At 42.0% G+C, this 60,948-nt stretch overlaps 4 protein-coding genes across 7 annotated transcripts in view; all 4 read left to right on the forward strand.

The window, feature by feature from the left end:
* septin4b (septin 4b) overlaps positions 1 to 13,839 on the forward strand; it is a gene marked incomplete at its 5' end in the record, with an annotated part of 18,490 nt that extends 4,651 nt beyond the window's left edge. The window contains 11 exons of one of the 2 annotated variants that reach the window (XM_081370682.1): positions 765 to 1,082; positions 1,814 to 1,910; positions 2,410 to 2,496; positions 2,566 to 2,689; positions 2,892 to 3,026; positions 3,743 to 3,860; positions 3,947 to 4,048; positions 4,850 to 4,946; positions 5,292 to 5,454; positions 11,035 to 11,131; positions 13,195 to 13,839. In XM_081370682.1, coding sequence (XP_081226808.1) covers positions 765 to 1,082; positions 1,814 to 1,910; positions 2,410 to 2,496; positions 2,566 to 2,689; positions 2,892 to 3,026; positions 3,743 to 3,860; positions 3,947 to 4,048; positions 4,850 to 4,946; positions 5,292 to 5,454; positions 11,035 to 11,131; positions 13,195 to 13,263 — 1,407 coding nt within the window. In that variant the 3' untranslated portion in view covers positions 13,264 to 13,839. Of the gene's footprint in view, positions 1 to 764; positions 1,083 to 1,813; positions 1,911 to 2,409; positions 2,497 to 2,565; positions 2,690 to 2,891; positions 3,027 to 3,742; positions 3,861 to 3,946; positions 4,049 to 4,849; positions 4,947 to 5,291; positions 5,455 to 11,034; positions 12,480 to 13,194 lie in introns of those variants that run through there. The other variant, XM_081370681.1, reaches the window with a different exon arrangement.
* A 10,087-nt stretch (positions 13,840 to 23,926) lies between these two features.
* On the forward strand, positions 23,927 to 27,177 carry apoa1b (apolipoprotein A-Ib). Its single transcript, XM_081370348.1, has 4 exons — positions 23,927 to 24,201; positions 24,893 to 24,939; positions 25,225 to 25,369; positions 25,649 to 27,177. Exons 2-4 carry the CDS (start codon positions 24,900 to 24,902, stop codon positions 26,232 to 26,234), a joined length of 771 nt encoding a protein of 256 aa, XP_081226474.1. The 5' UTR covers positions 23,927 to 24,201; positions 24,893 to 24,899; the 3' UTR covers positions 26,235 to 27,177.
* Positions 27,178 to 28,118: 941 nt separating this feature from the next.
* LOC308693180 (T-box transcription factor TBX1) lies at positions 28,119 to 34,669 on the forward strand. Of its 2 annotated transcripts, XM_081369973.1 has the most exons (9): positions 28,119 to 28,177; positions 28,305 to 28,476; positions 28,836 to 28,937; positions 29,411 to 29,582; positions 29,666 to 29,821; positions 31,377 to 31,444; positions 31,563 to 31,687; positions 33,188 to 33,286; positions 34,129 to 34,669. In XM_081369973.1, the coding sequence occupies exons 2-9, from the start codon at positions 28,412 to 28,414 to the stop codon at positions 34,155 to 34,157; spliced, it is 816 nt and encodes a 271-aa protein (XP_081226099.1). In that variant the 5' UTR covers positions 28,119 to 28,177; positions 28,305 to 28,411; the 3' UTR covers positions 34,158 to 34,669. The 2 variants fall into 2 exon arrangements, with proteins under 2 accessions (XP_081226099.1, XP_081226098.1); XM_081369972.1 differs by lacking the exon at positions 34,129 to 34,669 and having other exon boundaries at positions 33,188 to 33,479.
* On the forward strand, positions 34,215 to 52,482 carry bace1 (beta-secretase 1). 2 transcript variants are annotated; one of them, XM_081369968.1, is made up of 9 exons: positions 34,215 to 35,006; positions 41,498 to 41,586; positions 41,682 to 41,898; positions 41,992 to 42,129; positions 42,502 to 42,636; positions 44,409 to 44,510; positions 44,606 to 44,755; positions 46,734 to 46,905; positions 50,855 to 52,482. In XM_081369968.1, exons 1-9 carry the CDS (start codon positions 34,740 to 34,742, stop codon positions 51,097 to 51,099), a joined length of 1,515 nt encoding a protein of 504 aa, XP_081226094.1. In that variant the 5' UTR covers positions 34,215 to 34,739; the 3' UTR covers positions 51,100 to 52,482. The 2 variants fall into 2 exon arrangements, with proteins under 2 accessions (XP_081226094.1, XP_081226093.1); XM_081369967.1 differs by having other exon boundaries at positions 34,600 to 35,006; positions 41,682 to 42,129.
* The last annotated feature ends 8,466 nt before the right edge of the window (positions 52,483 to 60,948 follow it).

Raw genomic sequence — 60,948 nt, forward strand, 5'->3', positions numbered from 1 at the left:
CGGCAAATAGCCAAAGCTGCGGCATCGGTATCGGTATCGGAAGTGAAAAAGTGGTATCGGGACATCCCTAATTTTAACATGCTATAAAAATATCTGTGAGGTATTTTGAGCTAAAACTTCACATACACTCTCTAGGGACAACAGAGACTTATTTTACATCTCGTGAAAAGGGCATTATAGGACCCCTTTAACATTCGTATGTCTGCTCGCATGTCTCGCCAATCTGCTGTGGAAGGACTCTCGTCTGGAGTGAGTCTGTGGTCCTCAATAGGGCTGTGTGGACTGGAGCAGGAATCTTTACTCTTTATTTCACAACAGCATTGATTCTGTCATTGTTATCAGCTCTTGTGCAGGGAGTATCAATGTCATCTGTGTTGTGTCTTGATGTCTGACGTCTTGTGTGGACACTAACAACAGTGTAGACGCGTGCACTCCAGTTTCATCTTCCTCAGGAACACTCCTTATACCACTTATGTGCTTCTCTTGTATTCATTATACCTCGTAAAAACTTTTACCATGGTAACCTTAATTTCTGTCAAACTGAAGGAGTTTTCATTTACTGGGTTACTGCTCTAGTAAATGGGTATTTACCATGGTAATGGTTTGTAAGGGCATGCACAGTGTTTTTTGTCTAACCACTAAATGGTCTATTCTCTTTTTGCTTCTCTTCTCCATGACCTTAACTTTCCCTATTAAACCGCTTCTGTACCTGCCCATATGTTCTGGCCCGACCCCTAACTTGCCCGATCCCCTCCTGACCTCAGCACTTCCCTAAGGAAGACTCGGAGGACTCGGAGCTGGAGCACATCATGGGACATCATCCGCCCAGAGAGGGTCACCCGTTCGCCCACCCCGGGCCCCATAAGGCCGATAGTGAGGGTGAGGCTCACAGCAGGCCTCACACCCCAGGGACACCCACCTTCCTGAGGCCCGTGGCGGCACCCAGGGGCCCCGGAGAGTTAGAGCACGAGTCCAGACACGGGGCTCAGCGGGGCCACGTGGACTTTAGCCTGCCGTCTCCCATCAGCCCATCCAGGCCTAAAAGCCCCTGGGGTCGCTATGACCCCTATGACGCTACTGAGGTAATGAACGCCGGGGTCTGATTTCCGTCATGAGCGTCCGTGCATAAACACCTTGAAACATCACTCCCAACAACCATAAGAATCACATGTTGGAATGTACCATGGTATTCTTTGAAGTTTCTTGGAGCACTATGAATGGTAATCCTTCAGTACCATGGTACATATCAAATATTACCACAGGATTGTTTTGTGAGGGATCTCAGGTGCCCGGTTACCTCTCATAGTTTTTGTTCTGAATTGGACACATGTTTTGGTTCTTGAGATTGTGTTTCATCTGTCACTTGCTTTTCGGGAGGATGGATTTACATTTTAATGGCATGCTTTTAAGTGGATCCTGTTGGTGGTCTAGAACATGTTTGTAAAAGATAATTAAAGGCATAAAGCCCTTTTTGGGTTTATGACACTCCACCCCACATCTTTCCTAATTCACTTCAATCCAAGGCCTGGCACGTGTGGTTTGCCTACCAGAGAGAGACTCTCACAATGTCTGTCATCTCCCGCTGGCTGTTATGATAATGAGAGATATCGCCTACAAACTGAAGGCTGACGTTTCACTATGCTGAATACATATTGAGAAAATATGTTTCGTTTTTTGATTCTTGGGTTCTCTCTCCATCAACTTGAGTTAAATATATGTTATATGTTGGTTGTTTGAATGTTTATTTGTTTTAAATTATATTTATCATATCTATCTTTCATCATTCTCTCTCTCTCTCTCTTTCTTACTTTAGGACCAAGACAAGGAGTATGTGGGATTTGCTACTTTGCCAAATCAGGTTCACCGCAAATCTGTGAAGAAGGGCTTTGACTTCACTTTAATGGTGGCAGGTAATTTTTTTTACATCATATCTGTGGAAATTAGCTTCAAAACAAACTTTGTGAAAAGTGTGCGTTCTCCTTTTTCTGCATTTTAATGGTATAGGTCACCCAAAAATAATGTAGTGAACCATCTTTAAAAAAAAAAAAAAAAACTGTTAACATTGCTCTTTTTCACCTACTGAAATTGAATGAGAACTGAGGCTGTTGAGCTCCAAAATGGCACAAAAAAAGCACCATAAATCATAATAGTAGTCCATATGACTCAAGCACTCTTATGGAGTCACATGATAGCTTTAGACGGAAATGTAGGCTGTTATTCTCTGGAAATCTCCCTTTTCACATCCATTCAGACATATAGTGCCAGTTTGAAGGTCAGTGACTAGACTAATCTGTGTTACCGATGTCAAACGTGGTCATACAAGAAATGAAGACAAGATTTTCATTTTTGGGTGAACTGTTTCTTTAATATCAATGGTGTCATTGATGATGGAGTTTTTGTTCCTCACAGGAGAGTCAGGTTTAGGAAAGTCCACCCTGGTCAACAGTCTGTTCCTTACAGATCTCTACAAAGACCGGAAGCTGCTCAATGCTGAAGGTGAGTTCATCTCTCGTGGTTGTTTGCTGTGAGTGTTGCTGTATGTTCTGATGGCTGTGTTGTTGGTAGAGCGGATCACTCAGACGGTGGAGATCACCAAACACACAGTGGACATCGAGGAGAAGGGCGTCAAACTCAAGCTCACTATCGTGGACACACCAGGATTCGGGGATGCTGTCAATAACACTGAATGGTATAGGGCTACAGTAACATCATGCATAATAACACATAAGATTCACATTACTTTATAAGGCAGTACAACAAATAAAAGTCAAAAATATATCTTTTTTGAACATTTTCTCTATGCAGAATATCATTTCTTGTGTAATTCTTTTGATTTTGGAGTGAATATGACACAGGTTTGGTGATTCAGTGCTGTATCTGTGTGTTTTCAGCTGGAAGTCAGTGGCAGACTACATAGACCAACAGTTTGAGCAGTACTTCAGAGATGAGAGCGGACTGAACCGCAAGAACATTCAGGATAACCGAGTGCACTGCTGTCTCTACTTCATTTCACCCTTCGGTCACGGGTATGACAGCATTATAAACGCAGATCTGATCAAACCTGACTTCTTTATGGTGCTGTGGTGTAGTGGTTGAGGCTCAAGGCTGGTATTCAAACTCCATAAGGGCAGCTAAAGTTCATCTTACTCAACAGGGATCATCTCTTTAGTATGATAGTGTGTGTACTGTAAAGCCCATGCTTTTATGCAAGACATAATCCATCTGATAATGCATATTTCACTCACTTTAATGCGACATACGCACATTTCCTTTTAGTCCAGATGCCCTTTTTACGTCACTTATTTTTTTCACCATAAGTCTTTTGTATTTGGACAACAACAAGATCAACTGCTTGATGTCTGTCTGAAATGATACAGATTCGTGACTATTAGAGTCATACAGTATATAGGAGTTTTTTGTTTGTTTTTTACTGGACGAAGAAAAAACAGTCCTAGTTTAAGTAAGTAAGTGCTCCGTCTCAATGAGAGATCTGCCAGTTAAAAAGTAACCAGCTCCCACAATCCATCTGTGCCCTCTGCTGGTCATGTCTGATCTGTGTCGGGAAGGCAAGCCAAGTCAACATGTTTTTTTGCTGTTGTTGTTATTGCACCTATTACCAACATAAAGCACAGTTTCTCCAGCACCAATGACAGAGAAATCAAGCACCTAATATAAATTGCTGACAAACTTCTAGTTTGTGCTGTTGTGTGTGGTGATCATCGTCACTGTGTGTTTGCATCAGTTTAAGGCCTCTGGATGTGGAGTTTATGAAGGCTCTTCATGAGAAGGTCAACATCGTTCCTGTACTAGCTAAAGCTGACACGCTCACACCAATGGAGGTCAAGAAAAAGAAAATCAAGGCAAGAGCCCAAGCTGTCGAAACCTGTCCCGTGTGTTGTCTGTGTATGTACCGTTGGGCTTATTTCAGTTATTTGTGCTCCGGCAGATTCGAGAGGAAATCGAACAGTATGGAATAAAGATCTACCAGTTTCCAGACTGTGATTCAGATGAGGATGAGGACTTCAAACAGCAAGACCAAGAGCTCAAGGTTCAGGCGTGTTTTTCACATATTGTGTCCTGAGCCAGTGAAAGAGAGAGAGAACATGTGTGTGTGTTTTGCGAGTTATTCTGTAGTTCAGTCAGTCCATTCAATTAAAAAATAACTGAAAAAAAAAAAAAAAAAAAAAAGTTTGGTACAGTACAATATATTTATTATGTTCATATTGTATTGCAAATCACTTAAGCTGATATTGAGGATACGGGTAAGGCTAGGGTCAGGTTTGGTGGTATGAGTAGGTTTAAATGAGGGGTATGGTGTAAGGGAAAACTCAGCAGTGTAATTATAGATGTAATTACAGAAATTAATTACAGCTTTATTTACATACAAATATAAGTACAATGTAAAAACTTGTATGTACACAATAAATGCATTTTATCAAATTATTCATTTAAATGTCAGTACATAGAAGTTAAAGACACCTAATATAAATTGGTACCAAAAATGTACTTATTTTAATGACCAGAAATGTAATAGCCACATGAATAAGGTCCAGTAAACCATGCAAAAAGGCAGTAATACTGAGTCGCCCACTTGCAAACTCACACCGGTGCTCTGTCTATCAAAGCATAGATTTATTTGCTTCTGATTAGTGGCCAGTGTCTTGTGTCTGCACTGGAACCCAGTTTGATGCAACAAGAAAAGAAACCACTAACCAGCCCCAAAAACATAAACCACCAGCACTATGCTTGAATGGCTGTTTTTTGTTATTCTTTTTGAAATATTTTTTTGTTACACCCCTGAAGCATGATTTCTGTTGAGATGATTATTTTTCTTGTTCTCCTCCTGCAGGACAGCATTCCCTTTGCTGTGATTGGCAGTAACACAGTAGTGGAGGCCAAAGGCAAGAGGGTTCGAGGACGTCTGTACCCCTGGGGAATCGTGGAAGGTATGATCCTGATCCAGGAACAAACACGCCTCACAAGAGTTTCCGGTAACACTTTATTTTACAGTGTCCTTGTTACATATGTTACATGTACTTACCATAGTAATAACAGTAAGTTATGCATAATTACATGCAACTAACCCTACCCTACCCCTATAGTAATTAAATGTAGTTGCTTAATATTACTCAGTACTTAAATATATAATTACTCTGTAACAATGACACCTTAAAATAAAGTGTAAACGAGTTTCCCACTGTCAGTAAAGCATACAGGGGTTACACAATTATTTTATGATCATTTTAGTAGACTGGATATGTACTGTGTGTTTGTGTGTGTTTGTTGGACAGTGGAGAACCCAGCACACTGTGACTTTGTGAAGTTGAGGAACATGTTGGTACGAACACACATGCAAGATCTGAAGGATGTGACCCGGGAAACCCACTATGAGAACTACAGAGCCCATTGCATCCAGAGTATGACCCGCATGGTGGTGAAAGAACGCAACCGCAAGTACGCAGCCACGATTCAGGCAGAAGAAGCTGTGTTTTCACTCTCTTTTAGCTTTTGTTTTGAACAACAGTGGCCCCAAAAAGTATTTGGAAACTTAAGGCACATATGACATTTACATTAAGAAAAGAAGAAAAAGTTATATAGCGCCTTTCCATAACTCAAGGTAGAAGTACATTTCAAGGAAAACAAAGCACACCAAGTACAAATGATCGAAAATACATTTCAAATAGTTATGTTTTTAACTGGTCTTGAAAGTAGACAGAGACGAGGCTACAAAAACCTCAAAAGCTTACAATGATTTCAGTCATTGCTACTACAGAGTTATCATGCTTTTAACTTCTGAAGACTGTTAAAGGGATACTTCAGGATTTAGCATTAAGCTTTGTATTAGTAGAAAACCTGTAGTATTTTCGAATTACCATGCTTTCCCCCCTCATATCCCCCTGAGAGGAGAGATTTATGTATTTTTTGTCTGGAAAAAATCCTCCGATGACGCAAAAATCGTCATTTTGCGTCATCGGAGGATTTTCTGTCCAGAGGCTAAAGACTACAGCCAGTAGATGGCGTTGTTCCGCATGTTTTCAGCCCGCCCATAGAGGGTGGGATCTCACTCACAGAATGTACACAGTGTCAGCCGTCTTTCTTTGGAAGCTAAGCTAGCATGCTCTTGTTCTGTGGAGAAAGCTGAATAATAGGAGAAAGCTGAGTAAGTAGGGGTTACCATCTTCCTTTTCCCGGACTTGTCCGGCGGGCGAGACTGTTAAAAATGTCCGGGATTCGGCTTTTGCGTTCTGCGGTCGCCATTCATTGTTTACATGCACACCTCTCGTTTCAATCTAACTGAATTAATTCCGATCGGTGAATCTGACTGTAGTGTTTACATGAACGCTAAAAAAGTGATCGGTTGATGTGCGTTTTAACATTGCTAAGAAAATTTCTGCTCCTCCGTGAGAGATGCGAGACCGGCGCGTCTCAGTAATGACGCCACCGGCCTCGCGCCGTTCTCCCGCGGCCGTCAGCCTCGTCCTGCTCGCCACAGTAAACATGATGAATGGCGACTGTAGAACGCAAAAGCCGAATCCCGGACATTTTGGGTCTCTAAATCCCTGGCAAACTCATCACTTATTTAGGCTAGCCTTGTTGTTTTCAACTGTGCTCTCTAACCGGTAGGCGTGGCCTCCTAAGGCAGCGAAGCAAGTGCATTGTGGGAGTTGTTGTCTTTCATCCACATAAGCCAAAAATACATTTTCTGGCTTTTCTCAGTCTAGAAAGCTCCAAATTCAAAAATGTCTCCACAATTCTTCTACATAAATGACCTATTTTAAATACACATTCATCTTCCCAGAGGTGAAGTATCCCTTTAAGTAATTCCTCCTGAAGGATGTACTTACACTTGAGTCATTACTAGTGGGTTACCATGATCTTTACTTTAGAATGAAGTGTACATTGTGCGTTATCTCATTAATTAACTTGTATATTGTAGTTCTTAGTAGTCCTCTGGGAGATTAAAACAATTGTAGTTATTGATTAGCTAATACTGAATTACCTCATTCAACTGAGTGCTATGACTTACTAATTAGTTCATCAAAGTTTCTTGTTAGTTAATAGAAGTAACTAGAGTGTTAATACTGCGTTACTCATTTGTTTCTCTGTAGTTATTCATTTGTGAGGGAACAGTATTCTAAAGTTTTATCAAGAAGGGATGTTTGAAACACAAAATGATCTTTCACCTATAGTAGACAATCAAGATCTAGGAATGGACAAAAGGCCAAGATCAGACAATCTAAGAGAGTTTTTGGTGGGCAGGAATGGGTGAAGCAGGTTAGACACTTGGGGGTTTAAAGGAATTTAAAGCCTTAAATGTTAGGAGTATCTTTAAAAAAATGTGTCATGCAAAGGTAGCACATAGTTTGATGTGAGCAAACGCTTGGTAGAGGGGATCACTCTTAATAAAAGGACAGCGGAGGAGGATTTTATATGAACCCTATCAATATCAAAGCACAGGACTTTTCTTTTGATTGGTTTAGTAGAGCCAATCGACAATATTTCAGTTTTGTTATTATTCAGTTTCGAAATTTCAGGGACATTCAGTGTTTGATATCCCCAATACATGCAGTAAGGGAATCAAGAAGAGATGGCATGTCAGAGCTGGTGGTAAATTTTGTCATCAGCATAACAGTGAAAATGAAGTCCAAACTTATATGGATATGTATGATGTCCCCAATAGGATGCATGTCGATGATAAAGACCAAAAACTGAACCCTGAGGAACACCATGTGGCAGAGAGGAGCAGAGGCGGATTTGTACCCTTGCATAGTAATAAAATACTTTCTGTTGTTGAGGTAAGAATTGAGTCAGGAAAGATCTGAACCAATACTGGCAATTTCAGAAAGGCGAGGGAGGAGAATATCATCTCAGACAGTCAAACGCAGAGCTAAGGTCAAGGAGAGTTCGGATGTTTATACACCTAGAATCCACAGACAGGAGGATGTCACTGATCACTGAATAACAGCTGTTTCTGTGCTGTGTGATGGACAGAATACAGACTGGAAAGGTTTAAAAAAGACCGTTTGCAGTTAGGTAAGATCGTAATCGAGAGGAATGGTAAATTAGAGATTGGTCTGTAATTGTTAATATTTCGATGATCTAAGCTAGATTGTTTTAAGGATGCACACATTTTCTCAAGTGTTTGGGAAATAGCATTATTATAGAGACAACACGTTACTATTGGGCCGTGAGATCATAAAGAGTCTGACAAAGTAGAAAAGTATGGAAACAGAGTAAGACGAAGTAGAGGCCCTTATAGAAACAGAGATGGACGATGGGTTCACAGAATGGATTTTTCTTACATGGTATAGAAATGGGAAAACTCAAGCTACAGTAAAGTTTGTGATCAAAGAAAGCAAAGACAGAACCAGTTACACAGACATTACGTAATACAGATATGTGACAGTATATGAGCCCTGGAGTGAGTTGCAAAATGTTCTATTGAGTTTGAAACATTTGAAACAACTCAGACATACATTCAAGACATTGCACAGTATTTGTATGTATTAAAATCCCCAAGTACAATAACAGATAAAAATCTAGCATGGACAAGAGTAAAGGCCCAGATAAACTCACAGCGAAGGTCTTTTTCATTCTTTATAAAACCTTTGTAGCGGTATACTGCTAGCGAACACCCTGACACGCTGCTCAGAGTAACGTTTAAATGAATATGAAAATATATGCTGCGCACTTTCCTTTCACTTAAAAAATAAACACAACAAAAATGACAGCGGTGAGAAAACAGCAGTTAAGAAAGCCTCTGATGTGGATATGTTGGCACAAGCTCTGCAATTCGGCACTCCAGTCACGGCACGTTTATTTAAATAGCACGTTATACAATAGATTGCTTTAAAGCAAGCAGCTTTACAGTGTAAACATGAAAAACAGTGTCACTAGCCGCGTTTCCATTACCTTTCAAATTGCGCAAAGTGAAATTGTGAATTGAAAATACGGCCAATGGAAACATGTCAATTTCGCGAAAACTCCCACATAGCGCAAAAAAGTTTTTATGCTCGCATGAGGAGGTTTTTCAGGGAATTCTAAAAAATGAATATTTTGCAAAACTGCAATGGAAACTTTTTTCACATCTACAGGTCACCTGACGTACGTAACAGTCGATCATTCTTTAAAGAAGACGCGGTGTGTTTGGACAGAAGACGAGGCAGAGTTCTTCATTAAACTCATAAAAGACTAAAGTATTAGGCGAATACTGGATTGTAAACCACAAAGAAATGCCACAATTGATCAAGAGCTTGAAGCAGAAACTCCTCATCTGTGCCGCTCTCAGTAGAAGTGTCTGTCCTTGCCATTAATGCTGGGATACACACTTTATTAAAAATAATGTCTAGTGCGGCAGCTTAGATCAACATCCGTCGCCATGATTTTTGGAATGACTTATTGTGAGAGGAAAAAATTACATTTTAGTCGCATAACATCACCGTACCGCATAACAACACACACAATAGTTTTTTTATCGGCATTTAGAAAATATCGCAAAAGTTTTGTGCAAATCTGTAATGGAAACATGGCTAGAGTCGCTTTCAATTAGAATTACACTTCAATTTGTTCTATAAAGCAGTTCTCCAGTGTTTATGTGTTCACTCGCAGACGTCTGACCTTGACAGACTCAACAGAGGAATGAAGGAGGAGGACAGAGCCTCAGTGCACACCTATGGTCTCCATGGACCAGTGGTAGTTCAGAGGTGTTTACCAGCCGCGTGAACTCTTCTGGAAAGTGGAGACTTAATTTTGGCCTGATTTTGTTCAAAATGACGCCTCACACCAGCTCGTTCCTCTATTTAGCTTGAAGTATATCGGGGCCTTATGTAGCTCACTTATCTCAGAGAAAACATCAGGTCAATAGAATAAGATCACAGCTGGTGATGTTTGACCAACCATTTTCAAAGCTAGGTATTCAATGGAAACATCATGTAACTCAGTTGCTGATATTTAATATTCTCATGTCAGACCGAAGCCTGATTAAAATACATGTATTCAGGAGTAATCAAGTTTAAACTGAGTCAGTCATTGGGCTCCTGCCAGGCCTCTCAAGAAATGCATGTCCAGGTTTGTGTCAGTGATTATGTCATTTAGCACTGATGCTTTATCGATCACAGAGCGGATGTTAAACAGAGCACACTGTAATTCTGAAGATGGGAGTCAGTAGTTGCCAAGTTTGGGATCAGTGAATAGTGGCCTCAGATTTCCACAGCTGATTGCATGATTTTTCTGTCGAGACTTACGGGGAGCACGGGTGAAAAGCTCAAAGTGTCTTTCACGAAATGTGTATGTAACATGGGCAGCGTCAAATTCCAAGCAGTTTACACCATTCATGAATGTTTGGAGGCAAATGAACAAATCCTGAGCAGTCGAGTACTGAAGAGCCGTGCCAGAAGGACCCGTTTGACTGAAGTCAGCCAAAAACAATGCAAAAAGACAAAGGAGCTTGAAAGCAGTTACACAGAGACATGGCCAATGACTGTTCGGCACCCAAACAAACAACTTATCAATATATCTGCATTAGCCAAAACAGTATCCAATTCACATCTAGGCTACCCAACCACGCCAAGGGTTAATGATGCCTGTACAAATGATAAAGAGAGTGGAGACTCAGTGTATCAGGTGTCGGAGCAGATCAGTGTGAGGGGATCACCAAAAAATATTGACTTCTAGTAAAACAGGATCTAAATAAACAAGCAAGCAGGAGCAGCGTGAAGCGCCAGCACAAGCACACCAGAAGTCACACCGTTAGGTTTACACTAAATCATGGTCCAAGTGATGTCCCTTCCTTTCCACCTTACAGGGTTTCCTGCAAACTGTAGGACACAGCTAAATATTAGCCGTAAAGTCACACATTAGGAATTTGAGACACATTCTCACACGGTTAATTGACTTTTACTGTGTTCATTGTATGTTAGATAATAGTTGAACATGGGATATGTATGCTTTTTGGGGCTACAGTGAACGATGGCATGTCTTTTGCTGGTGAAACTGACCGTACGTTGCATGCATGTGCTGTTTTGCTCCGAGCAGCAAACTGACCAGGGAGAGCGGCACCGACTTCCCCATTCCCATGGTGCCCGGTGTCGCGGACGAGACGGAGAAGCTCATCCGAGAGAAAGACGAGGAGGTACGGCATTCTCCCAGCCAAGATCAGCATGAGCATGAGCATGAGCAAACACCACACCACGAGCAGCGCTTGGAGCCGGAGCCGTGCGTGGATGCTCACTCAGAGCCCGAACCCAACGCTGAGCCCACAGGGTCCTGATAGGGTTTCGTGTAGTTCGGTGTATTTAACCCCGTGACCCTCAGATCACCCCTCTAGAGCAGTGCTTTTGGCCACTGGCGCCCCCTGTAGGTGTATCTGGAGCGCTGCGAAAAAGCCTGCACACCTCTGGCGTGATGCACTTTAAACCTGCATCGCATAATGGCTGAGATATGTCCAGCGTATGTATATCCAACCCCAAAATGATGATGAAGATGATTATTATATGCAAATAGTAGGCCTGTTGTTAGGAATTCTTTTAAATAAGCACATTTTCCCTATAAACTCACACTAACACAATAATGTGTTCTCATTACTGGAATATAGTACTAGATCATACTGTCCATTTAATTAAATAAGTACAAATTAAATTTAATTCAACACAACACAATAAAATAATGAACTATAATACTATGATATTATAACCCACTTTGTGTTAAATGTGTTTAACTACTATTTGTTAGCATTTAAATGAATCGTTTGATACAATGCATTTATTGTGTACATACATGATTTGACATTGTAATTATATTTAAAATACTTGCATGTAAATACAGCTGTCATTAATTTCTGTAAGTACATCTATAATTACACTGTTGACGCCCATATCTATCCATAGAACCAAACCTGTCCTAAACTTACCACAAAATCAGCACTTCATTTTACAGTGTCCTTGTTACACGTTGCATGTTCTTTCTGTAGTAATAACAGTAAAATGTGCATAATTGCATGCAACTAACCCTAAACCAAACCCTATTCCTATTCCTAACCCTATACATGGACACAGTTAACACAAGTGCTTTTTTTTTTGTGTGTGAGTACATAGTAGTTAAAGACACTTAAAATAAAGTGGACAATATACCACTGTTATATATTACAGTAATGAGAATTATTTCTTGCAGTTTTCTAAAATCTCACAGTGATATAAAGTATTTTCCTGTAGCTCATTTTTTTCTGAGTACAGGCATAACTATATTTTGTACTTATTTCACAAATGGAGCATTTACTCAGTCGTGGTATTTTGGTATATATTTTGGAAGATGAATGTTTTCTTTCTGAAGTCTTCTTTTCTTCAACTGAAGCAGTCACTGCATTATATGAGCTGAAATAGATTGATGAAAATAGAAATGAAGGCTTTGCTTTCAAGCCGTTTTCTGTAATGGATTCATTGCACTGGAATCAGTCTGTGATTAAAGTCTTGTAAACACTGGTGACATGATTTGACACGGCACATCTGTATTCACACGCACTTTTCACAACCGCTGTTGACGTCTGAGTGTTGTTCAAAGGTTTACTCTGATAACTTACACCACAATTCTTGATGCATCTCATGTTCTTGAACTGCACAGCTTTGAATAGCTCCAGTTCCCAGTCTCTCTCTCTGAGCTCTAACAGCCGTTTGGCTTCACATAAAGCGATATAGGCATGATGAATGTCTCTATCTCTATACTTATGATTTGGTAAACATGGAGTAACTGACTCTGGACCGTTGAATTGCTGACAGTACCTGGGAATTCAGTCACGACACAAATCACCACTTTGGGTGTGCAATCCATAATTGTTCAATAATTATGAGTAAAAATGACAACAGCTGGAAATGGTGGCACTCATGTACAGTCTAACACAATGGAGATTATTTAACATTACATGAAGCCACGCATTGTTAGTATTGATTTTAGTATCGATCGGAAGTAGTATGGATTTTAGCTTACATGTTGTAGGTTACGTAACAACTCCAACGTGTCAATATCCCCGAGGTCACGCACTGATCGCCAGCTCACGTGACTTTCCCCTGGCTGATCTGATTGGTTAGGTTGGTGATCAGCGTCACATGACTCGTCCAGCCTCAGACTCATTGATTGGTCAGTATTGATTGATCAGTTTTGTGGTACAGTGTGGTGATTGTGTGTTGTTTTCTTCTTCTGCAGTTGAGACGAATGCAGGAAATGCTGCACAAGATCCAGGAGCAGATGCACACGCAGAAAGAGGCGTATTAACAGCGTTCACCGTAACATCAGGAGCTTTACCGCGGTATCACTGAACACACCAGACCCGGCGGAGTGCGCCGTCCGTGCCAGTCTTCACTTCTCACTAACACTGTCTGGGTCTCATTTCCAAATAATAATAATTATAATAATAATAAATTCTTTGAGTTTGAGGTGAAATTTCACCAAGACATGTGGATATGAATAAAGGTTCACTATTGGCTTTGAAGGTTCTTCTATGGCAAAACCCCCTTTGAAACCTTTATTCTAGACTAGACTAGGATATTGTTTCCATTCTGACTGACACTATACTTAATTCAGTGTAACTATGTTCTTGTTTGAATCCTCGCGTGCAGGCGTCTGGTTCAGGACAACAGCCCTTTAACCACTTTGCTTGTTGTCCAATATGTGTCTCTACCCCAAGATTGTTTTATAATTGCTTGATATCATAGGATAGACACGATGGAATTATTTAATTTCTTTTTTTCTACAGTGTGTAACTTTATTTTGTACAATGTTCATTAATTGCATCGGTTGTAATGTATGTCTTTTGGTTTTGTTTGTATTTCTATAAAAAAAAACAACTGCAAAATGGCTTCTTTTAGAAAGTTTCTAAATGAAAAAAAAAAAAGGTTTTATTTTCTTATTGGAGAAATAACGTACTGTAGAGAGATATTTTTGTTAACACGGCTAACACATGTATTGTTTCTCCTCTGGATAAGATGTTCCCGGCCTTGAACTCATTCCACAAGTGCATGTTTAAAGAAGAAACGTCTGATTCTGTGCTTTCGGTGCGTTCACGTCAGTTTAGTGATCACTCCTCGCTGTCAGAATAACCAGCCATGTTGAAGAGCTGTGGTGGTCATGTGATCTCAAAACATGAACCAATATCTTCTGCTGTTTCAGTTGTGGTAAGGGTGCTCATTGTGACCGTATCTGTCCATAGAAATAAATTATATTTCTCCTGCATCATATATATTTTCTTGGTTAATGTTGGTGAAACAAAGAACACTTAGTAAAAAGTGTTGATAAAAAAAAAAAAAAAAAAACACCTTGAAATAACAGAGTTCTGAAAAATGTTGGGTCAGATGTGAATGAATAAACCCATTTACTATGACTTTTTTTTCTGTCATTTTTCTGTCGAGACTATTATAGGCTCAAGTCATAAGGATAATATCATGTTCATTTCAATGGCCTTTTGAAACCGTATTAGAGATCTGATCAAGCTTAACATTATTTTTAAAAATCCCTTTTCACAGTGCTTTGCTTTGAATTGATGGCTTTCATGGCTTCCGCTAGTGCGTTACTTTTTCCAAGAATGAATGAAGATAAAATAACTAGAGATATTTGAATTAATAAATACATTCATTTATTATTTTGGAATCTGTAAGATTTTGAATGTTTTTAAAAGAAGTCTCTTCTGCTCAGCAAGGCTGCATTTATTTGATCAAAAAAAAAAAATTGTGAAATATTATGACGATTTAAAATAACTGTTTTCTATTTTAATATATTTTAAAATGTAATTTATTCCAGTGATCAAAGCTGAATTTTCAGCATCATTACTCCAGTCTTCAGTGTCACATGATCCTTCAGAAATCACTCTAATATGATGATTTGCTGCTCAAGAAACATTCATTATTATTCTCAATGTAGAAAACTGTACAATTATTATTTTGTTTTTTCAGGATTCTTTGATGAATAGAAAGTTCAAAAGAACAGCATTTATGTATCTGAAATATAAACCTTTGTATCATTTTAAATGTCTTTACTGTAACTTTTGATCAACTGAATTGATCAACAGAACTTTGAGATTTGCTGGACGTGACAAACAAACCTTTATCAGTGCAGGTGGGTGTCTGTTTGTCAGAGCAAATTTAACCCCGATGATCCTTGAACACAGGATCCAGCCAATCAATGCATCCGTTTGGACACAGAAGAGCAGTTCAAACCGTCTGTTCTGCTTTTATTTAAATGATTTAAATTGTTCCAAACATTTGGATGCAAGCAAGCAGCAAAACGTGATAATAATGTCCTGGATGCTTGCAGCAAGTTAACCAAACATTTATTGTTACGATTTAGCATCTTCACAGAAGATACCTTAATGGAAAAGTTCACTTCAAAATGAAAATTCTGTCATCATTTACTCACCCTCAAGTTGTTTCAAACCAGTATGAATTTCTTTCTTCTGCTGAACACATAAAAAAAGGATATTTTGAAGAATGTAACCAAAACCGTTGATGGACCCCATTGACTTCCATAGTAGCCTACTTTTGTTCCATATTATGGTCCATGAACGGTTTTGGTTACATTCTTCAAAATATCCTTTTTTTATGTGTCCAACAGAAGAAAGAAATTCATACTGGTTTAGAACAACTTGAGGGTGAGTAAATGATGACAGAATTTTCATTTTTAAGTGAACTAATCCTTTAACACCTCAAAACTTCCAGGAACTCACACTTTTATAGAGCCCCCCCCCCCCCCCCCCCCCAAGTCCTTCAGTTTTCCATGAAAGGCCTGCAGTCTTTCTGTTGATGTGGGTGAATGAGGTAAAGGATCAGTGTTTTGTAACGATTGTAATTTGACCCCACATCAGCAAGCAAACGGCACTATTTACCCCCTATTTTTTGCTGTGTTTAGTGACCATTGGAGTTTCATTCAGATGCAACTATGGCCCTGTCCCAAATGGCAATCTAAGCACTCGAGGTCTTCCTATGAGTCCGCGCGTTCGAGACGTAACGCCGCTTTGACTGTCGGGAAGAAGCTGTGGAGCATCAGCGCATATCGACCACAAAGGGGGCGCTCGCGTGCCCACTTCTGAGACCTAAAATGACAAATGGGACACCCTACGGTCTGACGGACTTAACAGACACGCGCACGCGGCAGCCATTGTTAGTCCACAAGACCGAAAGTGCACTGTGTGCCATTTGGGACAGGGACACAAATGTGCCATTTCATTTTTCTTGTGATCTTGAAAACTTTTTTGCTTAAATGCATTTAAAAAATACAAAAAAGGTCTGTAATGTGCAGGAAAAAAAAAAGTAATATATATATACAGCAAAAATATATACTGTGCAAAAGTCTTAGGCATGTTAATACCCCCCCCCCCCCCCCAAAAAAAAGATTTTAAGTCAGCTATTTACATCTTTTGCTGTAGTGTGTCAGTAGGAAATATCAGTTAACATTTCCAAACATTTTTTTTGCCATTAATTGTAATAATCCAGTGAGATTTGTGTATGCACAAGGAGTCTGACAACAGCCAGGATGATCTGATCTCACCATCATCGAGTCCGTCTGTGATTACATGAAGAAACAGACAAAACTGAGACAGACTAAATCCAGAAGAACTGTGGGAACGTCTCCGAGATGCTTGAAGAAACCTTACAGACTTTCAGCTCCCTCCAAAGGTTTTCTATATTGGGTTCAGGTCTGGAGACTGGCTAGGCCACTCCAGGACCTTGAGATGCTTCTTACAGAGCCTCTCCTTAGTTGCCCTGGCTGTGTGTTTCGGGTCGTTGTCATGCTGGAAGACCCAGCCACGACCCATCTTCAGTGCTCTTACTGAGGGAATAAGGTTGTTGGCCAAGATCTCGCGACACATGGCCCCATCCATCCTCCCCTCAATACGGTGCAGTTGTCCTGTCTCCTTTGAAGAAAAACACCCCCAAAGAATGATGTTTCCACCTCCATGCTTCACGGTTAAGATGGTGTTCTTGGGGTTGTACTCATCCTTCTTCTTCCTCCAAACACGGCGAGTCGAGTTTAGACCAAAAAGCTTTATTTTTGTCTCATCAGACCACATGACCTTCTCCCATTCCTCCTCTGGATCATCCAGATGGTCATTGACAAACTTAAGACAGGCCTGGACATGCGCTGGCTTGAGCAGGGGTACACAATCTCAACACTTTTAATGAATGGTTACGCTATGTTGAATATTGTGATTTCATCTGAATATCAACATTTGTGAGATTTAGTCAGCTGAAATTTTTTTTAAGTTAATTTATCTAATTTTCTATTGTCTATGACACTACATTATGCTGAATATAAAAGTTTTTGTGTGTGTACATCTTTTTGTTAATGATTGGACACATTCATGTTGTTAATTTGTTGAGTAGAATTTGTTTTATTTTGAATTAAAAATAATAAAATTAGACCCTTGGGCCACCAGAATTGGCACAGAGGGATCACAGTGACATGTTGTTACTGTTATTATTTTTAAGTTTAATACTTACTGTAATCCATGAGGTTATTATTCAACATTTCCATGAATTAGACATAGGCCTACATTTGAGACATATTTGCTATTCTTTAAAACCTATAGGCTAATTGAGAGAAATCATTCAATTTGAATTCATACTGTTGATATTATGGCACATCTTCATTTAAAATGGGCAGTTAAATATTAAATATCCATATGCCTGTGCATATAAGTCATAGAATAAAGGTACCTTTCAGATTAGCCTATTTGACTGGGATTCTACTTTATCTGTTGTGAGTTATTTGGTTTGGGTGTTTTCTTTCCCCAGGGACAACTAATTGTTTCTATTGGAACATGTAACACAATGCCTACCCGAAGGGAGGACTTAAACACACATATAACCTGAGACCGGATGCATATGGAAGACTCAGAGGTATCCAGCCCGCAGGGAGAGAGAGAGAGAGAGGGAATACACAAGCTTGATGGAGACTTACCGTGGAAATACACATGTGCGGGTCACCCAACAGGGGAACCATGTACATGGAAGCACCTAGCCAATCACGAGGGCTGAGCAACCGGACAGCACTCTGATGATGAGTACATGGGAGGACACTGGCTCCATTCGGAGATTATAGAATCTCACGAATGTCTTAGGTGTCGCCCAGCCTGCAGCTCTGCAGATGTCTGTCAGCGAGGCGCCATGCACTAGAGCCCAAGAGGAGGCCACACTCCGGGTGGAGAGAGCCTTACCCTTCAGCTTCCCACCACAACAGACAAAGAGCTGGTCTGAGGTCCTGAAACACTGCGTTCTGTCTACATAAGCACGGAGGGTGTGTAGTGGACAGAGCAGTGCCAAGGCTGGGTCTGCCTCCTCCGAGGGAGGTGCTTGCAGTTTCACCACCTGATCTCTGAAAGGAGCGGTGGGAACCTTGGGCACAAAACCAGGCTTGGTTTCCAGGATCACGTGAGAGTTAGCCGGCCCGAATTCCAGGCACGCTTCGCCAACCGAAAATACCTGCAGGTCCCCTACCCTCTTGATGGAGGCCAAAGCGGCCGCGATGGCTCAAAGGGAGCACTCTGCAGGGCAAACAGCACCACTGCGAGGTCCCAAGAGGGTACAAGAGGAGAGCAAGAAGGATTTAGTCTCCTCGCTCCTCTAAGGAACCTGATGACCAGGTCATGCTTCCCCAAAGACTTACCTTCAGCTGCATCATGATGTGCGGCGATAGTGGCAACATACACTTTGAGAGTGGAGGGAGACAGCCTTTGCTGTCTCCCTCCACGCTGCAAGCTCAACCCAGCTTGCAGGAAGGAAAGCACGACACTGATCGGGCATTTTCTGGGGTCTTCTCTGCGAGAAGAGCACCAGGTGACGAAGAGGTTCCACTTTAACGCATAGGCATGTCTCGTGGACAAGGCTCTAGCGCACAGGTGTCAAACTCAGTTCCTGGAGGGTCACAGCCCTTCACAGTTTTGTTCCAATCCTGCTTCAACACACACACACCTGCAGTTTTCAAATAAGCCTGAAGGACTTGATTAGCTGATCAGGTGTGTTTTATTACGGTTGAAGCTAAACTCTGCAGGGCTGTGGCCCTCCAGGAACTGAGCCACACATGTAGGTCTAGAAGCCACACATGTAGGTTCCACAGAGGTGTCCCGTCTCTGAGAAAGGAGGTCCTTCCTCAGAGGAATTGGCCAGGTCCGGTTGGGCCACCAAGTCCGGTTGGGCCAATGAGGCGCAACCAAAAGGACCTGCTCCTCGTCCTCCCTGATCTTGCACAGGTCTGTGCCGAGCGTGCCCTCGGTCAGGGAATAAAACAGGCTGCAATGGGAAGAGTCGTGGGAGGCAAACAGATCTACCTGTGAGTCGCCGAACTGTTCCCAAATCAGCTGAACCAACTGGGGATGGAATCTCCATTCCCCAGGAAGTGGCTGAAACCGTGAGAGCTTGTCGGCTGCACGGTTCAGCTCTCCCGGGATGTGAATGGCTCGAAGCGACCTCAGATGCTTCTGACTCCATAGGAGGAGGTGGCGGGCGAGTTGCGACATACGGTGGGAACGTAGACCACCTTGTCGGTTCATGTACGCTACTGTCGTGGTATTGTCTGCGCGGACTAATAAGTTTTGGTCCTTGAGCAACGCACGGAAGCGGTGCAGAGCCAAACGTACCGCCAGCAACTCGAGGCAATTGACATGCCAAAGGCGCTGGGGTCCTGTCCAGGAGCCTGCGGCAGCATGTCCATTGCACATGGCACCCCAGCCCGTGGAGGAGGCATCTGTTGAGACAACAACATGCCTGGAAACTCATTCTAAGGGCACTCCGGCCTCAAGGGCTGCCTCGACGACAGATCAGCAGGCAATGTGAACTCGCTGGAATTCGCCGTAACACCAACACCTGGGGCCTCATTTATAAAGCTTGCGTACGCACAAAACGGGGCTGAAAACATGCGTATGACAGTTCCTGCGCAAAAGGTGGGATTTATAAAGAAAAACTTGACGGGAAAATTTGCGCACCTGCACGCAAACTCTGACCCATGCGTACGAACGTTTTGGAGATGGAGCACTTTGGCGACACCGATGGTGAGCTGGAGTTAAGTGTATTTTTGGTCACTTTTATACAGAAAATCTAAAGAAAATTAAACATATACAGAAAGATTATACAAATACAATTTCAATCACCAAGCCTGTCACTTAAAGCAAATATCCATTCCTTCTTAAATGTCCGTGGCAGCGAGCGTGTTGAGCCGTTTAGTGAAACTGACGCAAATAACAGTTTAAATAAATAAAATACTTCTGATAGAAACATTTATATTAAATATGCCATTCAAATTAATGGAGTTAAACACTTAAACATGAAATCATTACTGAAGTTACAACATTTTTTTTAATTCAATCATTAGAAATATTTGTTGTGGATGCGATTGTTTTTGAACACTTTTCCTGTGGCGTGCTTTAATGTTTTAACCAGAGAGATAATTGCTTATCATGATAATACCAGATTGTCTGAGAAAATAGTTTCGTGCAAATAATGCCCAAGGCCTATCTGTTTCCATTAAAAATATAAATCAATTAAAAATACAATTCGGCAAGTGGAAAAGATTGAGAAAAACTTTCTCTGAAATGTATTTTACACTATTTGATTTATGTAGGCTATTCAAAAACAAGGCAAGGATAGACAACTACTTGATTTGTATTAATGTAATGTTTCTTGTACCGTTTATATCATTTGCATATGATTATTCATCCACGTGATAACGTTTAAGTTATCACGTGGATGAATAATCATATGCAAATGATATGTAGATGAGGCTCTGCAGATGATGTTAGCTCCATATATGGTTATTTCGGGTGGAGACGTATGTACGCACAATCTTCCGCTGACTGGGATTTATAAAGTGAATTCTGCGCAGGTTCTGGCGTACGCACGGTTTTATAAGTCTGAATATTTTTTTGCGTACGCCATTTTTGGCTTTCGGGCGCACGTACACTTTCAGTAAGGTTCCTACGCACAGTTTTATAAATGAGGCCCCTGGAGAGTAGCTCGTCTCGAAGAGTGAAGATAACTCAGAATGGCTTTTGGAGTGAAGAAAGCTCTTGGCTCCGAAGCGAAAACATAATGCGAGATTGCCAGCGCTCCTCCTTTTATACCCAGGTGGTGGGACGAAGTCGTGGCATGCAAATTCCACAGGCCCAAGGCATTTCCCATTCCATTGGCTCGTATTCTAAAACTCGAAGGTGAGAGGCTTCTAAGCGAAACCCCCAATTTCGTCAGTCACTGATGTAATTCGTAGTGACCGTACGAAAGGGAACTAGATCTTTCTACAGCTCTATCATGATCCAGTCCAGACGTCTCCGCTCACACCGGCACAGAGGTGAGAACTAATGCAAGAGGGCTATTCATGTGCACTGACAGAGGGATACATGACAAAGACGAGGAGTGTTAAAGTGCTCATAAAGACGAATGAGAGAGGATGAAAAGAAGGGAATGATGCTGGCAGGAAATAAAGATCACAGAAACACGTTTGCCACTTCACTTACAATTCTGGAGCATTAAATGCCTGCTCTCTACAGACATCCACCAAAGAATAAAGCACACTGTTCAAAATCAGCATTTCATCACAATAGATTGTGTTTGTTTTATTTTCGGTGACACAAATCCAATGCAACTCAAAAATACGTAAAAATGGATGCACTGAAACAAAACACTGCAACAAAAGTATTTTCCTGAAAAACAAGTAAAAAAAAATGTAAAGCCAATGAGACAATAGGATAAACGGTTGCTGATGATACTGTAAACCGAACAGCGTGAAATTAAACAGCTCATTTCTATAGCTTCATGGGCACAACATCTACAATTTTTCATTTATTAGTGATTTTAAAAGCATCTAAACCCAGACAGCAACATAGTGTCGGCCCAGATCCGGGTACTGTACATGTGGATTCAACACGTACCAGATGTGGGCCGGATCTGGGCTGACACTATGTTGCTGTCTGGGGAGATTCAGTAGTTGGTGCCTTAATAATAGACAGTATTGTCAATATGGCCAAAGCACACTTTAAATAAATACAAAGCTGTAAATGTGAATGGTTTTAAACGTACACTGTTGTATTTCTGTGGTTTGCTTGTGATTTAATGAGAGTTGAACTGATTTTATCTGTTTGTGTATCACTGAGTAGAGTCTCTTGAAGCAACAGCTAAACTGATTCCACTGAATAGATGATTAACTCAGTATTCAGTTGACAACATACATGAACAGATAAAGAAAAAAGCATGACTAATGCCCTTTTAGGCTCCTGCTGGAGCGCTCAAACTCAAAACTGTGCGTGAAAGCACTGCTGGGTTTGGGAATTTCACAGCAGTAACTGTCACTGAATAAATGCTTCTGCTAAATGAATAAATTAATATGCATGAGTCTATCAATAGGATCAAACTGTCTCATTATTGACCATTTTACAGCCATTATTTTGATGCAGCTGAATATGATACCAAAGGCTTCGGAAACAAAAAAAGAGCGTGTGCATTTAAAAAGTGTTATCATCCGAATCACTCCATTTTACAAAGAGTGCGTAACGGTTTTTCGTAGCTCCTCCACACGCACACCAGAGCCTCAAAGTCCACTTCAGCCAACAGCTGGAATGACTCTTTGACCCATTTGCCCTGAAACAGTGGCTGGCAGTGTTCTGCTGTGTGCTCATAGACAGCGTGTACTATGAGCGGTTACGACATTCTCCTCACATACACCGAATGCCCCAGCAGGCCTTATCACAGAGGACATTCACACAAGTCCTGGCCCGTACAGCGAAAACCACAGACACACATGAGGGACGAAACTCTGCTGACATTGATTTTCTACCGAACTCTGTGTTTGCTTGAGTAGTTTACTTAAACTCCTACTCAGATGAGCTGATATGCACAAATCATGAACCCTTTGGGATTTTCCCCCCCTGATTTTTTATAGGGATCATGTTTTTCTGAAAACATGACAAAAGGCCAACAGATGGTGTGTGATTAAAGAAACGCTTCTTTTGAAGCCCATGTTAAGTCTCACATGAGGTGTGATTGCTCACAGGTCTCTCAGAGAGTTGAATGTGTCTCTCACACGGACACAAAATAACGTTTCAAAAGTTCTAAACGATGCATCATCTTTTCTCAGGAAACAGTGTCATGTTTTATTTCTCTCTCTCTTTTCTCACAATGATAAACTTTCAAGAAGTCCTATTTTTCCACCTCAGACTAAATAACTTAATGTGCATCTAACATTCAGATTCAGAACAGTAACAAAAAAATCATGTTCGTGAATTAATTAATATTCCAAATCATTAATATAATTTGAAGAGAGATGGTTAGGAATATTAACTCACACATTATAATTGGAAACAAATAAACTAGACAATTAGTTTAAAAAAACATCCCTGTTACATTCAACGTGTTCTGTGGTTGAATGTTATTGGGTGAAAAGTTAAGGGGAGAAAATTATAATTACGCTATGCTAAATATCATTATTTACAGTCTTGTGCCATGGTCCAAGAACAAAGTGATTAAATCATGCAACAAAGTTCAGTCTCCTGTTAATAACATCATGCAGAACACACAGATGTCATTGTTTCCAGAGAAAGTCCAAGCAACATTTCTGAGAAAGAAAATGTTCAGAATGACTTCAAGTAAATTTGTAAAGTGCTCAGAATGGTTCAAATGTGCAATAACATAGCAAGCAGCGGTACGTGTCGACATGACGAAATGTGTTTTTGTGTCACTATTGAATCCGAACATTTTTCAGATTAAGTAGTTCTATATGTAAAGGAACAGATGTTCGGAGCAAATGTGCCTCATGGGACAAAATCTAAATGAACTTGGATAAAAAATAAAAAAAAGATAATTTTATATGATTGAATTAACCAGTCTACATAATCAAAAGTCCTATTTAAGGGTCAGATCACAAGAAATAACTCCATAAAGTACCAACTCTACATTTCTCACTTGTGTCACAAGATTGCTTCAGAAGTAATTGATAGGCATTCATGCACTAAATTTGATGTGAATGATCAAAACTCAAAGAGCCTGAAGCAATCTATCATGTATATGCATGCGTGTGTTTCCCCCGTCCCATCAGAAGGTAACCTTTGAACCCTGCTGTGAGGGGGCGAGGGGTTGAGGTTCAGCTCCAGATACTTCCCCTCCCTCCCGATGAGCCTTATAAAAGACATATCTCTGGCCTTGCTTCTTCAGTCTCGTCCCAGACCAGCTACATCAACAGGTAAGCAGCCCGACCTCGCAAACTACAGAGTAACTGAGGATAGGCTTGTGTCAGGAAACAGCTGGACCGCATGGACTGTTAGCAAAACAACCAATTTGTATTGAATTATACTTTTCAAATATAACTGTTTTTGAGAGAACATTGACATAACATGTTTAGTCATGTTGATTTTTATTGTTAAAAGTACCAAAAGTAATTGTGTTGGTTTGACGACTAATGATTATTGATAAAATATGTTAAATTATTGTAGACATGTAACCCCTCGAAGGCATCTGGCCACCTTTCTGCTCCTCAGCTGCTTGAAAGTAACAATAGGTTTGACTGAAATCTGCTAAATTTTCCAGGTCCACCATCAATGTGTCCAAGTTAATCCTAGGATTTCAGATTATGTAGTGGTTGAGAGCTAATCTGGTTGTGAAGCCTTTGTAACTCTGTCTAATCTGGGATAAATTAGAGTCTAGTCTAATAGGCTGACATATGTTGTAGCCCAAGCGGCCTGAGTAGGTCGCAAGCCCTGCAATAGTTGTAGTATCAGTCCAGAACAATCACAGTACCAAAAGGTTTAATAATATTAGAATGCATTAGGCTGAATCGTGTCCACTCTCCCTTCGGTTAAAAATCTCAAACCAATCCTTTCATTGCGAGCTGCTTCAACTGTATTAACAAAATCTGATGCTTGTTTTTAACCCAGATCCATAATGAGGTTCGTTGCCCTCACCCTCACTGTTTTGCTGGCAGGTAAATAAACCCACTGCTTCTCCCAAAAATGTTTTTTCTTAATCAGCATTTTTTTTTGTCAGTTTAAAATTTAAGCCAAGATACATTTTGTTAAGAATTTTTTCATGAGATTTTATGCATTTTTGAGACTTATACCTTTAGTTTTTGTTCTTGCTTTAAGAGGTTTTTACTCTTTACTCTTCTGACAAAATCTCACTCAGATTTTGCTTTTCAGTTAAAATGATCAGAATGCCAAACCCCTTTGTTCCAAACTCAAGCGTATGAACTGACATTTCCTTTGTCCAGGTTGCCAGGCCCGTTTCTTGGCGGACGAAGCACCATCACAGCTGGATCATGTGAAGACTGCCCTCCAGCTTTATGCAGATCAGCTGAAGCAGTCCGCACACAAGAGCCTCACTCACCTCGATGACACAGAGTTCAAAGACTACAAGTAAGAAAGCAAAAAAAAACTTCCTCTGAAGCAACAGTGCATTCATTTGCAGATTAGCATGGTATTGATCTTAAAGTCAAACTAAAACAACCCATTTGAATTCTTTAATATGACAAAGAGTATTCTCAAACTAGTTTCAAACAGCATACATAGTCCTGTCTTAATCGACGCCATTGATTGTGCCAATGTTGCAATGTCCAGCTGGGCTGGGGCCACATTTTCAGGAGCGCCATATCAGTTTTTCCAGTGCCAGACAATCTAAATCCTCTTTCTGTTTAGGGAATTCCTGGGCCAGTCCGTGGATAATCTCCATGGCTACTTTCAGGATTTCTTTCAAACCATCACCCCAGTTGGGACCCAGGTGCTGGAAGCCACTGCTCCCATGCGTGAGAAGTTGACCAAGGACATGGAGGACCTCCGCAAGCAGCTCGAGCCCAAGCGTGAGGAGCTCAGGCAGGTTCTGGAGAAGCACTTCGAGGAATACAGAGACGTGCTGAAGCCCTTCCTCGATCAGTACATGGTCAAGCAGCGCGAGCACATGGAGGAAGTCAAAACCATGCTGGAGCCAGTGGTCAAGAGCTTGCAGGAGAAGATCCCACCCAACTGGGAGGAGACCAAGACCAAGCTGATGCCCATCGTGGAGATTGTGCGGGAAAAGCTGACGGAGCATCTGCAGGATCTGAGGACCAAGCTGGAGCCCTACATCCAGGAATATAAGGATCAGGTGGAGAAGGGAGCCCTGGAGTTCCGCGAGAGCGTGCGATCTGGAGAACTGAGGAAAAGGATGGACGACTTGGGCAAGCAGGTGAAGCCTCACTTCCAGGCTATTTTTGAAGCTCTCCAAAAGTCTCTTAGCAAGGAGTAAACCAACTGTTTTTACACCACCCACCCTCCCTTCTTGCTTGCCAAGTACCAACACCTCGACCCATGATCTGGAAGGCTTTTCTCACAGCATAACCAACCTTTACTCAAACCACACAATACACTCATATGCACTTTTGACACATTTCCCACAACTAGATTCTGTCTAATGGGCAAACACAGATATGAATAAAAGAACACTGAAACCTGTTCATTCAAAAATGCCTAGCAAAAATCCTTTGTTAAGCTGCTTTTTGTTCAAACTGATTTTCAATGTTCAATGAAATAAAATAAAATAATAATAATAAAAAAAAATTCATACTATTTCGTCAATGTCTAAATGTGGTTTATTTGGATGTTTTGGTGAAATTACTGTATATGGATACAACAAAATTCATTAATGCCATATAATATATGATTATGCATAACAAAATAAAGAACAAAAAAAGATTAGCAATTACAATTTTGTAGTTGGTATTTAAACATTGCTTATCTGTTTCATGCAAATGCACAGCAATGGCCTTTAAAATACACCCTTTTTCTACACTTTACATCTGATTAATGAGTTGATTACAAAAATGTGTCACCGGTGATCAATATATCCTGGTTTAGTGATCTGTTACTTATTAGTGATAGGGCAAGATGGATGTGGTGGCCATATTAATGTCCTCAGGCAAGACTGTGTCAACACCAAACCATAATTTTGACCAAAAAGAAAAAAACTAAACATAAAACAATCCTGTGCGATTTAGGCGTATTGACAAGTTAAAACTTGATAATCCAGTTTCAGAAGCATTCCCCTGTCTAGATTTGCATTAAAATCCAAGAATATGGTCCAAAATGTGATGGGATGCTTTTGGTAAAACTGGTCAAAGACAGTTATGTTCAAGTTGCAATATCAAGTGTATCATGGAGAACAACTGAGATATTAAAGAAATCTCATTATCAGATGTTTCTTTCCTATATGCGGCAACACCATTACTTCATAAAAAGAGCATATTGCATAAATGCTCCATAAATGTGCATGGACGTTATTAACAGATCTGTCTTCACTGCTTGACAGGACTGTAACCCTCAGTTGAAGAGTGCACATAGAGAGCTATTCAGTGCCTAAGTGAGTAATCCTAGATCAAAGGTCATCACTGTGACCTTGCAGCAAAGCTTTGTCTATCAGAACAATGGTGGTAAAAGTCCAATTAGCTGTTTGTTGAGTGTTGGTGGTGTGACACCGAAGCATCGATCAATTGCTGCCATGACCAACAGATTCTTCTGTTCGCAGTCAATAATGTTGGGTGATGTATATGTAATTAACAAAGACTTGAGTGCAATACAGAGTAAGTTTGTGGGCATCGTGGGTCATGGGCTGTGAGTGAGTGATATGGATGAGGTGCTGAAACACTGCATATTAGATCTCTCAGAAGATATAAAGCCACGACTGCACCATCATGAGGCACAGATGCATGGGATCAGACACATTCAGACCGAGACCGTGTATGCAACTGGATGTTGGACCAGGTTTCAGAGTACAGCAGTAATGATGAATGGTAATATTCATATTTTACTTTATTTCTACTTTGTGAAATAAAAATAGTATTTTTCATCTTGTTTTTTTTTTAAGTAAAATATCGTAGCATCCTTGAAACAGTGAGATATTGAAATTGAGTATATCACTGAATATATCACATTTGCACAATTTTCATTTTATGCCTAATCTCACTTTTCACTTCAAGTGTCTTGGTTTTGTAGTTTTCATAGTCATGGTTCCTTTTTGTCATGTGCTTCCCTAGTGTCTTTGTGTCACGTTCTCATTGGTTCATTGCTTTCAGGTGTGTCTTGTTAAGTCATTAGTCTTTGTTTATATATATAACCCTCATGTTACCATAGTCTTGTGTCTAGCTTTGTCTTCGTAACCTGCTGTTGATGAGTTTGTTTAGTCCATGGTTTAAGGTCTTTGTTTCTTTTGTATTTAGTTCATGTTTTATTTGAAATAAACTGCAGATCGACTTGCCTTCAGTGGACGTTCGTTACACTCTGCCTTTAAGTTGTTTTTTGTACCCTTCTCCTGTATCTGTAGTCTCGGAGTTGTCGCAGGCTGGTCCTCTGGTCCTGACGTGTTCTCCAGGCGGAGGGCGGCCGTGCAGCAAAGCGCCTGAAGTAGCCAGCGTCAGAGTTCAGCTGGAAATGCAGAGCCTGTGGCGGCAGTTTGACCAGCTGAGCACCGAGATGATTGTCACAAAAGCTGGAAGGTTTCATCAAATACTACACCTTTGCATCTGCTAATACGACCTCTTCGAAGCATTATGTCATTCCATTTTTACATTGTCTGAAGAAAATGTGAATGGTGATTCCAGTGTATTGTTGGTGTTTTTTGAGGTTGCAAAGAAGTTATTTGAGTGTTTGCTAGGCTATTCAAGGCATTTTCCAAAGAGTCCTTTCATAATGGCATCATAAACGGTACCAAACTTCAATAGTTATGCGGTTAGAGATTTGAGCAGTGGTAATAGTGATGGTTGGCTCAGAAAACACCTCTACTATACCGCTAACGTTATTAATATTTTTGAATGTCATATCTGTGGACACTGATATGTAGTTTGTGTTCATACAGAAGGATGTTTCCTACGTTTCAAGTACACATTTCAGGCATGGACCCAGCAGCAGAATATGTTCTTCTAATGGACTTTATTCCTGTTGATGACAAACGATACAGGTATCTCAACAGAAAAGGCTTCTTAACAATTGTGATACATTTAGCATAATGTCCAGACAAGTTTGAAGAAACTCCAAAAGACGTTGTTTAAATCATTTTTACTCTAAAAACAACCTAATTTAATGTTTTTCCATGCCCAACAGTTTACTGTAACAGGACACTACAAACAATTTGAACACAAATCTATAGCGCAATCATGAAAATGTGTTTTTCCATGCTTAAAGTAGGGTGTTGTCGACCTCTTCCATTTCAGGGCCATCCTGACTGAGAGCTCAGGGGCAATTGTTATGCCCTGAATTAATTATCCTGAATTAAAACTGTATTGTAGTTAAGAGTTAAAAGTAACATATTTTAAATGTTAGTGCACAGACCTCATGCACTGCAGTACGCCAAACCCTGGTCTTCGGTAAGTTGGTTCTGTTTTGATTTGAGAGCGGACATATTTTGGACGTTCTCGATGTTCCTGTGTGCAGGTATGCGTTCCACAGCTCCTCCTGGTTGGTAGCGGGACGAGGAGATATCGCTGCCCCGGGACGAGTGCACTTCCACCCAGACTCACCCGCACGGGGATCCCAGTGGATCAAACAGACGGTCTCATTCGACCGCCTCAAACTCACCAACAACCTGCTGGACGATAATGGCCACGTAAGACACACACACACACACACACAAACGTACATAACTGTCTGGATCCTGCAGAGGTTCACACTCTTGTGCATGTGTCTTAGATGATCCTGAACTCCATGCACCGCTACCAGCCGCGACTGCACGTGGTTCTGGTGGACAGAAGCAGAAACAGTCAGCGCTTCGCTCACCGCAACTTCTGCACCTTCAGTTTCCCAGAAACTCGCTTCATCGCAGTCACCGCCTACCAGAACCATAGGGTACCAAACACCCAACATCCATACACACATTCCTCAAACAGCCCATAAGCCTAGGACTAGCAAACAGGATTCCTTTAGTAATTAACTAGCAAGTGTTAGTAAAGTAGTCTAGGCTAGCAAATTCTAATCAATTTTGGTCATTTTTTGTTTCGATGGCCCACTTTAGATATTCTGTTGACTAAGTAATCTTGAACCAACTTGTCAACTTACTCTCATTATAAAGCGGATAGTTCCGGTCCTTGATTCTGATTGGTTGAGCCACGTTCGAAGCCATTGTAAATTACTCAACACACACACACCTGTGATCGCATTACATTAGTATTACTGCGCAACTGCCGATTCTGTGTTGCTGCATGTGTTGCTTGGCAACCTCTTAGGAACTACATTGCCTGGCTGAGGAATAAATGTGTTATAACGGTATATTTTTTTGTAGCTGGTGGTTATTTTATGAATAAAATAAATATTAAAATGAGTATTTTTATGGACTTTATAAAAGCAATAAGCCCCTTGAAGCTGTCTTGTGAATTTAGAACAGCTAAGGGGGTTAACAAAGCCTAACAACGCCCCTTAGCTGTTCTATATCCACTGTAAAACACGGCTTCAAGAGGCTTATTGCTTTATTAGAGTATTTGTAGACTGTCTGCTTAAATATCTGCAAACTCTTTATTGTGATGCTCCTCAACAGACATTCTACTGACTATAAGTGACCCTGCAAATACATGTCAACTTATTCTACTAACCCAAAAACACTAACACCTAACCCTAACCTAACACATGTACATGTTTTTACAACATGTAGTTGCAAAGCTCATATAGTTAGTAGAGGAGGGCCGCCAATATAAAGTGTAACCTAAATTTTAAACATTACTTTCATGTCACTGTTTAAGGATGGTTCACTAGCTGTGAATCTTTGGCTCGACAGCAAATCAATTCACTGTTTTTTGCAATATTTGCAAAAAAAAAAAAAAAAAAAAAAAAAAAAGTTGAATTCGATTTATACAATTTAATTCCATCTGTTTAACAATCGTCTGATTCAGAACTTTGTAAAATGCATGTACAGGACACTTTACATACTGTACGCTCGTGGATCTTAGGCGTGAAAATGAAGAAAGAAATGATCAATTATCAATAAAGAAATTTTTAAGAGAATTTTAAGAGAAAATTTTGTGACAAGTAGGACAAAATATTACACTAGCCATTCACTTCAGTCGTGACTAAACAACATAAAACTAATCCGGTGTCTGTGTTTTCAGTTGTCTTTGTTGGTTCTCGCTTGCATTAAGTGTGGTTTGCATTTCTCCTGTGTGTTAACTTTGTAAGTAAAGACTATATATTTTGGCATACCCATTTCAGTCTTCATTTTCATGCATGTTGGCTACCATGCATGTAACAGTTAATGGTTTATATTTCCAAACCGTTGTTATTTTTTTTTTCTATTTATATTTTTGATGGGTAGACATTTAAAAAAATAATGGAACTGTATTTTTTATCAAGAACTGTATAATAAGTATTTGAAATGTGAGTCTATATGATGCTTGTGTCTTTCCTGTCACAGATTACCCAGCTGAAGATCGCTTGCAACCCCTTTGCGAAAGGCTTTCGAACAGCAGATTCTGAAAACAGGTAGATGTTAATGCTGTGTAACGTTAGACCAGAGGTTTTTATGGTTAGCTTTTTTTATGGTTATGGTCAGCTGTTATCGAATGGATACTATGAGCATAATTATGCTTTCTGATCTCAGACCTTCAGCTCAATGCCAAACCGAATCTCCTCGACTGTCTTTGCCCTGGACCCTGTTTGAGGGAACATCTGTGAGCGGAGCTGTGCGTGAAGACCAGAGGCCACCACACCATCCACAGGCACCGCGTGAGTGCACTTACTGCTTTTATTTAAAGGATTTATTTCTAACATTCTGGGGGAGAAATGGATGACTCTTCTTGCTATTGCCAAGGCTAATTTAATAGCTTCTGTAGACAATAATATGCAACAATTAAAAAAATGTGATTTTTTTCGCATATTTTAAAGTGCCTCTATTAAGCTATTTTAAAGTATCCTAATGTTGTTTTGGAGTCTCCTACAACAGGTTTACATGCATCAAAGGTCAAAAAAACACTTTAATTTTTATATTGTGTAAGTTTCTGGCTAACTCACCTTATTACTGTCTTACTGAAATACTTCTGCTAATCAGTTGTGAGCCACTATTGCCTAAAACTGTCTATTAGTACAGATTGTCTGTCGTTCTCACTACTTTAAAGAAAAATAAAGGATGGAGCAAGATTTGTTTTGCAAACTTTAATGTTACATCAGTCATTCACGTTAGTGCTCGGCTTCCTGCATATAGCACTGCAATAAATTAGAAATATACACATGGGTTTATTGATGGACATACTCTTGTTAATGCTGATGCTGAGGAATTACAGTTGAAACATTTCATAATGTTCCTAAAACTGAGTAGCGCATCACTGAGAAACGTCCTGCTCGAGTCGTCCTTGCGATTAAGGTTTGGGTTGAATAACTAGTTTCAATATATCATCGGACTCGCACTTGGATTGATATGGTAAAATTGACGCCATCGTTACAGTCGTTACAGTGTGTACAATCACTGATTTAGAAAGCCTCCGGAGCTGAAGTTCAGTTATGGTAATGGGCGCTTCGCTTCCGACAGGTGCTGTAAGCGGTTGACCAATCACAACAGACTGGGTCATCTGACCAATCAGAGCAGAGTAGCTTGTGGAAAGGAGGGATTTAGAGACTGAATAATCCAATTAGTCGTTTGAGAATCATTGAAAAATGTGGTGATGTGCAATGTATAATATTGTGAGAAAACTACGTATTTTGAACACCTGATAGAAAATATATTCATCATTAATTATTCTGACTTACAGCTTGTGATTCTGAGGAGCAGGTTGGTCCAAATAAACTGAGTACTGACCCATCTTTCTAGAGCAAGTGTTCTGCGAATCCCGCATTAAACTCCGAGATTTGAGAAGCAAGCTTGTTTGAGGACAACGCAGAACGTAGGCGGGCATTATGCAAATGTGTCATCTAGTAACGCAGTGGGATTCGAATTACAGGTGTCTCTTTTGGGCGGTTCAGAGTCGTTATTTCTTTTGGGAGACAATAACTTTATTTCTCATGCACTTTTGACTTTTGACTACAACTTTGCAGAACATTTACATTCACAGACAGCTATATTACACACTGCATGAAAGAAAATATTCGAAAAACCATAATGGGGCTGTTTAACAACAGTGGAGTTTAATTGGAAAAAAATATTGTATAAGTGGCCTTTATTGTAATCAGTCTCTATTTTAGTAAAAAAAAAAGTATCTTGTTTGTAGTAAACCTCTGCTTCTCCCTTTGCAGTTCGTTCAAATCCTCATGATCCAACCCTACAGACAACGATGGATGAAGCGGCACTGTCGTATAGTGAAGGGACAGACTATACAGACAGGAGAGATGGAGGTTCACATGCTCATTTCTACAGCACTCCCATGTTCTTCACATTACCCTGCCAGTGGGACGGCCTGCCGGCCAGAGCAGACAGGGGTCTGATGGGCTAACGAGACCCTTGTGCAGATGAGCGGGATTCATTTAAACATCCCTTTATTATGCAGATATACAGTAGATAGATACTGTACTGTAGATAGATAGATAGATAGATAGATAGATAGATAGATAGATAGATAGATAGATAGATAGATAGATAGATAGATAGATAGATAGATAGATAGATAGATAGATAGATAGATAGATAGATAGATAGATAGATAGATAGATAGATAGATAGATAGATAGATAGATAGATAGATAGATAGATAGATAGATAGATAGATAGATAGATAGATAGATAGATAGATAGATAGATAGATAGATAGATAGATAGATAGATAGATAGATAGATAGATAGATAGATAGATAGATATCATGTTGAGGCAGCGTAAACAATTAACATGAAAACAAACTCAATTTAAGTTTTTTTTTTTTTTTTATAAATGTTATACAGCAAATGAGGATAATTGTCTGATGAATAAACTTCAAGCCCCATGATGCATCATTTCCAGCGCTTGACATGAGTGTGTGGAGTCCGCTCAATGCGCTAGTGTCTGATGTCTGATTCATTTTTGCGAATCGGTTCGTTCGGGCAGTTTGCCCCAATGAACCGGTTCAATAAAGCGTTTCACCCTATCAAACCTCAGGATATTTAGCTATATCATTGTAGCCTGTTTTTCTTAAGAGAAATTTTGCGTGGAATGTAGGCTACGTTGTTTGTGGGACCACCTAACTTTTTTTTTTTTTTTTGTAAGTCGGACGCATCGCGAATCGCTCTGACTGAATCATTCAACAGAATTGATTCATCCTAATGATTGAGTCAGGATTCGGACATCGCTCCAGTGCGTGCGGATGCAGGGAAGATGGAGGAGGAGGCAGGAGCTGTTTGAGGACATATAGATGCGGATTATTGCGCCGTCAAATTATCAAAGGGTAAAAGACAGCTCTAAATGGACACGACGTCGAGCACATTTCAATGGCAGACATTCAACAACCGAACTCTAAACGAGCGAGGCCCACCTGCTTTACTACTGCATTTATTTAAATAGAACGTCTCAATTTAACAGTTCGTTTCTTAAAGATCACGCGGGAAGGTTTTGCAATAGACATCAAGTTCGGAACAATTCTGATAAATAAGAATGTGGATAACGGGAATGTTTGCCGTTGTTTGTAGATGCGGAGGATGGAGAAAACGAAGGATAATAAACATAAGCCCGAATGTCCTTTAGTGCTCGCTGGGATTTGGGATTTGGAATTTGCGCATTCTGCTCTCGGCATTCTGTGCATTATGACGCCATAATAGAACTTAGGGATCCGCCACTTGACGCGTTCTAAAGTAAACAAAGGGATTTTCTAGCGTGTAAAGATGAGAGTGCCGCTTCTGTATTCATGGGCATTGATGGCCCTTCTACCGGTCACCTCCTCCGCTGGCAGCTCTGGCTCAGTGTTGCTCCGTGTCCCCCTGCAGCAGGGGCCCCTCTCGCAGCCCGCGGCCCCCCGGGGCCCCTCGAGAGCCGCCCGGACACGCAGAGGAGCCCGTGGGATGAATTTTGTAAACATGATTGACAACCTTCGTGGAAAGTCAGGACAAGGTTATTACATCGAAATGGCCGTGGGCACCGCACCTCAGAAGGTGAGACTGAATCCAAATAAACGGGCTCTCTCACCATTTAACAAAACAGCACACTTCCACACTACCCATACTGTTTGTGATGTGGCCTATTGACATTTGCTCTCCCCAGAAAAAAAAAAGGCCATTCAAATGTTATGTTATATTTTCATAATTTTCTTGGACAGGAAAGATTTTGTCCAAGAAAACATAATCTATTCACATTGTGTTTTATTGTATTTATCGAGGCTAAACATGGGCTGAAATGTGGAAGTTGTCTTTCAGCATGGCTGTCACAATAATAGTGAAATACACAAATAAACCATAATATAATTAACATTTATCTAACCTGGAACCCGTTTTCGAAAATGATTACATATTTACATGGGCTATTACTTTAAATACAAAAAAGAAATAAAATATTTAAGCAATGAAGGATTATTTATACTTTGCTTTATTTTTTACTGAACTGGTGAAATAGAAATGTGATTTAAAGAGATATACACTTTCTGTTATTCCAACAGTTAAATAGTAATACTGAGTTAAACTGGTAGTTTAATATGCTATATGCAGTCTATAGGTTGCGGAATTGTCACCTTCTAGTTATTGGTGTTTACTGGTGTTTTTTATTTATTTTTATTTTTATAGTAGTCCACATTACAGTATGCTTGTATTCCATTCCAAGCATGGCCTGTTTCATTTAGACCTCTGTGCCTTATGGAAATATTAGACCATTGATTAAAAGACTAAACGCTGACTGTGGGATTAAAACAACAGTCTGTTTTGTGAAGTGTATGGGTTGTGTCCTCCCGTCACAGCTGTAGTGAAGAGCACAGGCTGAGACAGGGATCAGTTTTCACAGCTCCAGCCCTGATCCCCATTCACACGGATCTGAGAACGACTGAAAACCCTGTATTCTGCTGCCAGGCCAGTAGTTGGCAATGTCACTTTGTAAAGAAACACCGCACACCTATAGACTGAACGCGTAATACACCTGGGAATCGGGGGATGCATCCGAAATCGCATCCTCTCTTGAGTTGGTACTTATTTGGAATAAGTAATTACTTAACAGCCGCAAAAAACAACAACAGTATGTTATATGTAGTATGAATGCGATCGTGACGTACTCCCAAGGCCTCATGGGATAGTAAAGTGTCCATCATATGCACACTTCAGAATTTCACCGGAAGTAGTATCTCACCCGGGTAAATTTTTCCTACTCTTTTATGAGTACTGTGAATTCGGACATACTAATTTTGTCACCTACTAAAGGTGAAGCATGCGATTTCGGATGCAGCCATAATGTCACTTTTTTTCATAAATGAGACTACAGAGCCACGATTCTGGATAAATTGAGAATCACGATTTTCCGATAACTAAACAAAATAACATATCATTTACTAGCGGTTCTAACAAATGTTTTATTTTTGCGGCCTATTTAAAATGTTCAATGAATCTGAATGAATTATTAAAAGCAATTGATTTGAATAAACGATTCAATGACTCGCTCATAAAGACTTCACTTGTTTCATTACTGGATGAATTAGCGTTTTTTGAACATCTCTTGATTGATTCAGTGACAAATGCATTGTATTAAGTCACTTGTCGCCACTTGGTGGCGTGACCATATAATCAATACAATCGTTATTTGAAGCACCATGTTACTTTTAAAAGGTAATTTACTCGATTTTGATTACTTCTGTAGACATCAGTGTTTATATCTGAATTTGCACTTTTATCTCAGTTCTTCTGTAATAATATGAATATTTGTAACGCAAAAATAATGATACTGTGTGGTTGTTTGTGAAGCTGTTTTATACCTATAGCCTACATCCCAGCGGTTCTTTCTGGATCAGTGGCCGTGCAAACACCGATTTGAATGTTCCGGTGTGATTTTTGTCAAAGGTTTAATAGACACAGTATAGTTGTAAGATTGTGTTGGTGTTTGGATCGAGATCGCGACCTTTTAACGAATAATCGAGCAGCTCTAATGGAGACGATAACGTATCATTTTCAAAAACGTGCACTTTGATGGACCGTTTACACTAGGGCTGTAGTCAACCAAAGAAATGCTTAGTCGACCAAAGTCCTGTCCTGCACAACGATTAGTCGAAAAAAAAAAAAAAGACCAATGTTTTGCATTTTGATTGAACATTTATTAAACAATTGTCATAGAGCATTTATAAAACATCAACAAAAAAAGTTTTTTTTTTTTTTGGACACCTGGGATCCCCCGCGAAACGGTTCATTCGCGCTTGAATAAGGCCGGCGACACACTGGCTGCTGGCGTGAGAGTCTCAGCTGTGTGGCGTGTCTGTTTTTATTTCGGCTCCCATGTTAACAGGTTGGAGTTTGCACACTGCCTGGTGAGACACGCATCTCAGGCGCGGCTTGAGCCAGGCGGAAAACACGCGCATGCTAGAAATAGAACCGACGCCTGAGTGTTCCAGCAACGGGAGTGTTCTCTGGCTAGAGCGCAGAACAGCGGAGTTTGTATGGACCGAAGTCCCTGCCTGAGCTTGTATTGCTGCTGTTGCTTTGACATTGTGGAAAATAGAATAATAGAAACAAAATGTATTAGACTTTTTACCCGTTATTATCAATCTAAATTAATTTCGTTTTTAATTTAGGCTAACTTAATTTTGATTTTCTTCATTTAAATTTAGTTTTTCTTTATTTAAATCTACCCTTTACTGTGTCAGTAATTTGTTAGTCAGAAAAATATTAGACTACCTTAAAAGTATTGCTTAAGTTAACAGACTGTGTGCGTTTTATATCACTAGTGCAGTCAGTGTCCGTTCTCGGAGAATATAGCCCTGCTCGCGTGAGGTGCGCCGCTTCCCGCTCGCGCTGTTCTGTAGTTTACTATTAATTCTGAACGTTTCGCGACTCGCGTGTCTGTCTATATTGCACCAAATGCGACACTGCACTCCCTTGTGAAGTCGACTGGATGAACGGTACTCGAAATAATCAAAATGCAAACGGACAGACAGACATAGAGATTACTACCTATATTCCTTACTGAGCGCGAAGCAGCAGTGCAACCAGCCACAGGTGCGGTTCCCGAGTGTCCTACGTGCATGGTGCGCTAAACTGTGGCGCTGTTACAAAATAGCCTAAATTAAAGCATTTAAAGTTGGGGATAAAACATAGGCTAATTATATTTAGAATACAGTAATATATAACAGCTTATAAAGGAATAAATATCAAGGAGTAAATCAATAAAAATTTCTTTATTGGTGAAAAAAAAAATAAAAAATTATGCGACTGGTCGACCAATGAGAATGTCAGTCGACCAAGACGGCATGACCGATTAGTCGACTAAACGACTAAAGTTGACAGCCCTAGTTTACACGACACTATTTTCAACTGAAAGCGGAAAACTTTTTATGTGTTTTGGCCATTCATTTACATGACAACTGTGTTTTAGGGGTCTGAAAATGCAATCTTTTGAAAACGGGATTCAAAGTGCAAGTTTTTGAAAACGATACCATTATCGCCTTGTTACCGATACCGTTATTTTGTAAACTACAAAAATGTGAATTTGTAAAAACAGTGACGTCATGCTCATGCGTATTACTTGTTCAGTCTATAGGCACGCAGTGTTTCTTTACAAAGTGACATCTCCATCTACTGACCTGGCAGCAGAATACAGTATTTTAGACATTTTCGCAGATCCGCGTGAATTGGGATTGTTTTCACAAAGTTGTCATTTGTACACGAAAAATGCAAACGGAAAACCTTTCTGTTTTTAGTACATTGTTTTTGTGTAAACGTACCCTGAAACACGTTTTAGTTCGCGTTTTTAGTACATGAATGGCAAAAAAATCTGTTTTTATTTAAAAACTGTTGTGTAAACGTAGAATAATAGTGCACTATTGCCCAGAACATATTCACTACTACAGATCTACATTCCATCTTTTTGTTATAAGAAACATGTATCAACAATAATTGTTCTATTAAAACGTTTAAAAAGGACATTTATGCATCTTTTATCCAAAGCGACTTACTTTACATTCAAGCTAAACATTTGCTTAATTCATGCATTTGCTGGGAATTGAACTCTACTGTTTAAGCTACAGGAAGACTTGATCTAAGTTCTCACAGAGTGATAAAACCCCGTTTTCCTCTGATAGAGAGAGAGAACTCGTATGCTGAGCTAGCATCACTATAGCTGTTTTGTGTGCCCGTCTACTGGGTCATACACAAGCATAAAAATGATGTGGAAGGAAATGAATGTGTTTTTGCACACTAAACATCTTCAACGGTCCATTGCCACAATATCATTTCTGGTCAACAAGGTCATATCATGTATGAAGAAGAGGAAGCACTGAGAGACGAGGTGAAGGCAGGCCTTAGAGGAAGGATGCACACAAGCCAGATTCAGTGAGCAGAATAACAGGAAGCCCACAGGACAAATCAATGACATGACGAGTCAGCTCAATTCTTACTACACGAGAGAAACGCTGAAGAGCTGCTGAGAGGAATAGGCAGACGTGGTAAGAAGGTCAAGTGCGTATCAACCACCGTTGAATTCAAAAACACTGATGAATCGAAAACGGTTCTCTAATAGAGATGGAGAGATGTGTTTGGAACAATTCAGTTAAGTTTGGTCTAAATTTGTGCATGTACAAGTATGATATTTTTACAACAAAGCAGTATTAGAAGTGGTCTGTCAGTATGATTTATCAATATAATATGTCATGAATCAACCATTCTTTTACACAGCCAATATAGCAGTCTATCTGCTAAAACATGCTAGAGATCTGTGAAGTCCTGAAGATTTCTCAGGTTTCCCATCCTGTCTGTCTCTCTCTCCCTCAGTGTGGATCTCATTTCGCTCAGTCAGTGAGTCTAACGCTGAGAGGCAGGCTGCCAGTCCGTCGCTGGTGAACGAGGCAGATCGATAATATATCTCATTCTTAAATACCCCTTCACAAACACACACAAGGTCAGAAACATTTGACAACAGAGCAATAGTCACAGTCACAGACCTGAGCCACATCTAGAGATTAGGGGCCTCATGTATAAAGGTGTGTATGCACAGATTTGAACAGTTTGTGCGAAAATCCACGCCAACGTTCATATTCATAAGAACGGTCTTTGACGTGGAAAAGTGCTTAGTGCCACTAACTTCCTTGCGATCCGATGGGGATTCTGATCACCATATGAGGCAGAAATATATTTATATGCAATGCTAAAGGCTACTTGCTAACCGTTGCGATAATAAAAACATATGTTTATGGAAAATACCAGTGAAGAACTTAGACAAATCATGTATGATTATAAATGACTCATGTTTTATCTGTCTCTTCCCTCCCTGTGCCTTTGTTGATACCAGACTAATGCATCCGCATAATACGTCATAAAAACATGCAATCTGGTGAACTCCTATGATTCATTACTCCAGTTTTCTGCTTGTGAGCTCCCTCTGTTGCTCTGGCTGAAAGGATATTGAGACGGAAGAGATCGCTCAAACCAAATCGCAATCATCACATCATTTAGTTGAAAATTGATATAAATGCTCAAAAATGTAGCACTTGGAATAGCACTTGGGACTCGGGAGCACATTGACTCGGTGCAGTAAAAAGTCACGTTGGTTCTAATGACAGAAGTGAGAGGATTTTTCAAGTGTGACTTTTTACTGCGCTGAGTCGAAGTGCTCCCAAGTGCTATTCCGCCATACATTATAGTTATCCTTTTTACCCGCTTAGAAAAGCGTCACGTTTTATTTTGTGTCACCATACTTGGTCGTGTAACTACTCGTGTAACTGTATTTAAATAGGGAAAACGTGGAGGTGTTTGGTCGCTTCTAACTTCATCTCTGTTTAGATCCTAATGAATGAACTGGGCTAAGCTAAGCGCTATCAAAATGTCGCCGCGCGCCAGAGCGATTGAGTGCACGACCTGAGACGAGAGAGGTATGTATCAACTCGTCTTAGTTAAGGGAATAACATAGTTTAATATGAAAAAATGGTGGAGTGTTCCTTTAAGTCTTTAAGTAAAGACCAAAGAGTGTTTACAGAAAAAAAGAGACTGCAACCGGCCCATGCGAAAACAAGGATAATATCGGAAGGGCATTAAATGTAGCCACGCAATGCTGATGTTGTTAACATTAACAATTTGAGAACAAAGTATAATTTGCATGGTTTGACGTGATATGATAAGCGACTGTTAGATTTAATCAGCGCAATTTACTGCAATGCTTTTTTCCCCTTAGTTGGGAACAAAAGTGGATGTTAATTGTTCAGACGACATTTTCTGGTGAAAATTCTTGAAAATGTTGGTCACACTTCCAAAAAGTAGAATCTGTGATTGCGAATGCCAGGATCCAGGATGCACATTCTCCTCAAAACATCGGATTCATCCGCGCTGTGCCGTGCTGAGGCACAACGCACGTAAAGTTGATAATTCCGCGGATAACTGCAATTGCAGATTTCCAACAGAGATGGCGACAAAGAGGAAAAACTACAGACTGCAGCTTTAACCACAGATTAAATCCCTTTGTGTTTCAGTTGAACATCTTGGTTGATACGGGCAGCAGTAATTTTGCAGTCGGTGCCGCCGCTCACCCATTCCTCCACAGATATTACCATCGTTCTCTGTGAGTATAGTAATAACAGATCACACACAAATGAGTCATGACATGTGTTATAAAGGCTAATAAACTTTGCAACATTTTCCTGTTTGTGTTGATAGTTCGTCATCGTACAGAGATCTGGGCCGCGGTGTGTATGTGCCGTACACACAGGGCCGGTGGGAGGGCGAACTGGGCACTGATCTGGTGTCGATTCCTCACGGCCCAAATGTGTCTCTGAGGGCCAACATCGCTGCCATCACCCAGTCGGATCGCTTCTTCATCAACGGATCCAACTGGGAGGGAATACTGGGGCTGGCCTACGCCGAGATCGCAAGGGTCGGTTCCTGCAGGGTTTCTGGGCGCTTGTGTTGTCGTAACTTCACAATGCTTAATGAAAAGTCTCTTCTAATCAGGTTTTCCGTCTTTCAGCCGGATGAGACTCTAGAGCCGTTCTTCGACTCTCTGTTGAGACAGACCAGCGTCCCAGACGTGTTTTCTCTGCAGCTCTGTGGAGCAGGATTCACCCAGAACTACAGCGCCGGCAGCTCCACTGTAGGGGGCAGTATGGTGAGAGCCGCTGGGAAGATCGAACAGGAAAACATGACAGAGAAGAAGACCATTTCAGTGCAAGAAATGTTTGATTGATCCCAAGTTGAAATTCTGTCATTTACTCTAAATGGCTGTCTTTCTTCCACGGAAAACTAAATGAGATTGAGACTGCCAAGCTCCGATAAAAGGACAAGAATACATCATAAAAATAGTCCATATGATTTGTGTGTTTTGAGGAACAAAAGTGCAGTCATATGAAATTAGTAAAATCTTTGAATCACACACTTGTTAAAAAGTTATATGTGATGTGCAACAAAACAAATACTAAAATAACACTGAAATACTATAAAAATTATTTGTTCATTCACAGATTGTCTTCATTATTTCCAGATCATTGGGGGAGTAGATCCGTCTTTGTATGTTGGGGAGCTGTGGTACACACCAATCAGACGAGAGTGGTATTATGAGGTCATCATCGTGCGCATTGAGGTTAACGGACAGGATCTCAATATGGACTGCAAAGAAGTGAGAACAAGTCTTCTGTTTTTTTTTTTTTGCCATGAAGCATTTATTTCTACAGAGAAAACTGAGGACACACACAAATACATTTCAAGTATATTCAAGCATGTGCGTTTTTATTTCCCTGGGGTTGTTTCTAATAACAAAAGAAAACAATTTTTTTTATTGTTATATGAAGGTCACATTTAAACATTAAAACCTTTAAACCTGTTGTATATATTTTTCACATGCCATTAATAGAGGCATATGAATATTTACATATTTGATTGCCCATATTTTAAGATATGAAGATATGTCATATCAACACTAAGAATTCAAATGAAATGATTTCACTCAATTAGCCTATAGGTTTTAATATATAGTGAAGATACCTGAAATGTGTCTAATTCATGGATATATTGAATAATAACTCGATAGATTACAATAAGAATTCAATCAAAACATAATAAGAGTAACAACATGTCTCTATGGTCCTTATATGCCAATTCTGGTGGCCCATTTTCATTTTTAAGTAAAAATATCATTTATACTCCACAAAAAACAAAAACAATAATGTATCCACAAATCCTTTGTTAACAAATAGACACAAAAAACTTTGATATTCAATGTAATGTCATAGATCACTGTTTTCCAGAGACACAAATCCACTGTAGATCAATTAACCTTAAAACTGTTTTGACTGAATAAATCTCACAAATGTTGATATTCAGATGAAATTACAAAATTAAAAATAGTGTAGCCATTTGTCAAATGTGTTGAAATGAGGTTGTGTGCTGTTTATGCACAAAAGAAACATTTGTAAAAAAAATTATTATTTTATTTTATTGTATATGCATCCAAATAATAACCTATGAAAGGAGCATTAGCAAGACAAAGGAGTGCCTACTGTTGGACATTGTTAGTAGTGCATTTTAAGGGATATTTTTCCCAGATGCCAAAACTATATTGGAAGAAACATCTCCCAGTTGGCCATGGTTAAAGAATGCAATTGAACAGACTGCTGCTTTTTTATTTATTAAACAAACTACACTGTTAACCCTTGCTGTAAAAAAAGGCCAAATTCTGACAGTATCATACCATTTTCCATTAAAACAATAATATATTGTAGAAAACAATGCATTCTGGGTTATATTTGTCGTTTTCGAGAAAGTAGCCTACAGGAATATACTGTGAATTAACAGCGCTCAAAGTCGACACTCAGAGGCTGTTTTCCCAATCACACCCTATACACTCATCCACTATTCCCTTCATTAGTTCACTAATATAGTCCCCTTGAATGAAAAGAAGTGAGTGAATTGAGACACTGATGACACATAATAAGCAGAATCACTGAACAACAGAGAAACAAGAACAAAAACAGAGAAACACAAGAACTACAACTGACTGTGTGAAAACAGTTTACAAACCAGTTTAACATTAGTTCTTTCATACATGGTGTTGCCAGTATTTTACTGTAAAAAAGCCTGGTAAGGTTTGGCAGTGTCCTTGTTACATGTACTTACCATAGTAATAACAGTAAATTATGCATAATTACATGCAACTAACCCTCAACCAAATCCTAATCCTACCCTAACCCTATAGTAAGTACATGTTATTAATTCATATTACTCAGTAATTAAATGTATAATTACACTGTAACAATGACACCTTAAAATAAAGTGTAACTTAAACTAGCCATTGCTAAAAGCAGACATTCTTATTCTCTCTCTCTCTCTCTCTCTCTCTCTCTCTCTCTCTCTCTCTCTCTCTCTCTCTCTCTCTCTCTCTCTCTCTCTCAGTATAACTATGATAAGAGTATTGTGGACAGCGGCACTACAAACCTGCGTCTCCCTCGTAAAGTGTTCCAGGCTGCTGTGAAGGCCATTGAAGCGGCTTCATCGGTCAGTTTAAATCACACTCTGTCTCAGCTGGACTCGGTCTTGAACATGCTAAACGTTTTCAGATTTCTCTCACAATTGGACCTTTGTCTCCACAGACTGAACAGTTTCCTTCAGGTTTTTGGCTGGGGGAGCAGCTGGTATGTTGGCAGGCGGGCACCACACCCTGGCATATCTTCCCTGTCATTTCTCTCTACCTAATGAGTGAAAATAGAAACCAGTCCTTCCGAATCTCCATCCTGCCACAGGTACCATCATTCTGCTTTCTTCATTCTATGGCTATGACAACTTTCAGGATGGCATACTGATATAAGAGGCTGCTGGGTGATAACTGGCCACATAACCCATATATAAAGATAACGGATAAAGTCGAAATATGGGTCAGAATGATCAAATTGATTATCGGTCAAACCATATTCTATATTCATACGGCAACAGTTGAAGGGATAGTTCACCCAAAAATGATAATTCTCTAATTATTCACTCACCCTCGTGTGGTTTTTAAACCTGTATGACTGCTTTCCCTAGAGTAAGTCCTAATTTTTCATTTTTGGGTGAACTATCCCTTTGTGCCAACCAAACTGTCACAGTAGCTACTGCAGAATGTACTGTGCATGTGTTCTGAAAGCATGCAATACTTGACAAATAATTGTATATGCTAAAACAGGGGTGTCAAACTCCTGGAGGGAGTTCAATGAGTTGAGTTCAGCTCTAACCCTATTAAACACACCTGAACCTGCTAATCAAGTGCTGTGTCCCAAATCGCTCCCTATACCCTTAAATAGGGCACTTTAGTTTTGGTACTTCTCATTAATTTCTATGGTATCCACAAACAGTGATTGACTGTTGGACGACTGAAAGAAATTCAATATCATCAAGACTGTAATTTGATTGGTTGTCAGGGCACACGTGATCTAAAGCCGGGTGCACTGTGCAATTTATAATAGTCCTTTACGATTGTTGCTTGTCAGACTGTACAAACATAATGAACGCTATAAGCCATGTCACACTGTAAGATCTCAGTTGTCATTGATGTCAGACTATATGGCAGTCAAGACGCGTTAACAACAGACACGGGAGAAAACTTTTCTGGAGTTTTACATCATCAATCAATGACACGTTCAGTGATGTGAGCTGTGTTACACGCGGGATTGAAATGGTGGCTACAAAGAAATCTCTAACGCTAATTTTGGTCATGGCTTGTCTTGAAAAACTAAGACAATTTGATGGTCGTCGTAGGAGAACTCGCACTGCAGGACTATGAGTCAAATCTTCTGCCACAATTTCGTCTGAGGTAAGATTTGATCGCAACGGTCATCAATCGAAAATTTGTCTCAGACGGCCAAATCGTGGCCAAAATTGCAGTGTGCACCCGGATTAAGTTGGCCTTTATGCTTTCTCCTGGTAAAGCCACGGACCCTCATGTCTCCCAATCATAAGACCATCTCTGCTAGAAATGTCCAGGCTGGTGTTTTGGAGCTGGTTGGAGCTACACACTGCAGAACAGTTGCCCTTCAAGAGTAAAGTTTGACACTTGAGCTCAAATGTGCAAAGCGCAATGCATGGGAGACTATATCTCAAATTTCAATGCAATTCCCTCACTGTACCAACTACAACCACTCAACCTGGTGGAGTAGCTGGATCTTTTTTTTCTATATATACGGACATGTTAATAGACACGTGGTGAATTAATGACTTTGAGACATTCCTAGTTTGTGACCGCACAAAAAAACGCACAATCATATGATTACACCAACTCTGGCTCTTGAGGTCCAGTTTCTCGAAGAATTTAGCTTCAAATACACCTGAACAAAGTGATCAAGGTCTTCCGGATCACTAGAAAGGTACAGGGCTAGAGGCAGGTGAATTTAAGGTTGAAAGTTGGAGCTAAACTCTGCAGGAAAGGGGATCTTAAGGGCCATAGTTGTAAACCCTTGAATTAATCCAACATTACAAGCTTGGCAAGAGCAAGAAGTAAATGATTAAATGGTATATGAATAACATCAGGATAATATAACAACACAGATGTACAGTTGCTCTCTTGAAGCTAGACTCATACAACAGCAGGTCCAAAAGTACAAGCCAGTAGTGACATACTGACCATGCTGAGATTATCGGCTTCTTCAAATAATCCTCTTGCTCTCTTGTCTGTTTTGTCATCTTTATTGATTTGGGAACGCAGGGATGTGTACCTGATGTGTGTCTGTCTCTCTCGGGTCTCTGCAGCAGTACCTGAGGCCGGTGGAGGACGTGGCGTCGGCACAGGAGGACTGTTATAAATTCGCTGTGTCTCAGTCGAGCACTGGTACAGTAATGGGTGCCGTCATCATGGAGGGCTTCTATGTGGTGTTTGACCGAGAACACAAACGCATTGGATTTGCTGTCAGCACATGTCACGGTGAGAGAGCATTTTCTCCACTTACAGTGGCCTCAGAAAGAATTAGGACACTTGTGCCACAATCAAATAAAATAAAAATATTGGCGCTTTGGGAACGCCTCTGTGCAATTGCGTCTGAAGCACTTGTGTCAACTAGTCCAATGGCAAGACCGAACATCACGGTCAGGTGACGTCACGACCAGGAAAGCATAAAGCACATCCGGAATGACCAGCATTAGCTTCTTTTATCAGAAGCAAGTCGATCACAGGGATGAAGGAAGTCTCTCAGGGAACTATGGTTACAATCATAACCTGAGACGTTCCCTTTCAAGGAAAATCGAGCATGCGCTCACTGAAAACCGCTGTGCCCCGAAGCACTGAGGGTGGCGGGATTGGCAGAACGGCCTCCTAGGGTACAAAGGAGGAATGGACAAGTATAATGAGGTGGGAACCAACCTCAGAGACTTGAGTCTGTTGAGGAAGATATTCCAGGTCTCTTAACAGGTCTGCCTGCTGACGTATACGCCTTACCCACCAGCGCCAAAGTAGTTCTAACCAGCCTGGAGGGTAATGTCTGGGCCTTAAGGGACTACGCCGCGACAGAGGACAGATAGCTCAAGTGTCTGTTTTTTTTTTAATTAAGAACTGAATACCCGAGCTGAAAAGGGTTTAATCTGCAATCTCAAATTCTCATAGTGGACATCGGGAAAGAATGGAAGGCCCTCAACGTGGATGTTGTAATTTTGATGACAGGAAAAGCTTGTGTAATTAGCTTTTTGGCCGAGCGCTCTGTCTCTCGGCCGGCCATTTGATGAAAAGGCTGAACTATATTCAAATATTTCAATATACAATAAAAGAATCATACATTTATAGCTTGCAACACACTACATTTTACGGACTCGTAATTTATGCGTTGCCTCAGCAAACACGAGATCTGAGTCACTAGATTCTTTATTGCATAGCCTTTTCTTCCCTTGAGAAAAAGTCAACAACAGCGGAGCTAAAACTCCTGATAGTGAGTTTTAGAGATAGTGAGAGGGAGCGCTGATCTCCTCATATGCAGGAGATGAGGGTGAGGGTGGCAATTCCCCCATCACCTCTACCTCCTCAGAGCTAGACTGCAGAAGCACCAGGCTCTCTACCGGGGCAGAAGAAGCTGCGGCGCTGGCTTCCAATCCCAGAGAGAGAGCGCTGGATCCCCCGGCTGAAGGCAGAGAAAATGTGGCGCCCATCTCTAACCCATTCCCATCCATTTGCAAACACCACAATACCAGCTTCCGTTCTGCCTCGGCAGCAACGGGGCCGGGACTGCAAGTAACGCGAGACTGAACAACATCATAGGCGGGAGCGAAGCAATAGTACCTCGCTCAGAGTCAGCACCCTCGAGTGCGGACAGAGCATGCTCCTTTCCCAAACAAACAACACATACATTTTGTGTATACTCTCCTGTAATGAAACGAGGGTAGGGAGGACCACACAATCTAAATGTTTGCTTGCTCACCATAATATGGTATGCTGCTGACTGATATAGTGGACAGACAACAATAAATAACAGTTTCACACAGATTGCTTGCTAGAGCTTAGATCGGGCCTAAAAAAATCAAGCCCGAACCTAACCGTGCCAGTGCACGATGTGTCCGAGCCCGGCCCGGCCCTACACATTATGAGCTCGAGCCCGATTTAAACCCGAACATTTTTTAATACATGGGCCGTTATAACTGACGTTCTCAACTACAATTCCGAGTTGTTTGAACTACAGAAATCTGTTTAGAATTATCCTAATGAATAATGCAACCAGGACGAAGCATGTAAACTGCGTTGTTTGTTTATTCAGAATGGAACGGATCGCAAATGGATCCGAATGAAGAAACGGTAAAAAAAAACGTGAACACTCAACAAAGCCAACACATGTTGTCACTGCCCACGACTTGTTTAAAATGGTTCCATACCTCCGACTTTCTCAAAGTTAATTCTCCTGTTTTTATTTTTTCCTTTACATCTTAAAGCTCCATGTTGCACTTAAGCTACACAATACAGCACAGCAGGCACGGAGTGATGCGTGCGAGTGGAGGAGGCACTGCGCATGACATGTGTTGCATTGTCCACCCAATTAGGCTAATAAAGTAATGATTAAAAAAACACAAATGCTTGGTCAAGGGCCTGGCCCGAGGATAGTGGCGGAAAATATCGGCCCGACCCGTCCCGCGGGTTCGCAAGTTCAGGCTCGGGCAGAGAATCTAAGCTCTAGTGCTTGCTGAGGCACAGAAGCTAATGCTGGTCATTCCAGTTGTGCTTTTATGCTTTCCTGGTCGTGACATCACCCGCCCGTGATGTTCTGTCTCGCCATTGGACTAGTTGACACAAGTGCTTCAGACAAAATCACGCAGGGGCGTTCCCAAAGCATCATTGATGCAGCGTCTCGTTCCTTAGAAAGGGAACAATAGGAGGATCTTTGTTGACATCTTTGTACGCATGCGCGAGTGGTTGTGTGGCAACAAATCAAACAGTATTGCGGGCTGTAAAGACGCGATGAGCACTTTCAAGAGAGTTAGCGGGCAAAATCCACAATATATAAGCACTTTAACATCTAAAGACCGGAGGAGGTTTGGAGAGAAGCTCAAAATTTGTATTGGTGACAAAATCGAAGTTATTCAAAGCCCATATGAGATCTCCGCTGACTGTGCGTGCAACTCCCCAAACAGACGAGGCATTTATACTTGACGCAACTGTTTTGTTTTAGATTGAACACCAGACCATACAACTGATTTAGACGCGCAAACTGGGTGATGATGAGATGTACTAATATCCGTCTGCTCGGGCAGATTCGGCTCAAAGTCGTGCATCTGCGGATGCGGAGGCGCGCGCGCTGTTAAGCCGAATATGTCCGAGCAGACGGATATATATTAGTTTTTTTATTAACGTTACCTTCGCGCTCATGCGGACGCGTCGAGTATAAACAAGGTTTTACAGCTCAGCCACTTGTTTTTTTCATAATTTTTTGCAAGTGGAAGATCTTGGTTTACATTTGGACTTGGATGTGATCTTATAGGCTTGAAAAGGTTGGTGACCACTGCATAACGCAAACCCAGTCAAACGTTTGACTGCAGTATCTTCTATTCTATGCGCCTTATAATCCGGTGCGCCCTATATATGAAAACAGTTATAAAATAGGTCATTCATTGAAGGTGCGCCTCCGCTTATAGTGCGGAAAATACGGTAGTCTGGGTGCTGTGGATCGCGGTTTGGGACACCTGAATCAGAACGCGAAAACACATCGGTTGATTTGACTCAGTTTTATTATTTTTTTATTTTATTCAATCTTCTATAAATACATAGTCACTAAGACTTAGGCCTACCATGAACAAAATGAGCCTCACAAACTCGATCAGTAACGTTAGGAATCCAGGCTTCGGAGCGTCCAGGTTCAATCGCCTAATTGCACGCAACCATTTCTTTCGTTTTTCGCGATCCTTTTCGGAGGGAATTCGAAAAAACTTTTTATCAGGCCCCCAACGAGCCGGACAATCGACCACACAGCAAGAGTGAACCATCCTCTTCTCTAAATCCTCCTCCAAACGTGCAAAACAATCAAATTACAGGTATCTAGCGGTGTTTCCTGCCACACGATTCCCGTGATGCAACGCGGCAAACATAAACAATGATGTCACAAAAGATCCGCCTATACCAACATGAAAAATCGAATCCAATGCAAAATAAATATAAGAAAAAAAAAAACCTTACAAACAAACAAAAAACACATTGCATATTATATTATAAACGCATAATATTACAATAATAAGTATTTTATGAGATCATCATTGAGATGGCTGAGAATTACTAACATAAGAATAAATGATCTGGGCACATTACTGCAATGAGATCATGTCACCTACCAACCCCACTTCTTTTCCTTATTCTGTGTTTGTTCATGTTCTTGTCTTTGTTATTTTCCTCATCTCCTTCTCTCTAGTCCACGATGAGTTCCGTACGGCCTCAGTGGAGGGACCGTTCCATGGTGTGGACCTTGAGGACTGTGGCTACAATGTCCCTCAGACCGACGAGTCCACATTGATGACCATCGCCTACATTATGGCGGGCATCTGTGCCCTATTTATGCTGCCTCTGTGCCTCATGGTCTGTCAGTGGCGTTTTACGCGCTGCCTTCATCCTCTGGGCGCTGGAGATTTCTCTGATGACATATCTCTCCTAAAGTGAGCCATATCAAACGTACAGCATTTAAACTGTTTGTAAAGGTGGCCATCCTTGAGGTTCTCAAAGAAGGGAAAATATTAATGAGGCTACAAGAATTATAACTGCATATGTTATAATTGTGAATATGCACACACACACACACACACACACACAAACATGGGCTGTCCCACCTTGGAGGGATTTCGTAACCTCTAAACCTTTTTGAGTACATTATGTGAATGATCCCTTATCTTACAGACTTTTAAGTGTGGATAGCTGTCCTGGGACTGTTCAAGTAAAGTTATGTAAACTATATGAGTGGGTGTGTCTGTGTTTGAAAGTGAGAGTGAGTTTGTGTGCTATATTAAGATGTCATATTCTATAATACAAATATTGTTTGATCTTCAAAATGAATATAGAGTAACAGAGTACTGTTTGAGTCACTGTTTATGACCCTAAAAATACCATAAGGAACTCATATTACTATTACTCACTAAGACAATATGATCTTCTGACTATATTAATTGAAAGCTTACAGTAAATGGACGTATATGATATGTAATAATGAATGTCACTGGGAGAGAACATGTCCAGTCATATTTTACCCCAAAATCAAAAGAAAACAATAAGAAGTTGTATTTAAAAATAAAGCCTATTTTGGGACTAAGAGTTGCATTGTGACTATTTTCATGACCATTTCAATAACATTTTCTCCCAAATTTCCATTACCTCAATGCAAATAAATAAATAAATAAATACAAGCAAGTAAAACCATACATAATATATTATAATTTATTTTATTTTAAGCAATGGACTTAAATAGGATCTTAAAATTCTTATTTCTTTTGATTTTGTAGTTATATCTTATCTGGGCATGTTTTCTAGAGAATTACTCAAACATTCATATCTAAATGATGTAACAAATATTCATCAGCTTTTGTATCATTACTCTGGACACGTATAGAGCTGAAATGCTGACTTCACATTGCAAATATTATTGCACACACTCTCACATGCAACCGAACAATAAACGCACCTAAAACAAATGCTGCTTATTATTATGCATATAATAACTCACATATATTAGGAAAAGCACACACACTCTTACATCATCTTAACCAAACCTTCAGATTAAGCCAGAACTAAACATGTCTAAACCGAAAAATCTGCAGAGCAGGTTCCTACTGCTAACTCGTAACATGTATTAAAGAAAATCCAGATTGGCAGCTCTTACATCCAATAAAGTGCATAATACAGCAGTGTGTGGCCTCATTTCTTGGCAATTGTGTGAAACATAGCATGACAATCTGCTTTTTGCTTCTTTTGCCAGTGAACAGAGTTGTTCATTCAATCCTATGCCAAGTTTTCAACAAAGGAATTCCGGGAATAAAGATAATGTTTCTATTCAAAATTGTAGCATCACTGGATTTGATGGAAGATAACATTAAGACAACATTACATGGAATATAACATTTAACAATAGCTTTTCTTTAAATTTAATTAGTTTCTTATTTACTCTAACACTTACATACTCATAAATTCTCATACTGCTAGATTTATCTGCAACTTTTGACACAATTAACCATCAGATAATTTTGTCCACACTTTCTTTCCTGCACATCCCAGAAACTTCACTTTGCTGGAGTGCATCTTACCTCAGAGGTGGGTCTTTCAAGGTTAGCTGGAGGAGAGAGGTGTCCGAAGAACATCGACTGGTCCCGGGGTACCTCAAGGGTCAGTACTTGGACCCCTCCTCTTCATCCCTGCAACCTATTTAACAGATACATGGCTGATCCTACCATTGATATGCTTTCTTCTGCCATTGTATCCAGGCTAGATAGTCAACTTGAGCAACACTGACCTCGATGACCAGATAAGCCCTCAGTGCAAACCACTATGGTCACTTGCTGGTCATTTTGGTCTATGTTTTCAACCTGCCCATCAGACTACATCAATGATGTCACCAAATTCTGTCATTGTCCATGCCAGTCTCCAAGCAGAAGGAATTGTTTCTAATGTTTTAAATAGCATCAGTCTACAAAAACACTGACTTGTGCTATAGTCTGGAGTCATCTGTTAAATTGTTTCAAACTGTTAGAGCTGAACTCCTAACTGAGCCTGGTTCCTGGTCACCTAATGTAGTTACTTGACACATTGACTTGGTCAGTTGGGCACAATTGACCTATTGGTAAGCCCCGCCCTCCTTAGTTACTGTTGCGTACTCGGACAAACAAACGAGTTGCTAACTGTCTTACAATGACAGCTGTCAGTGTGAAAACCTTGCCCAAGATGTGATCAGTTTTGGACGCGGAAGGACCACCTCTCATCGAGGAGCATTCAAGTGGGACTTAAATATGCCATGGAGGGATATAAAAAAGATTTTAAAATAAATATGATAAGTAACAAGATTAATTTGGAAGCGAGGGTTTACAGATCACAATGCAAGCAGGAAATGCCACATGTTACGGTCGTCACAATCACAGATGACAACATCCAGGATCAACACTGTGCATATTCCGCAGGGTAAGATTAAATTAATTTACATTTAACCAGTTTAATATGTAGAGGCACTGAAATTTAGACCTTCGTTTATGTGTTTTAGACCTACACTGTACACAACGTGTTAGCTACAGTTCCCTTTCGTCAGCAGGGAACTCCGACGCCTCGTCGGGGGAGTTCCCCTGAAGAATTGGGATCACGCTAGGGAGACCAATTGCCTTCGAGTGAATTAAAACGAGCCAATGAACATTGGCATGCAAGGTTTGCATTCCGCGGCCCGCCTACCAGTGCGGGTATAAGGCGGAATCAAGCGCATACACTAACGCTTTCTGCTTCGGAGCCGACCGGTTGTGTCCTCTCTGAGTGAATGAGTTTTAAGATGGTATTTATCTTACGCTCTACGAGTCTGCTGTTTCGGGAAGGGACCTCTCTGTGTTGGTGAGACGGCGTTTCAGCGACCGCGCGATTTCCTGTCTGCCGGCTGCGTCTATACGCTGTTAATTCAAAAGCTGTTTTTACAGCTGGTAAACGGTTGAGTGCGCACAGCGGGCTTGCAGTTTCCCTGCTGTGTCGCCGCGTTGGGTCCCTGTGTGCTTCAGCACAATAAAGAGAGTAATTTCTTCCTGAAAGAGCAACACGAGTGAAGATCGCGTCCTTTTCAGGATGACGTTTCACTCGTGTGTTTCTGGATGCGATCGTTCCTGTCCTTATTTGACGGCCACGTTCATTGTTTCACATGCCTAATCAGTGTGTGAGACTGCGTTCGTGGGTGGTTCATGTTCTCTCATGAGTGCATGACCACGTCGGCACGTTGTTCGTCTCCCCTTTTTAAAGGCTCGAGCCGCTCAGCGTGCCGTGTGCCGTCGAGCGCCGGTTGACAGCGTGGGTTGTCACGGCAACCCAACGCGCGTCATTTGGCGCTCAAGATGCGTGGTCAAGATCAAGACTCGCGTGCCTCTATGAGGTGAGTCCCTTTGCTTGTTTCCCGATCTAGTTTCTCTTCTGGTGCACCAGGAGAGGGCTACTTTGGCAAATAACATTGGTGATCTGAGGGTTACAGTGCGGAATGTCTCGCCAGGTGAAAGACCCTCACGAGCTTCCCACTCCTCTAGCGCATCACAAACATGCTGAGACTGTGTTCGTGGGTGGTTTGTGCTCTCTACATGAGAGCATGACCACGTCGGCACGTTGTTCGTCTTGCCTGAGGGCTTGAACGTTCAGCGTGCCGTGTGCCAGCGATGGCCACGTTCACTGTCTTGCATGCCTGGTTGACGGCCATGATCGCTGTTTCACATGCCTAATCAGTGTGTTGAGACGGCGTTCATGGGTGGTTCATGTTCTCTCATGAGTGCATGACCACGTCGGCACGTTGTTCGCCTCCCCTTTCTCGTAAAGGCTTGAGCCGCTCAGCGTGCCGTGTGCCGTCGAGGCTTTGAGTGGGATTTTGGTCCTTATCATGAGGGACCAATCATTTCATTCGGGGCCCCAGGGGAGGACAGATGTCGATTGCTACATCGGAGAGAGGGCTATTATACTCTGAAAATGATGCTGAGTTCCTACTGTAATGGTGTGTTCTCATGCTGAAGGTTCAGACTTGACAGCCACACTTCCTGGGTCTAAAGTGCCTAGATGTGTGTGAAAAATTTTGGCAGTATGGAAATATTTTGGTGCCAATATGGCAAGCCAAACATGCCTAAATCTGCAGAAGGTTTTCCTCTCTCACTACCCCTGCACATTCAGTGCACGTGGGTAGTTCTGACTCGGAGTAGAGCTGCGCTTTATGACTGACCGTGATTAGTCACAGCGCTGGCCTTCGGTCAGACGATGTCCACACTGTGGTCCAGAAGCGCCTTAAAACCAGCCCGCTCGGAGTTCGTTTCCCCCCCAGCAAAAGGAGGGGAAATGACCCTTAGAGGAGCGACCCAGAGAGTGTGACGGAAACTGCTCTTTGGGAGTGTGTGTCATCACCACTCCTTCCCCCGGAGGAGGGCCGGGTGGAGAATCCTTTGTTAAATTTTTCTAGTTTCTGTTCCGCCGCCAACCAGCTGGTCGGTGGTACCCAAAACCTAAAAAAGAGCAGTTTCTTCCTCCTCTGGGTCATTCACGGTTGGGACTGCCGAACATGCAGTCTCTCCCGCTCAAGAGTAGGACGTCAGTGTGCGCCACCCTCGGGTCTCGCCACTTTCAGTCCTCTCTCCCCAGCTCTCAGATAGCAGTGGCGCCACCTCGGTCACACCACTCCTGTCTGTCGCTGGGCGGGAAGGCGAGACCAGCAGCCGCCCTCGGGCCTTGCTCCTTGTCTCCTCCCCTTCCCTCGCCAGGCGACAGACCGCAGCAGAACACTCTCGGGTCTTCTCTGCCGTCTGTCCCCCGGTGGAGGCAGGTAGGTGTTGTTCAAATACACACCCAGACCCCGCTCTCGGCCGCCACAATGCCACCAGAGCCGTGTCCCTGCCCTCCACCTCGCTGCCCCTCCGCGGGTACGCCGGTCGTGCGGGTGGGCTCATTGCGGCGGTTTCTCAGAGCCTGGTTAGAGCTCCCGAGTCCGTCGTGCTGGCTCATCCGCACCAACCGGCTCGGCTATGCAATTCAATTTGCACGCCGGCCTCCCAAGTTCAGGGGCGTCCACTTCACCCATGTGCGTCCAGTGGATGCCCCGGTCTTGCGGAAAGAGATCGACGTCCTACTGGCGAAGGACGCGTTCGAGCCGGTCCCTCCAGCCGATATGAGGTCAGGGTTTTACAGCCCTTACTTCATTGTACCCAAGAAAGGCGGTGGGTTACGGCCAATCCTGGATCTGCGAGTATTGAATCGGGCCCTGCACAAGCTCCCGTTCAAGATGCTCACGCAGAAACGCATTTTCGAGTGCATCCGTCCCCAGGATTGGTTTGCAGCGATCGACCTGAAGGACGAGTACTTTCATGTCTCGATTCTTCCTCGACACAGACCGTTCCTTCGGTTTGCTTTCAAGGGTCGAGCATATCAGTACAAGCTCCTACCCTTCGGGCTGGCCCTGTTGCCCCGTGTCTTCACGAAAGTCGCGGAGGCGGCCATTGTTCCCATGAGAGAACAAGGCGTTCGCATTCTCAACTATCTCGACGACTGGCTCATTCTTGCTCACTCGCGAGATGTGTTGTGCGATCACAGGGACATGGTGCTCCGTCACCTCAGTCAGTTGGGGCTTCAGGTCAACTGGGAGAAGAGCAAACTCTGCCCCGTGCAGAGGATCTCTTATCTCGGTATGGAACTGGACTCGGTCGCTCAGACTGCGCGCCTCACAGAGGAGCGCGTCCAGTCAGTGCTCACTTGTCTCAAGTCCTTTCGAGGCAGGACAGCGGTCCCACTGAAACAATTTCAGAGGCTCCTGGGGCATATGGCAGCCGCAGTAACGCCGCTCGGTCTGTTGCATATGAGACCGCTCCAGCACTGGCTTCGCGATCGAGTCCCGAGGTGGGCGTGGCAGAGCGGCAAGTTCCGGATCAAAGTCACCCCGAGCTGTCGCCAAACCTTCTCCCCTTGGTTGGATCCTGGGTTTCTACGGGCCGGAGTGCCCCTAGTCCAGGTTTCCAGGCATGCTGTGGTTTTCACAGATGCTTCTACCAAGGGCTGGGGGGCCACGTACAGAGGGCATGCAGTCTCGGGTCTGTGGACGGGGCCCCAGCTGCATTGGCACATCAACTGCCTAGAGTTGCAAGCAGTACACCTAGCTTTGTGTCGCCTCAAGGGGTTTCTCAGACACAAACACGTACTGGTCCGTACGGACAGCACTGCGACCGTTGCGTACATCAACAGACAAGGTGGTCTACGCTCCCGTCGTATGTTGCGACTCGCCTCCCACCTCCTCCTATGGAGTCAGAAGCATCTGAGGTCGCTTCGTGCCGTTCATGTCCCCGGGGAGCTCAATCGTGTGGCCGACGAACTTTCACGTTGGTCCCCCCTTCCGGGAGAATGGCGACTTCATCCCCAGGTGGTCCAGCTGATCTGGCGAATCTTCGGAGCCGCACAGGTAGACCTGTTTGCCTCTCCGGACACGACCCATTGCCAGTGGTATTACTCCCTGACCGAAGGGACTCTCGGCACGGATGCCCTGGCACACAGCTGGCCCCGGGACCTACGCAAATATGCGTTTCCCCCAGTGAGCCTTCTTGCACAAACTCTGCGCAAGGTCAGGGAGGACGAGGAGCAAGTCCTTTTGGTGGCCCCGTATTGGCCAACCCGGACTTGGTTCCCAGAACTCATGCTCCTCGCGACAGCCCCTCCTTGGCCGATTCCTCTGAGGAACGACCTTCTTTCTCAGAGACGGGGCACCCTATGGCACCCGCGTCCAGACCTCTGGAAACTCCATGTCTGGTCCCTGGACGGGACTCGGAGGTTCTAGATGGCCTACCACAGGCAGTGGTAGATACCATCTCTTCAGCTAGAGCCCCCTCTACGAGGCGCCTCTATGCTCTGAAGTGGAACCTGTTCGTCGGCTGGTGTTCTTCCCACGGGGAGAACCCACGAACTTGCCCGATCGGTGTAGTGCTCTCCTTCCTACAACAGGGGTTAGAGTGAAGGCTGTCTCCCTCCACCCTCAAAGTGTATGTTGCCGCAATAGCCGCGCATCACGATGTAGTTGAAGGTAAGTCCGTGGGGAAGCACGACCTGGTCATCAGATTCCTCAAGGGTGCTAGGAGGCTAAATCCACCTCGCTACTTGCACCCTGTACCCTCTTGGGACTTAACTTTAGTGCTCAAAGCGCTCCAAAGTCCTCCTTTTGAGCCTTTGCTGACAGTCGAGCTTAATATCCTGTCCATTAAGACAGCACTCCTGTTAGCATTGGCTTCTTTCAAGAGGGTGGGGGATCTGCAGGCTTTTTCGGTCGACGAATCGTGCCTAGAGTTCGGGCCCGGCCTTTCTCACGTTGTGTTGAGACCCCGGCTCGGATATGTGCCCAAGGTTCCTACCACTCCCTTCGCGGACCAGGTAGTGAACCTGCAAGCGCTGCCCCAGGAGGAGGCAGACCCAGCCCTAGCTTTTCTCTGTCCCGTCCGGGCCCTCCGGGTCATATAGACAGAACGCAAAGCTTTAGGACCTCAGATCAGTTCTTTGTTTGTTATGGAGGCCAGCAGAAGGGGAAGGCTGTCTCCAAGCAGAGGTTAGCCCACTGGCTAGTGGATGCTATCACCAGGGCTTATGAGTCCCAGGGTGAGCCCTGCCCACCCAGGTTGCGGGCTCACTCCGCTAGGAGTGTTGCCGCTTCTTGGGCTCTGGCACAAGGCGCCTCGCTAACAGACATTTGTAGAGCTGCGGGCTGGGCGACACCAAACACGTTCGCTAGGTTTTATAGCCTATGTGTGGAACCTGTTTCCTCCCGAGTACTTGCTACGGCCAGTAATTAGAGGAAATAGGTGTGTCGGCTTGCGACGCCATTCCGTGAGCGGATACGTGCGTCTTTTTGCTCCGTTGGTTACCCAACAAACGGCTAACCTCGTGAGTTCCTCCATCACCCCCTCCGGTGCCAGGCGTTGCGGACCGCCCGGCACCAGGTCTGCTACCTTCAGTAAGGAGTTGCTAGTAGACTGGGTGTTTTTCCAGTGGTCCCTTCGGCGACCCATGATTGCCACGTGCAGTTCAGCCGTGTTTTCCCCTTGACAGACTCATTCTGTCGTCCTTGTTGAGTATGCTCCTCACTCCTCCGGACTGGGACTACCTTCAAGGACTGCCATATGTTTCACTACCCTACGTGATTAGTACATATGTGTATTGAGGGCCTTCCTCTAGGCTGCCTCAGCTTCCGCAGCGTTCCCCCCCTATTATATCCTTGGGGTCGGACACGCTTTCCCAGTGTTATCCAATATCCACTGATTGGGTCTTGCGGAACAGCAGTGTGATTCCCTAGCTAGCTCCCGCAAAATTTCTGGAAACTGCTGCAGGGCTGTAGCTTAGCTGGGCGCTGGAAGGGGCCAGCACCATGGCGTTTTGGTGGGGATCCCAATTCGTCAGGGGAACTCCCCCGACGAGGCGTCGGAGTTCCCTGCTGACGAAAGGGAACGTCTCGGTTACGTATGGTAACCCTCGTTCCCTGAGTCCAGGGAACGGAGACGCCTCGTCCCGTCGCCATGCTGCTGTACCTTCGCGGAGGACTGGACACCGTTCGGCTCCTCAGCGAAAAGCGTTAGTGTATGCGCTTGATTCCGCCTTATACCCGCACTGGTAGGCGGGCCGCGGAATGCAAACCTTGCATGCCAATGTTCATTGGCTCGTTTTAATTCACTCGAAGGCAATTGGTCTCGCTAGCGTGATCCCAATTCGTCAGGGGAACTCCCCCGACGAGGCGTCTCCGTTCCCTGGACTCAGGGAACGAGGGTTACCATACGTAACCGAGACGTTAGCTATTTAGGTTTGTACGTTAGCATGGACTCACTAATATTACTTATAACTTAACAAGAGTATGACAGCCAGAAAATGAATGTTCTCGTTTTCATTGGGATTGGGTTGAATCCTTAGGGAACCAGGTTACGGCGCCCACATCATTGGATTAATACACCATGTGAACCTGCTGCATACCACAGATAAACAATCATGCACTAGTCTGTAAAAATAAATTCCATTGCCCATCGTCTCAGGATACCTGGAATCAGTGTTACAAGTACCCCAGGCACATCGTTTTACCATTTATGTATCATAAACACCATCAAACCGATGAGAGCTTCGGCTCTTCCAATGTTTCTCTACGATGCTGAAAGCTAAAGATCCCCGTGCAACTGATACTCAACTGACATTGGCTCATCTGCGTTCAAGGGGAGGGGCTTACCGATAGGTCAATTAAAAGACAATTAATACTCTGTAAATCATATTGCTGTACATGACACTATCGAATCAGAAGACAGAATGAGTGGATTATACTGAATAATGACTATATTGTACATTGCATATTATATCCTGTAATGCTTTGTTATAGTTGACATTTAAATTACAACCAAATGTATTGTTTCCAAGTTGAATAATATTGCATCAATAGTACCCCCTAAAGAGGTACAAAAAAAGAGTAGTAATGTATTGCACCTCGTTTTCTCTCTACAGTGGCTATACCTGTCACAGAGCCATCCACACCATCACAATACCAATCATCACCAGATCACCATGATCCACCCACTCGTTCCCAATCACCCGAATACTGATTCACGGCACCTCCCTCATCAGCACGCCCTATAACTATACCTGCATCACCTCCACCTCATTGCCTGGTCTTGTCATTTACCCTACGACACACAGACTACCTACCTGCAATGCTTACCTGATATACTCACCAGAGATTGCCTTTCCTGTCATCCTACATCCAGATCGCTCTCACCTCTCTTCCACCACCTGTCAAGAACCAAACATCCATTA

Source organism: Scardinius erythrophthalmus (assembly GCF_964197995.2).
Source record: "Scardinius erythrophthalmus genome assembly, chromosome: 7".
Classification (NCBI taxonomy): domain Eukaryota; kingdom Metazoa; phylum Chordata; class Actinopteri; order Cypriniformes; family Leuciscidae; genus Scardinius; species Scardinius erythrophthalmus.

Bases quoted from the DNA above. Each gene is read 5' to 3' on its own strand.
- apoa1b (XM_081370348.1), top strand. From the start codon at position 24,900: ATGAGGTTCGTTGCCCTCACCCTCACTGTTTTGCTGGCAG. The intron at 24,940-25,224 runs GTAAATAAACCC...TCCTTTGTCCAG, and splicing joins CCTCACTGTTTTGCTGGCAG to GTTGCCAGGCCCGTTTCTTG. The intron at 25,370-25,648 runs GTAAGAAAGCAA...CTTTCTGTTTAG, and splicing joins ACAGAGTTCAAAGACTACAA to GGAATTCCTGGGCCAGTCCG.
- LOC308693180 (XM_081369972.1), top strand. From the start codon at position 28,412: ATGCAGAGCCTGTGGCGGCAGTTTGACCAGCTGAGCACCGAGATGATT. The intron at 28,477-28,835 runs GTTTCATCAAAT...GTGTTCATACAG, and splicing joins ATTGTCACAAAAGCTGGAAG to AAGGATGTTTCCTACGTTTC. The intron at 28,938-29,410 runs GTATCTCAACAG...TCCTGTGTGCAG, and splicing joins GTTGATGACAAACGATACAG to GTATGCGTTCCACAGCTCCT.
- bace1 (XM_081369967.1), top strand. From the start codon at position 34,740: ATGAGAGTGCCGCTTCTGTATTCATGGGCATTGATGGCCCTTCTACCG. The intron at 35,007-41,497 runs GTGAGACTGAAT...TTTGTGTTTCAG, and splicing joins TGGGCACCGCACCTCAGAAG to TTGAACATCTTGGTTGATAC. The intron at 44,756-46,733 runs GTACCATCATTC...GGGTCTCTGCAG, and splicing joins GAATCTCCATCCTGCCACAG to CAGTACCTGAGGCCGGTGGA.